This window comes from Ostrea edulis, chromosome 8, assembly GCF_947568905.1.
Source record: "Ostrea edulis chromosome 8, xbOstEdul1.1, whole genome shotgun sequence".
In the NCBI taxonomy this organism is placed as follows: Eukaryota; Metazoa; Mollusca; class Bivalvia; order Ostreida; family Ostreidae; genus Ostrea; species Ostrea edulis.
This window is the reverse complement of record NC_079171.1, coordinates 28941976-29002923: the sequence shown is the minus strand read 5'-3', so window position 1 is coordinate 29002923 and position 60948 is coordinate 28941976. Positions and strand designations below refer to the sequence as shown.

The 60948-nt window shown below is 36.1% G+C and overlaps 2 protein-coding genes across 2 annotated transcripts in view; one reads left to right on the top strand and one right to left on the bottom strand.

The window, feature by feature from the left end:
- The first annotated feature begins 1487 nt into the window (after positions 1 to 1487).
- Positions 1488 to 28641, top strand: LOC125661190 (uncharacterized). The gene is made up of 18 exons (XM_048893113.2): positions 1488 to 1582; positions 2008 to 2046; positions 2353 to 2540; positions 5270 to 5559; positions 5691 to 5813; positions 7027 to 7254; positions 7359 to 7444; positions 7626 to 7767; positions 9137 to 9198; positions 13510 to 13860; positions 13949 to 14077; positions 19872 to 20074; positions 20892 to 21175; positions 21831 to 21971; positions 22517 to 22798; positions 24604 to 24692; positions 24932 to 25073; positions 27480 to 28641. Exons 2-18 carry the CDS (start codon positions 2036 to 2038, stop codon positions 28248 to 28250), a joined length of 3522 nt encoding a protein of 1173 aa, XP_048749070.2. The 5' UTR covers positions 1488 to 1582; positions 2008 to 2035; the 3' UTR covers positions 28251 to 28641.
- Positions 28642 to 47780: 19139 nt separating this feature from the next.
- The window catches only part of LOC125663049 (uncharacterized), a 21278-nt gene continuing 8110 nt past the window's right edge, over positions 47781 to 60948 (bottom strand). The window contains exons 8-18 of the mRNA XM_056147320.1: positions 60790 to 60931; positions 59403 to 59464; positions 54932 to 55282; positions 54715 to 54843; positions 52874 to 53076; positions 52020 to 52303; positions 51486 to 51626; positions 51035 to 51316; positions 50191 to 50279; positions 49848 to 49989; positions 47781 to 49450 (exon numbers count right to left, since the gene is read on the bottom strand). Of these exons, the coding sequence (XP_056003295.1) occupies positions 48674 to 49450; positions 49848 to 49989; positions 50191 to 50279; positions 51035 to 51316; positions 51486 to 51626; positions 52020 to 52303; positions 52874 to 53076; positions 54715 to 54843; positions 54932 to 55282; positions 59403 to 59464; positions 60790 to 60931 (2602 nt within the window). The 3' untranslated portion in view covers positions 47781 to 48673. The remainder of the gene's footprint in view (positions 49451 to 49847; positions 49990 to 50190; positions 50280 to 51034; positions 51317 to 51485; positions 51627 to 52019; positions 52304 to 52873; positions 53077 to 54714; positions 54844 to 54931; positions 55283 to 59402; positions 59465 to 60789; positions 60932 to 60948) is intronic.

Below are 60948 nucleotides of genomic sequence, written 5' to 3'. Positions count from 1 at the left end.
AGGTCTGATAAAAGAAAAATTAAACTTCTCTAATGATTTCCTATCTAATATATGACAAATTTTCCGTAGCATATTTAATCAAACAGAAGCTTTGGAGAGAACTGTATGAACATGAAATGACCATGACCCATTTTGGGAAAATGTAACGCCTAGATGCTTATGACATTCAACATTTTTTATGACACAATTGTTAAAGAACAAATCCGGGTGAGTAGTTTGTGTTTGTTTGTTGCTTATTATTAATGATTCTGTTTTAGAGGGATTGAAATTAACTAGCCATTTCTTAGACCAGAAATGAATCTTTTGAAGATCACAGTTAAGGTATCACTAGCGCTTTGCGGGTTGTCAACGACAATATATAGAGTAGTATCGTCAGCAAATAATCTAATGGTACATTTTATGTCAAGGAAAATGTCATTAATGTAAATGAGAAATAGTAGAGGTCCTAAGAACTCCAGCATTAATTTTAACCCATTTAGATGTTTTGGAGTTGATAACTACCCTTTGTTTTCTATTGGATATATAGTCTTCTAACCAAGATAAAACTTACCTGAGAAACCTGTCTGATGTAATTTGAATATTAATCCCCGATGCCAGACCCTATCGAATGCTTTACTGATATCACAAAAGACTGCTCTTACTTCTTTTCCCTGGTCAATAGCTTTACCAATATCGTTAGAAATATCCAAAAGTTGATTCACAGTGGAATCGCCTTTAATAAAACCAGACTGATTCTTGTACAGGATTTGGTTTTCGTATATATAACTGATTTTGTCATTTATTTCTCCGGGAGTGGAAGAGATTATTGCTTCTTCTATCGTTCAGTACATTTTTCTAAACAAGATGCAAAGATTTACCTAAATTTGAAAATTTATGGGGGGAGGGGGAGGGGGGGGCTACGCCCCCCTTACATCCGCCACTGGACGATCTCGGCATTTTTTTCATCTTCGCTAGCCAAGATTATTCGTCCACGAAGGCACAGTTGACCCAAAACCCATTGCTGGCGGAGATGAGATGAATTTTACCCCCGTATTATGTTATAACTGACCAAAAACCTAGTACGTTTCTTTTACAACTTTCATTCAGAAGACGCGCAAGTTTGTAAGTCACTGAATATAAACGAGAAAACGTCTGCATTTTTATTTCAATCGTTGTCAACTGTATACTTTGTGATATTTCAAGACTACATGTACTCAATTCAATTTATTGGATCTCATCACCATTATGCAATCGTATACAAAAATATAAAGACAAAATGCTGTTATATATACATTTAGTAAATAATACAATGTATACGTTGGTTTACACACACAGTTTCATTTCGTATATACTGTACAAATGGGCGTTTTGACTCGGCGTCGTGAAATGCACTTCAATGTTTGATTTACAACACGTAGTCAGTTATTGTTACGTGTGAATCTAAACCTTTTCAGTGAACCCCGCATTGTCACCTTTGAACAGGTACCTAGTCATTATTGTGCATAAGTAGGTCAAATCCGAGGAGATTGAGATAACAGGTCGTTTCTGAAGTTGATGTGCGTTTTTACAAAATTAATACTCGGGATGTGCTACAGACAAATAAGTAAGGAATACTTTAATTATTAAATATTGACAATGTACCCTACTTGATTAATCTAATTGTACACAAACAAGAGCAGGTTATATGTAAGATTTTAACGCATAACATTGATATGCATTTACTGTAGTACGAGTTCTTTGTAAGATCGACATTGATGTACATAGCATATATTAGAGTCTATATTTGTATATATTTCTATGACTATGTAATTCAGATGGGACTCTGGAATACAGGATCATTTTTTTAATATCATAGCTTGATTAATTTTACCATTTGTCCTTAAGCACAATTGTCACATAGCTTTGATTTAACCGTGCCTTTTGACCGTTCTAAAATATACTTTTCATTCAGAGTAACGCTGTTGTAAATGTCGAAACCACCCGTATATTTTATTTTAATCGTTTTGTGTATTATTTTATGTTTTACAGATGAGTGACGCCGCATTTACCCAGAACAATGTTATCAAGGTATGTTTAACAAGGGTCGTATTTAACTTTACATTGGTGAATGAAAAGATAACTGTTTGGAGTAGTATTGATTTATTATTTGAAATACTTTATGAAGTTTGCGGATATGCTATAAATACTTAATGCTTAAACAGAAAAGGATGGGCCAAAATTTTGAATAACCCTCGTCTATACGAACATAGTTTTCCATATTTGCTTTTTACGGTACAGCCAATCGGACTCAAAGGTGCCCGGGCGTGGAAAGGATATGAAGGCAGAATTTTGGAAATAAAATTCAGTTATAGTTATAAATATTTTGTTCCCTAGGACCTACTACTCATCAAATGTGGAAAATACCTTACGTGTCGCCAACGACCTTACAGCCATCCTACTTCAGACCGACTTTTCACTGGATCTGCAACAATATCTGTCAGAATCTCACCCTCAGTATCACAATGCCTTGGAAGAGATACAGAGGGATATTTTGTCAGATGGAGTTAGTGTTCTCGTGGGCGGTAAGTCCGTTTACCTGATTTACTGGTAATGGGCCATGCATTTATATCTCGCTCGAGAATTTTTCACTCATATGGAGACGTTGTATTTATATGAAAAGGTAAATATAACGAACAGTGATGAATCTCATAACTCCTAAAAGGATAACAAAATATACAGGGCTCACGGTGTGACCGGTCGACAATCCTCCTAAGCAACTGATCACGTCTCTCATGCATCCAGGGGTCCGATTTTGCCAACTCTCTATTTTGTATAGGAGTTATCTTGACCTTTTCATTTAACAACTTTGGTAAAAGTTTTTCTTTATTTTGATTAGTCCCCTACCGACAAAGCTGAAGGGGACTTTAGGTTTGCGCTGCGTCCGTCTGTCTGTCCGTCAGTCCTGCAAATAAGTTTTCCAGACTTTTTGAAGTGTTTGCAGATATTCATTGCTTTGTTATAACAAGTTACATATGAAGTTCGAATTTCGTCTCGGTCCGTTTATGTTTTCGCTAAGTTATGGCCCCTTGGACTTTAGAAAAAAATTTATAATGAATTGTCAGTTTTCTGGACTTTGTTTTGATGTGTTTAGAGATATTCATTTGATGTTTGGTACATTGCTTTGCCATAAGAAGTTGCAGATCAAGTTCGAATTTCGTCTCAGTCCGTTGATTTTTGACGAAGTTATGTCCCTTGAACTTCGAAAAATAACATGAATTATTAGTTTTATGAACTCTTTTTGTTGTACTTGCAGATATTCATTTGATATACAGCACACCATGATGATTGCTTTGCCATAAGAAGTTACAGATCGATTTTGAAGTTTTCCTGGTCTAGTCTTTGTACCTGAATAGTAGTTAATTTCAACCATTCCTATCCTGGTTTCCCCATTTTCTCTTTTGACATAACCTTAGTATGATATTGAACTTTGAATATTGGTGCGGCCTAATAATTTTTGCCACCGGTAGGGGACTATGTATTGCTACGCAATACCCTTAGAATGCAATCCTTGGGGATCTGGGTTAGAATAGATCCCTCCCTGCTCAAGGCCATAAGCGCCGAGCATAGGCCTAAATTTTGCAGCCCTTTACTGGCAGTGGTGACGTCTCCATATAAGTGAAATATTCTCGAGAGGGACGTTAAACAATATTCAATCAATCAGAATGCTTGTTACTTTCATTTGTTAAAGGGACTGATTCACTTTAACGTTAGGTGGGATCAGGTGCCTAAGAGGAGCAAGAATCCCTTGTCGACCGGTCATGTATATGTAATGCCTTACTAGAATCCTCACCTAGGGACCACACATTTCACAATTTTGGTAGAAGCATCATGATTATACGCAGTGTACCTGCTTTAAGCTCTCAAGGGAGATTGCTTCATCTGTGAGTACATTTGTACGCATTCCATTTGCTTAATAAATTACATATACTCAATAATTTTTAAGACACTGAATTCAAGAATATTAGGGGGAAAAAGAAATGTCGGAAATAGTGGAATATCTAAACAAGTAGCTCGTGTAGTTTGCTTTGTAGCTGAGGATTCCAAAATTCATAACTTACAGACGTAGCTTATTAAAGAAACGTTTAAAATCAAAAGCCTGTTATTTAAATTATTTACGTTTTGATGTATTTTTTATGCTACACAACGTAACGAACATGTGCGATTTCTTAACATTGGCATATATACTTCTAATCATGTTTGTACGACATCATTAGAAAGGTGGCAACATCACATATAATTAATTGGATCACACTATATCACGAGAAAATTAATAGTTTTCCTAGTTATCACCCGCATTTGGGGGAGTTCCATTATGAGAAAAAGGTGTAGTTTAAGGTCTCGAGAAAAGTAGATATTTATTATCTTTGATGGTCTGTGTGTGTTATGAAACTGACGTAAATGAGTTTTGATATTATAGGATATGAAATATGCAAGTCCCCAAATTGTACAGTACATAGAAGTTTAGAAGTCAGTTGCCAGATTCTCCACAAACGGGTGGCAGATACATATCAAAGATGGGGGATTACACTAAACTTTTATTTCATGGATCCTTTCAGCACCTCTTATGAAATATAATTTCATCATCGAAAGAGTGATACATGTTCTAAATTATCTTATTTGAGGTTTTTGTGATTTTTTCCGAAATGATAGAAAACGTGTCTTAGGGATCTAATTCCACATCTGATATGTCCAGGGTCCATGTCTCCCCAATTTTAGATTTTGTATTCCTTATAGCAGTTACGAGATTGGTCACAATTCGTTATTTTCACCTCTTCATATGCAACTATCTCGTGGGGATCCGGGTTGGAATAGGTCCTTAGTAACCCTTGCTTGCCGGAAGAGGCGACTAAATGGGGGGGGGGGTCCTTCGGATGAGAACGCAAAAAACGGAGGTCCCGTCACAACAGGTGTGGTGCGGTAACGATCCCTCCCTGTTCAAAGGCCGTAAGCACCGAACATAGGCCTACATTTTGCAATCCTTTACCGGCAATGGTGACGTCTCCATATGAGTGAAAGATTCTCGAGAGGGACGTTAAACAGTAAACACTCACCTTTCATATGCAACTTTTTTTCTGTATGATTTTTTGGACATTGAATTTCATCGTAATACCATAATATATACAAAATATGTAGAACCATGTTTTTAATGATTTCGGAAGTCATAGTTTGTGTTTAAAATTGAAACATGGAACTCCTAAAAGGGCAAAGTTACTTTAAACAGGAAAACTTATAACATACTTTTGATAAACAGGTGAGCGATGCGAGCCTAAACATCAACTTTTATCCAGATTTTGTGGTGATTTGATCACAATAGACTCCTACAGAAAAATGAACAACACCGACATTGTTATTAAAACTGGAGACGCCCCTGGGGTCAAAATTTTCAAAGGAGGAAAACCGATTCATGACCTGTCTTGTAGGATTGAAAATGCTCAAATGGATGAGCATAGGGCAATCAGAGAACATTTAAATTGCGTGGCGGATGATGTATCAATTCTTCGAGGCTGCTATATTGAAATTTTGAAAACAGATAAGTCAAAAGTACGTATAGTATTTTAATAATTATGACGATTCACAAACTGCTAAATAAAATGTTTATTAAATACAGTCTGTAGATACACAGAAATAGACCGTGCTGCATGTTACGTAATATTTATCCTCTGTGATTCCAGGTAAATGCGACGTTTCTAGATGTTCCTGATGATTTAGGCAGATTTGTGGCTATAAGGGATTATTTGAAGTTAACAGCGTGTTTCATTTTCGTGGTGGATATCAGCAATATCAACGATATCCAGGTGAATTTGTATTAGTACATATTTAAAAATATCTGGATATGGATTCAAACAATGTTTCAAAATTAGAAAATAGATTTATTGAGGAAGTTTCTCTTCAAATTTCAGTATTACATTTCTGAGCTTCTAGCATAAATTTAAATTTGTAACAGTTGAAAATTTAATGAGGTCCCTACATGAAATATATATTCGAAAGAAGGTATAAAAGCTGAATTTTGTAAAATTGACACTTCTTTGGATTACGAAATTAATCACTATTATTCACACCTTTCACATGCATCTGTTGATGTTCCACAAAATCCATGCTTGAATGCGAATATTTATTCGTTAATCAGCTATGAATATTCAGTATCTGAAATGGGATCTCTCGTTTTAGAGTCACGGGATTGTATCAATCACGTGATCCGATATTAATCGCTTCTGAGCCAGTGCAGTAGAAATTGTACTGAAAACGATGGTGGAAAATGGCCTAAATTTCCTAGCATTGGTAGTATTTAACCAAACATTTTGGAGATGATGAGCACTTATTACAGTACAGAAATAATACCCTGTATCAATCGAAGATGACATATTTTTCCTTAGCTGGTCTTGCACCTGCGTCAAGTTGTTGTATACACACGATTGAGTTATTGGAACGCATTTCGGCTTGAACATCACTGAAGAGACATTATTTGTCGAAATGCGCATCTGGTACATCAAAATTGGTACCGTATAAGTTTTTCATTCATGACGATGTTCGAGTATATTAATCCCGCTCGCGCCGGTAAGTGGGAAAGTTTCCCAGTTTACTATCGGAATGTCGGTGGTCTCATCCCAGGTACATTGTATCTTGGTTCTCTCTTCCACCAATAAAAACTGGGCGCCACCAGATAACTGAAAAATTGTTGAGTGTGGCGGAAAACATCAATCAATCGAGTATATTATGAAAATCACAGCGCTTTATGAATTAAAACTGTGACTTTCACGATATCAGTGTAAATAGAAAACAATCATTTGACTAGCAGACTTAAACATTTATAATTGTAGTGAATAGCGACAAAATAATCGGACATTTTCTCCGTAGTAGAGCTTGCCCTCGCATAGTGTGAACTGCACTTAGACAATTTTCTGTGTCTTTCTATGATTTCTTCCTGGAGGACCTAATCTACGCTTCTATTCCTAAAGTTCGTTATTCGTAAAAATATTTTTTATACATCTGCTTTTCATAAATCTTCAGAGATCAAAAAAGGCACTCGACAATATTATATGCAAAGTGAACAACATTATGCCATTTCATGCTGACAAAGTCATAGTTGTTCCGAACAAACAATGGAGTAGACAATGTGGAACGCTTCCTCCCACAATTCGCCCACCGCGTCCCAGGACTGAAATATCTACCCTGGCTATCACAGACGCGATGCCTTTCATCAAAATGGAGAATGTATTTGATCTACATTTACTCAAGGTTTGTAAATGAAAGAAATAATGATGTATGAATACATAACCATGTAATCGGATTCATTTAAATTCATCTGTTTAAATTATATTATCATCCAATGGTTTTTTCAGGACATTACTCAGTTTGATAATTTTGCCGATCGAATCAAGAGAGAGGTTCTATTTGGTGAAGACGAACAAATGAAGATCCATCTTCAGTAAAGTGTTTCATTATTATTACAGTGACATTTCAGACTGAGAATGGGATAGAGACTTGACATTTTGCTATCTTGTTGACTGTAAATTAACTTTACGAGTTATCGTTCGTATGCCAACAACATATATCACAGACAATTCTCAAAGACACAGTAAGAATACGAAAATATTATGTATTGTTAGATTCCTGCGTGGACTGGCATGTAAAGCTATCAAAAGCATATGTGTAAAGGAAGGACTCGTTCAAGCAGACAACCCGATATATGAAGAGAAAATACAGAAAGTCTCCAAGACGTTGTCTGATATTCAGCAAGGATATTCTAAAGTAGGTTTTTAATAACATTAATTCAATTCTACATATTACAGTTCAATACAGTTATAGGTAATCCAAGGGACGTATTTTATTCTAAAGTAGGCCTTTGATAAAGCGCCATGTAAAACCAACCCACATGACTAAATAGCAGTTCAATAGGATTTCACAAAATGAAAGGCGAAGATAACGAACATTGAACAATCTCACAACTCCTATAAGCTATACAAAATAGATAGTGGGGCAAACACACACCCCTGGACACACTAGAGGTGGGATCAGGTACCTAGGAGGAGTAAGTATCTCCTGTCGACCGGTCACACCCGCCATGAGCCCTATATCCTGATCAGGTAAACTTGTAAAACAGAAATAAAAACAAAACTTAGTAGGTCATTTGAGTGACCTAAACGATCTATAGCTACTGGTCTGCATCCGTCTGTTAACGATCGGCCATTAATTGCTCCTGAATAACTACTCTTCCATTTCGTTTCGAATGAAGCATCTAAGGAACAAGGATAAAGTCAGTTGTACATTTCAGGATCCCTGCCACCAGGACCTTAGAGGTGGGATAACAACTGTCCAAAATTTGTGCAATTATTTTCTCTACATCTGCCCATCTATTAAAATCTAAATGCACAGACATGTACAATAGGAAGACGTATACCAAAATTGTAAATTTCATGATCCCCGGATAGAGGTTCTGACTACATACAGAACAGGGTCAAACATGGCATATAGTGTTTATATGTGGAACATTTAAACAACATATTCTTAAATCCGATTGATATGAGATTATGAGATTGATCACTGTTCGTTATCTTCACCTTGCATTAGGTTGAGACATCTAAAGGGAGCAGGTACATATAGTCCTTTATCAAAACTGTAAATTTCATGATTCCAAGAGTATGGGTTTTGGTACCAATGTGGAGCTAAAATGGTCAAAGTAATTAAATGCATTAACAATTTTGAACTTCTTGACAAATACACTTCCTATTCTTTTCAACGTTCTAATGAACCATCTTTGAGACAAGGGGAATATAATTTTCAGTTCCAGGGTAGAATTAGAATGGTCACAGTAATTATTGATTTTATTATTTGATAAACCTCTTTAATTTTATTGATACTGTATAAAAATCGCATGCATATTTCAAAAATGTACCAAAATTATGCATTTTGCAACTCGAGGTTTCTCAATCTTGGATGGTGTCCCAAATAATTTTATAGTGTTAACACATTCCCTGACACGTTCTACTTGAATGGTAAATGAGCGGTGTGTGAACGGTGAACGCAAGTTGGTGAACTGTTAGCAAACGGAGCGCAAAGTGAACGGTGAACGGAAGATGAAATGGGTAAAAAGTAAAGTAAGCGGTTTTTTTATTTGAAGCTCAGCAGGAGATCAACTGCAGATATTCAAGATGTCCTTATTGAAGTGACAAAAATGGTCAGGTAAGGAAAGATAAATGGTGTATAGCATACTTTTTCTGATCGAAATTAATCCGGCGTCTGTTGGTGTCGGCATTAACTTGTCACATTTTCATCTTCCTCTCCAGAAACACTAAGTCAATTTCAATCAAGAAATAAGATTATCATTTTTGAGTGCGAAGGGCGTTATAGTAGATTTCATCACTTATAATCTTCATGTCATATCCCCAAAACACTCAAAAATGATATTTTATATCCTATATCTATATTTCTATTTTGATTTGTGTTTTTTTACCGAGCTTCCATTCTGATGTAGCAAATGACCGAAATAATGATCGTACAACTTAAAAAAAAAAAAATAAAAAAAAAAATAGTTCGTTAGATTTTTATCGAATGAATAATTAGGAACACTACCTCAGATAATATAAGATATACATATTTGATTTAAATGGTTTCAAAAGACGAAACAGTTGTAAAATAAAGGTAATTTACCGTGCAAAATCAACTGAATTGAAAACAAGAAGAGCGGAGTAAACTACATCCGTGATGTGATTTGGTCGCGCTCAGCTCAGAGAAACTGTGGGGTTGGCCTAACCTACTTGAAGTTAAGAATGCAATTGTGGAACACAGATTTCGACAGAAATTCAATGAATCTGAGAGAATTGACGGAAGGGATGAAGTTAACGTTTATGATCATGGTCAAGATTTTGCAAGTTTTGGAAGTAAACAACGGCATGTTCATCGTTAGGACATCGTTTCAGGCATTGTAGCCAAGTAGGACAGATTCAGACGAAGTGCAGATACGTTGCTATTTTTGTTTACCTTTAGGGTGTGTAAGGGAAAATAATACGAACTGACAGATGGTTGTTGTTCAATTTCGAGAAATATATTGTAGGACTCGCAGCATGGACATAATTTTTCGAGCCTCAAAACCAGCCTTCCTCATGCCGAGTCATTGACTGGAAACAATAGGTTATCATCATGATAAAGTTGTATAGATCTAGCTCTGTCTCCATTTCTTCGCTTCCAGTATCACAGTCATTGTATGAATTCGCCGTGTGGTAGAAGTTTCATGTTTAGGCCTAGTTTAGTAGTTCCAGACAGTATTTGAAATGAAACAATTAAACGGTTTGTTTAACTTTATGTTTTATTGAATTCTTGTATGTGTACAAAATAAACCCTGTAGAAATATTCTCTTGCGATGTTTTAAAATTTTGGTTTTTTTTATGTCATTGCAGAGGTGGATCCGATATTTCCGAAAGAGAGTATTAGTCAACATATTCAGAGTATTAGTTAACATATTCAGAGTATTAGTCAACATATTCAGAGTATTAATCAACATATTCAGAGTATTAGTCAACATATTCGGTCAATTTGGGTTCCAATCTGGACTTTTAGTAGCACTATTTCTTTTCTTTTTTATGCCCCTCCCCTTCAAAGAAGAGGAGCATATTGGTTTGCAGCTGTCGGTCGGTCGGTCGGTAGACCACATGTTGTCCGCTCAATATCTTGAGAACCATTCACTTGATGATAATGATATTTCATATGTGGGTTGGTTATGAGTAGAAGAGGACCCCTATTGTTTTTCAGGTCCAAAGGTCAAGGGTCAATCTACTCTGGACATAAGAATATAATGTCCGCTCAATATCTTGAGAATCCTTTGCTTGAGAGACATCAAACTTAGTACACTGGTGTATATTCGGGAGAGGATGACTCATATTGATTTTGAGGTCATATGGTCAAAGGTCAAGGGTCAAACTGGACATATAATATACTGTCTACTCAATATCTTGATAACCCTTTTGCTTGACAGACATCAAACTTGGTACACTGGTACGATTGAAGCGGCGATTGTATTCATATTCAAAACACGTGGCCAACTTTATATTATACGAAATTGAATGTAAATTTGATTAGTATTGTCATGAAAGGTGAATATAACGAACAGTGATCGGTCTCAGAACATGTCATGTCATATTAGGAAATACATTGGTAAATGTATGATTTATTGATTGTATCTTGTTTAACGTCCCTCTCGAGAATTTTTCACTCATATTATGGAGAGGTTACCAAGACTGGTGAAGGGGTTCAAATTTAGGCCTATACCCGACCCTTACGGTCATTAAGTGAAGGTTCTTTAGCGTGACTCACCTACTGTGGCACGAAACATCCATTTACAGGTCATTTCTGAAGACCTGTGACATTCACACTTGATGCCGAGGGTTTAGCGATGGAACTGTCACTACCTGTTTTAACGGCTTGTCTGTCGCGGCTGGGATTCGAACCCCGACGTTCCGCATGGGGGGGAACGTTCTACTTCTAGACCACTGCATCCCGTGAGGAACCGTGGAGAATAGGTCCTCATTACCCCTTGCTTGTTGTAAGAGGCGACTAATTAAGGCGGTCCTTCGGATGAGACCGCAAAAATGGAGACCCCGTGTCACAGCAGGTGTGGCACGATAAAGATCCCTCCCTACCTAGAGGCCATAAGCGCCGAGCATAGACCTAAGTTTTGCAGCCCTTCAACGGCAATGGTGACGTCTCCATATAAGTGAAATATTCTCGAGAGGGATGTTAAACAATATTCAATCAATTAATCTAGACCGCCGCGGTCGTCTTGGCAAATGTTAATACATGTACAAATCATCCTTGGGTGAAGGGGATCCAAGGTTATTCAAATGAATAGCCATGCTGTCTTCAAAGGGAAGATAATAGAGAACGGCAAAAATAGAGTGGGGGTGATTTAAGAATTTTCTCAAGAAGTACTGGGCCTGAAAAGTTGAAATATATATGAAAGCTTCCTGACAGAGTAGATTCAAGTTTGTTCCATTTATAGTCACTGGAGGTAGGGTGGGGCCTTAATAGGGTGATCAAAGTTTTATACAGGAAACAATCTTCTCAAAGAACCAATGGGTCAGAAAATTGGAAATGGACATGAAAGCTTATCACATAGGGTACATTTAAGTTTGTTCAATTCATGATCCCCCAGGGTAGGCCACAATTGGGTGTCATAGTTTACATAATAAGGTGAAGATAACGAACAGTGATCAATCTCATAACTACAGTAAAGAACTAAGAGAATAAGAGTGAGCAAACATTGACATCTGGACATACATGTACAAGAAGTGGGATACAGGTATCTAGGAGTAAGCACATCCTGTCGACCGGTCACACCCTTAGTGAGCACCAATTCTTTATCAGGTAAACGGTTGATAAATAGGATAAATCTTTTTTTTTTTTTTTTTTTTTTTTTTTTTTTTTTTTTATAAAATATGGGATCAATGGGTCAGAAAAGCGGACTTTTTCGTACATAAATTTGAATCGTGGTCTACGGGGGTAGGATGGTACCTTAAAAGGAGATAAAAAAATTATATGATGATATAAATGTGTAGGAAACATTTCAAAAACAACTGAGACAGAATAATGGAAATACTGACATATAATAAATTTAAGTTTGTTCCAATCAGGGTAGAGTTGGGCCACCATAGGGAATCAAAATTTGACATGCTGATATATTGGAAAACATTTTATTCTTAAGAACTACTAGGCCATGAAAGTCTAAATTTACGTGAAAGCTTTCTGACATAGAGTAATTCACGGTTGTTCAAATTATGGTCCCCAGCGTAGGTCATGATCACAATAGAGGGATACAAGTTTGATAAGAAAATATAGAGGAAATTACTAATTCTTATTTTTAAGAAATAGCAAGGTCATACTAATTAAAATGCAAATATTCCCAAGGTATGTAGATTTAACCTTTTAAACCCCTGCGAATATGGTCGAGGGTATATTTTGTCTTGTCAGTCAGTCTGTCTGAAACTTTAACCTCGCTCATCTCATAACTTTGTGTAGTAAGTGAAAGGAATTTTACATGTATATTCCTTGTGGCATGTTGTTTTCTTAGGTACTAACGTGTTTATACTTGTGACCTTGACCTTGGAGTTTGATCTACTTTAACAACTAAACCTATTCAGTCTCTCATGAACTATTTTATGTAGAACTTTCATAGGTCATCCCACCTCTAGTATATCCAGAGAATCGTGTTTGCCCAACTCTCTATTTTGTATTCCTTATAGGAGTTAAGATATTGATCTCTGTTCGTTATCTTCAACTTTCATCTAGACAAGTCAACAGTTTTCGAATTTGCCGTTGAACAATATACATGTACATGTACAAACTACGAATTCATGAAAACCCATTTTATATCATCTGATGTAACTTACACTTGGTGTTTGGATGAATAAATATCAATGTTCGGTTTGCGTCATACGCATTGTGTATAAAGATGTTCCGCCAAAGAAAGTCATATTTTATATTTGGTATATGTGTTTATAGCACAGCAGATGATTATGACGTGACAGAACCGGAAGACCAGTCGATAGATATTCAGCTTCCTCCAGAAAGACCTGTAAAGTTCCGTGAAGGAAGGCGGGGAATATCATCAAACAGAGTTGTGGACTCTGCGACTTTGGATGAGTTATCAGCGTTAGATCTTTCAGGCGTCGTTGATTCAGATTTCGTAGACCCCGATGAAGATGAAGCAGACGTTAAACTGGACCCAGAGAGAAAACAATCAAACGCTACCATGGAGGAATGGAACGACTCTGTAGAAAATGTTGCTGATGCAGTATTGCAATCAGTGCTCGATCTGAGGCAGGCCGTGGAACTAAGCGAGTCAATGGCACAGTAAATATTAAATGAATTTTATACGCCTCTCTTACAACCTATATGTAATGATTATTTAAAAAATTGTCGTCATTTGTGATTTATTTAGAGAGGGGACTCCTAATGAAAAGTTTCAATTACTTTCGGCTTTTGTGAACCAACTCTTGACCATTGAAGACATTGAGAAGGAGCTTGAAGGCGTTCAAGAGAAAGCGGAAGTACTTCCTGACATAGAAAGGTAGTAGTACAAACATTAATGTGAATTATCAGAGGTTATGAAATATTTTTTGTCGGTGTGTGTGTATGTTTTGCTTTTAAATCACTGGAATCATGTGAGTTATTGCAATCTCTTGCCATCCATCGTACTTTAACAATTGCACATTCTTCACTTCTCAATAAATATGTGATTGTTTTTAAATTTATTGTAAAGTCATCGTTGAGGAAGACGAACCCAGACTGAATTTTATTATGTTTGCTTTTCAGGGCCCATAGAGGCTTGGTGTAAACTGTTTTAGATTTCCTTATTCCAAAAGTGGAGGAATTGTGTCCTCAAGACCATAAATGAAAATATACTCAAGTCCAAATTTTGACTATTTATATCTTAAAATTCATCTAGCACATACTTTTTTTTTTTAAAAAGACAGGTATATAAAATAAAAATGCAAACATATTCTGAAAATTTGATGGAAAGTATTTCAAAAGTCAGTACTAGTGGGATTCGAAATTTAAACTTTCGTCTATTCTCAATTTACGGTTTTGAGGCCAGGCCTTGAAACGGGCAAACTTCTTTTACAGTGGCATAAATACATTTCTTAGCTAAGTATTTATTTAGCATAATTGTCTAAATAAAAGAGCATACTTTGCGGTAGATAATCAGGAGGCCAGACTAATTGTACCATGTACGGTAAAAGATCTCCACAACCGACTTGTGTGGTAATGTCGTTTTTCGATGTGTATCAATTACATTCATAGAAAATTACAAGAGGTCCATGGATCACATCGCTCACCGAGTCATCTTGGTTCTTCCGTTTTCTTCTTCAACTTTTTGGTTTTCAAAAGATTTATTTTCTCAATCTGCATTTCCATAAAAACTTTGACGCCTATATTGTGACCACAACCTAGCCCTAAAAGATCACAACATAACTAAAAAAATGAATTCACATAACAAGAGATGCCTTAACACTAATATGACTAACGTGGTCTTGCTCTTCTGGATAAGACCAAGGGTACAAATTCATAGATACGGTACGATATCTTACCATAACAAATCTATAGATGCAAGGTGAAGATAACAAACAGTGATCAATCTCATAACTCCTACAAGCAGTACAAAATAGATAGTTGGAGAAACATAAAGATATGTACAAAATACGAAAGCTCTTAAATAGTTCAGGGAATATCGAATAGATCAATTGTGTTAAAATCGAAAGTAGCGAAGTTCCAAGTCAATGGCAAATAAAAAAGTATAACAAAGTATTCCCGTAAATAATGTATACACATGAAAGTTTTACCTTAGATTGTTCAGGAAATATTAATCGGGTCAAGATCACAAGATAAAATACGATTTTATCACAGTTTCGTCATAAAGAATCCATATACAAAATATGAAATCTATACCTTGAATAGTTCCGAAGATAAAGACATCAAAGAGCAAACTAACAACCCAACTTTACGACAAACGAGATTATTTCAGCTACTCGTCAACTCCCCAAATTCAGGGAGTTAATGAGATTGATCACTGTTCGTTAACCTCACCTTTCATGTAGCAATATTCCATTATCACCTGTATATGTTGTTTATAATACTCAACTGATGCGATACGCAGAAGCTTGTTTTGAGTTGTGGTCAGTTTAAAATCGAGACAGGTCACTGACAAACACGTTGATGTTATAGGCTTCAACAGTCTACTTTGAAGTCAGCATTTTGTAAATTCGATGGTCGTTATAATAATCTAGTTTATCAATACAGCCTATCTTTCTGTGGATAGCTGTCTGACATGTTTAATACCGATTGTTAGGACAATCTTAGCACACTGATTTTGACTACGGATAACTCCGTTTATCTGGTCAAGATATAGGGCTCACGGCGGGTGTGGCCAGTCGACAGGGGATGCTTACTCCTCCTAGGCACCTGATCTCACCTCTGGATATCCAGAGGTCCGTGTTTGCTCAACTCTATTTGTATTTCTTATAGGAGTTATGAGATTGATCACTGTTCGTTATCTTCACCTTGCATTTGACCGGTTAAGTTAAGGTCAGAGGTCATAGTATGAAATGAAAAATTCTACCATTAGAAATACGTAAAGAAATTATGAAAGATATACTTTGAAAAATTCAGGATATATTCAGTAGGTCAGAGATTTAAAAAGTAGGTCCAACTCAAAAGGTCATACTTCACAAAACATTAAGGTCTTTACATAAGGAGTTAAATACAAAATGTGAAATTCCAACCTGAAATGGTTCAGGAGATTTTGAATAGGAACGATTTTTTTCTAAACGTCAGTCACCGAGGTCAAATTATCAAACACCATTGTGTACAAGGTCTAGAATCGACGAGTATAGAGAAATAATGAAATAGTTCCAGATATATTGACTGGGTCTAAGTTTAAGGTCACACTATTAAAAACCATGATATAAAATGAAAGGAATATACATACAAGACATGGAAAATTTACCGTAAAGACACACTACACTTCAATTTCCCCATTTTAATCAAGTGTTTTTTAATACATGTATTGATTATATGATAAAAATCTTATTGATACTGATAATTTGAATTTGGTCCCAACTGCGCTTTGAAGATCACCCGGAATTGATAGATTTCTTCATGCTGACTCGGACTTTCAAATGCATATTTACATCACGTGATTTTGAATGACAGAACGTTGTGTTTAGAAAATTATTTAAATATCGTACCCCTTATGGGGTTCAACACTCGCCTTTCAAGTATGAAATTATCCCCTGCATGTAGTTAAGTAACTATAAATCATCATTTTAACAGAAACCATTCCATGTTGTTTATAAACTAACACGTGAGGTGTTCAAATGTAAATATCATTTACTTTGAAAGTAGTGTCTTTGTTAGTCTCAGTGGCAGATTTCGAGAGGGCTGGACCCCTCCTTGTTTTCGTTACAAATTCTGTGTAAATTTCCAGATTTTGCACCCCAAATTGCTGAATACTTTAGCTACTACTTTACTTTCACATGTCCCTTTTCGAAATTCTTGATCCACCATCTGCGTGTGTCTCTCCTAGATCTTGGTGTTCCAACGGTCATACTTATCCCAACATCATTTTTATTTTTCGTATGAGTTTTATATCATTCTAATTTTACCTCTTTTCTCGCAGAATATGTCAAAATTCTGAATTTATCCACTTAAGCTCTTCTCACTGGTCGACATACAATATTGCTTACCGCCTATTCGCATGCGAAAAGAGGATACTCAATGTCATTTTTTGTATAGATTATCAAACAGTATTTAATTTTTACGTTAAAACGAGAATTTACAAAAATGGAAAAAGGAATATTCATATCTAATGATCAGTCATCCAGAAACTTACTTTTTTAAAAACCATTCTGATTCCACGCACAAGTACTCTGAAGTTGAAATAAAAAAGTATGCTCAACGACAGTGATAAGTTTGTGCAAATCATGGTCCCAGGTGGCAGGGTGAAGACCCAATAGGGGAGCGAAGTGTTGTACATTTAAGATACAAAGGAAACATATTTAAGGTATTTTCACCCCACCCACCCACCCACCCCCCGTGACATAAGATTTTGCAAAGTCATTGATTTCATAAGATTTATGCATGACAAAATATAGGTTCTCTATATTTTGTTGGAGTTCTTGTCAATAGTTATTACAAAAAATTGTTAACCGTAAAATATTTTAAAAGTCTAAGTTATATATGAATAATCAATTATATGTTTAAAGATATTGAGTCCAAGGGTAATAACTCTTTTTCAACTCAGGTGAGCTAATATTTTAATTCATTCTTAAAAGGGTGTTAAGAAAATTTGTTCCGTTTGTAAATAAAAAAAAAAAACCCATAAAAAATGAAGAAAAAAATTCAAATTTTTACTGGTAACACTTTAGAATTTGTTTTCATTATATCGACAGTTATCCTTCCCTATGTGCAATCTGTTGTGTTACTATGGAGTGATGTAAACATAATGTCTATTACGTCATGAAATAAATATACCGAGTTCGGTGAAATAGCAGATGTCCTGTACAAGTGTCGCTATAATTACTGAACGAGCTCAAGCTTTGGCTTTATAAGATGCAGGATTAAGTGTGAAGGATGTGGCTAAGTAACTATGTAAAAGTGAGCGATGGGTAACAAAGTGGAGACGGAGGCGAGAGCAAAATAAACAACTAACCGATCAACCGAAATCCGGTCGGCCATCGAAAATGCTGGGGTAGTAAAGAAAAACGTGGAAAACATAAAATACGAAAGAGGAAAATCATCAAGAAAATGCAGCAAGGAACTTAAGAACTCAAGCTTTAATATAAGTCATGTAACTGATTATAATCATTTGCGAAATGTTAAATAATGGAAGGCATTTAAAAGATCGCGAAATCAACTACTGACAAAAAACAAAGGTAAAAGAGATTGAAGTTTACTGGTGATCACAAGCATCTGACGGCTGAAGACTGGGAAAACTACATCTTTAGTAATGAATCTACAAAATATTTGTTTCATGTTCCGAACCGACAGGACAATGTTGTATGGGGGTCCCAGCCAGATGAGGTTCCAGACGTAAGCTGTGTCAAGTCAAGCGCTAAAGTCATGATATAGGGTGCGATGGGAGTTCAGGGTTTGTCCAAACTTCACATTGTTCCAGCCGGCAAAACTGTTATGTGAATAAAATTCTTTAAAAAGAACTAAAACCTGCTTTGAATCGACAGAAAAACAGTGGTAGGTTTGACGAACGAAAGTTGGTTCAATATCCAGGACACGCTACGTTTGTTCAAGATGGAGCGATACCTCACACTGTCCTCCTAACAATAATTGGTGTGAAAATAATTTACCAAACTTTATTTCAAATGAAGAATGGCTAGGCAATTCCCCAGACCTAAATTGTATCGAAAATCTTTGGGGTATTCTGGACAGCGAGACGTACAAGGATCCGCGCTCAACAACAATGAGACAATTACGCAACCGACCGTGCATGGAGGGAGATACCTCAGAAACATTTGATTTCTTTAATTCATTCAATGCCAAACAGAATTGAAAATGTATTAAAAAACAATGGTGGACTGTCTGGTTATTAAAAACATGAAAACTTGTTTATGAGTTGTTTATAAATAGGTTTAGGCATAATGTGAATGTGAAAACTACATCTTTAGTAATGAATCTACAAAATATTTGTTTCATGTTCCGAACCGACAGGACAATGTTGTATGGGGGTCCCAGCCAGATGAGGTTAAAGGTTAAAGAGATTAAAGGTGATCAATCTCATTGTTTATGTTCATAATGCAAAATTAACAGTAGAGCAAACGCGAACTACTTTGAAACACCACATGAGGGATTAGGCGCCTTGGAGAAGTATGCATTAATTTCCTGTTTACTGGTCATATATGTCTTGAGACGTTTTTCTTGATCAGGTAAAACTGAATAATCCATAGTGAAAATCAGTATGTCGGGAACTATATACAGCATACGGCGTAATTACGGGGGTGAACGGTCAACAGGGAATTCTTACTCCTCCTAGGTACCCCACCTGTGGTATGTTCAGAGGTTAGCGTTTTCCCTATTCTTATTTCTGTATTCTATATAGGAGTTAAGAGGTTGATCATTGTTCTTTATCTTCACTAGTTCATATCTACGATGTGTACTATCATGCAGTATGACAAGATTCTTTGGAGCCATTTCTAAAGTTTACAAAAAATTGACATTGATTTTAGGCAAAAATAAATATGACATTAAGTACCTTTACATTTTAGTTCCCTTTCTGTTTACATGAATACGCTGGAATATGGAAACATAATATTTACCATTATAGTTATTGTGTATTCTATATTTTATGAAAGCTTCGTCGACTCCAAAATCACCTTCTCAGAGGGACAAGAAAGACTTGGCCATGTGTACGAGTCATTGGAAAACATCATTTCGTTAAAGGAATATGACAGTGCCCTGAAGCAAGAACTGAAACTTGTGTGTCCAGATTACAGAACAGTTCTATCAACTAGAGCTAAAGATCTCAAAAGAACAGACTCGTCTATAGTTGTTGCAGGTATGACAAAATGTCAGGATACTTTACCACACAATGTCATCTGTCATAGGTATGACAAAATGTCAGGATACTTTACCACACAATGTCATCTGTCATAGGTATGACAAAATGTCAGGATACTTTACCACACAATGTCATCTGTCATACGTATGACAAAATGTCAGGATACTTTACTACACAATGTCATCTGTCATAGGTTTGACAAAAAATCAGGATACTTTACCCACACAATGTCATCTGTCATAGGTTTGACAAAAAGTCAGGATACTGTACCCACACAGTGTCATCTACAGTGTATCACAGGTCTGACAAAACATTAGCTTAGTGAACATGGAAGAGAATCCGGGGGGAGTGGGTGGATATCTGGAGAAGATTTGATATAATGGAATGCAAATTGTGTGTCCTTTGCAGTAAATAGTGCTACCTGACAAGAGTAGAGAATACATAATTAATCACTACAACAAATATATGTACCTTTACATCATCGTTGGAAATATCGGTGAAGAATTCAGCTGTAGAGTCTTGAAATAGTTTTTATTTGGTTACGGTTACGTCGCATTTATGAGATGATTTGTTAATGATAATATCCACAACTGTTTTGAAGATAAGACGAACTGACAAGAATGTTTTAGGAAAATGGAGACAGTCGCACGGCAAACGGTCATTTGCTTCTGTACATAGCTCATTTGTTAACACAGGGCTTTTAGTATAAAGAATCGATAGATAAACATATATTGCATTTGTATTTACCAAATAGTATTGATTATGCAATACAAGGAATATGTTTGATGTGTTTCTTTGAACTCTTGTATTAAAGGTGAGACAAATGCAGGGAAAACGACTCTTCTCAATAAAATCATGGGACGGCCTATACTCACCTCGGACCACTTATCGAACACAGGGCGAGTGTGTCGTGTTCGAAATTCACAGAAAAAAGGGATCCGTCTTTACACAAAAGATAACCAAATGATTCAAGAAATCTTTATTGACAAAGCGACGGAACTAAAGAAAACATTAAGAAAATACTGTGAGAAGAATGAAGAAATGTCCCAGGAAAAATTTCATTACGTCGACCTTCTATTCCCAGTGGATGTTCTTAAGGTAAGTACATGTCAAAATGTTGGTACAGTTTCACTTTTTTATTTTATGTATGTCACATTGACGTACTGGTACACACTTTTATTTCGTTAAAACGTGCCATGTCATAATAAGCATGCTATTGTAAAGAACATGAAAGAAGGAAACACATATTGATAATCTGACAAGATACTTCTCCTAGACACCTGATCCCACCTCTGATACATTCTGTATGTCCAGGAATCCGTGTTTACCCAATACTTTATTTTGTATTCCTTATAGGAGTCATGAGTTCATTATCTTCACCTTTCATTGATCACTGTTCGTTATCTTCATATTTCATCTTACCTTCAAAAGCTTTAAAGAATAATTCTTAGGACACAACCAAAGTGATTCAGGTCAGCATAGTGACCCATACATACTATGTTCAAAGTGTCTAAAGATGTTAAGATCATATTTCTGGATAATATTATTCAATCAATTAACAAATTTTTGTATAAATATTTGCGGGGTACACTGTGATTTCTTTTTAATGCTGTTGTTCAAAAGTAGGAATATTCTGAGCATGAGATACATCATACTTGTTCAAAGTATCTTCACTGAAATGTTCTCATAAGTTCATCCTCCTTAAAACAGACCTCGGAAATGAGATCATTTTAACTTGAGAAATACATTGCAGGGGGACGTTGTGATTGTTGACACGCCGGGAATGAATGAAGAAGAGAAGGTTAAATCCATGCTGGAGGAGTACCTACCAAACGCCCTATCCTTTATATTTGTACTGAATGTGGCGAATGATGGAGGCGTGCAATGTGATCGGGTATATATTAGTTTGAATCCGATCATCGTTTTATCACATTAATATGGAAATAGAAAAGGTATGCTAGGGTTCCTCATTGACAATATCTTTGTAGAATTTGGTGATCAGGTCTTCCAACAATATGTTGGAATTCCCAAGGGCACGCATTGTTCTAATGTATTAGCTGACGATTTTTTTAAAATATTGTTATGAGGCAGACTCTATTCAAAACCTTTTTCATGAAAACAAACAATTTATTGCTGTGACCTTCAATTCGACATTTAGATACAGCGACGATGTTTTATCTATTAACAATAATCATATCATTGATGTCGATTCAATATATTCCTGTAAACTCCAAATAAAAGACAGCATAGAGTTCGCCAGATCTGATTTGTACTTAAGCAATCTATGTCTAGGAAACATTTCAGTGGTTATGGCAAAAAGATTGCCAAGTCTTGGTCGAATAGCGATATGCTAAGAATGTAGATGTGGTCGTCTTCGTGTCTAAAGAAACGATTTGATAGGATTATTATGTATTTTGTAATTCTATCTCTCGTTATAAGATTCCCAAACTGCTGCAGCTTATTCAAGAACACAAAAAGGACATGCCGTGCTTTGAAGAACAGGATGTATTATTCCTGATCAACAAATGGGACACAGTTGCCATCCCTGATCTTTTAGTGGACTCAGATGACGAGGAGGACGATCAACAAATGCTAAGGAAAAACGTAGTACATAGAAACGAGGAACTAGAGAGAATCTGGAGGACTGTTCTCCGGAATATAAAGGACGTCTGGCCTCTAACGGACGACAGAAATGCATTTCGAATGTCACTTAAAGAACAGGTAAAACGTGCTATCTTTAGCCGAGAGCTACGGGGATTACCTTACTAAAACCAATGCAATTTCTCACAATTAGCAATAATCCAGTTTCGCCTTCATAATCATGGTGTTATGTTTCGGAATTCATTCAAAATGCAGGTACATTTTCTGCATGTTAACAGTCACCTGATCTCACGATGTTTCCAGATGTTCGAGTTTGTCCTACTTTCAGTTTCGTATTCTGTGTAGATTTTATGAGATGTGAATTCTAAAAAAAATCCAAAGAAGTTTTAGTAAATTTTAAATCATAAAGCTTTCCCCAAATCAACAACATCAAAACGTATGACTATACAATATTTTACGCGACCATTTCTCTCCATGAATTGAAGACTAGCCTTTTTATATCATAGACAGCTGCTTGTTCTATAAAAATTGAACACAGGTATATTTATATCTTGTGATAAGGCATCCAAAATTACTTTGTTAACACCACTCTGATTCTATGCACAAGTATTCTAAAATGACATTAAAAGATAATGCAGTTCCTCATTGATATCTACGTAGCCTTTGATGTGTTGGAATTCAAATGGGCACGAGTTGTGGTCCTTTATCAACTGACCCGTTTTATACTTTACCTCGCATAATTCATTCCAACAACTTCTACGTGAGACGGAAAAATCTATTGATGTGACCCTCAACTCGACATTTAAATACATCTACTTTTACGTAATTTTATCAATTAAGAATACCAATTTTCATTCATATATCGATTCGGTATACCCCAATGAACTCGACAATAAAAGATACCATATAGTCTTGAAGTCTTCCACATCTGCTTCATGGTTGGATATTTCATTGAAAATAGATATTAACGGCAAACTAAATGTCTACTCGGGATCCTGGTTAGAATAAGTCCTCAGTACCTCTTGTTTGTGGTAAGAGGTGACTGAATGGGGTGGTCCTATGGATGAGACCGCAAAAATCCGAGACCTCGTGTCACAGCAGGTGTGGCACAATAAATATCCATCCCTTCTCAAAGGCCTCAGCACCTATCATAGGCCTAAATTTGCAGCCGTTCACCGGCAATGGTGACGTCTCCATATGAGTGAAAAATTCTCAAACGGGACGTTAAAAAATACACAACCAACTATATGATAAGTTAACTTTATGACAAATGGGATGCCTTCAAGTTCTCTATCTGTATATGGTGTTTATGCCTCTCAATAACAAATTCTATGGATGGCCAGTTTTTAGTTGAAACAGCCTACTGAAAAACAAGTTGATGTTACAGGGGTTTCAACTATCTCGTTCACAGCTTGTATTTCGCAAATTTTATGGTCGATATAACCATCTAATTTACAAATAGTACATGTCGTTTGGTAGAATTTTGCTTGATGTGTTTCATACCAATGGCCAGGTCATTCTTTACGTACTACTTTTCGCTGTGGATTAAATCGTTTACATGATCAAGATACATGTACAGGGCTTACAGCGGGTGTGATAAGTCAACAGAGGATGCTTACTCTTCCTAGGCACCTGATCCTAACTCTGGTGTATCCAGGGGTCCGCCTTTGCCGTACTCTTAATATTGTATTCTTTATAGGATTTATGAGATTGATCACTCTTCATGATCTTCACTTGTTCATTAATCACTGTTGTTCATAAAAAGATTTATTTTGCAAAATCGTTTTGCCTCTTGCAGATATATTGTTAGGGCAGATAATGGTAAAACCACACAGAATTTTTCTTATCTATTGGAGTTTAAATTCAGTTAAAGAATTGCCAATGAGTCACATTTAGTATTCATATTTATGAATCTTCTTATTTAGGGACCAAGTGATGAATACAGTCGATTCAAAACGAGGCTTGCTGATATGGTCTCAAAGACCGAAAACAAAAGGATGAAGGAACATTTGTGGTAGGCGAACACTGCTTTCATCTTTTTGACGTTTTCAGTTTACGGCCTCTATACTATATCTGTTATCTTAGGTTTACATTTTATTCCATTATCATAAGGCGACACTTAAAGAAAATATCATATTTCTTGATGATGTCAAGCTACTTCCGCTAAGTTAGGTTTCGCATTTCTATAAGAAATAAATCATTTCACAAAGTTGTTGTTTTATATCGTAATGTCAATGATATGTTTCTTTTCAGTTTCCTCATTGAATTTGCTCACAATGCAGAAAGAGGAATTAAAGCTAGGCTGAGGATATTCGACCTTTCTGAAGAAGATTACCAGGCTAAAATATCTCATATGGAAAAACAAATTATAGGAATGGAAGGAAAATGTAAACAGGTATATGTATAATCGAGGGAGACTACCGACAAACAAGTTGGTGTTTCAACAGAGATACTATAGTCGTTAAGGCGATCTAATTTACCAATATAACCTGTCATTGGGTCAAATATTCTATGATTTTTTTCAAACCAATTGTTAGATTATTCTTAATACATTCATTTGGACTTCCGAGTAGCCCTTTTATCTGATCAAGATGTAGGATTCATGGCAGGTGTGACCTGTCGATAGGGGATGTTTACTCCTCCTAGGCATCAGCTCCCACCTCTGGTATAGCCAGGGGTCTTCATTGGATGTTGCTGAAACAAGGAACGGGAGACGGAAAGAAACGGAAAATAATTTATGCAAAAAGTTATGAGGTCAGCATATTGTGAAATGAAAAGGCTTATTATGAGGAAGGGAAGCAGAAATTACAGAGAGAACAGGAAGTCATCCTCAGAATCCACCGTTTCATATTAATACCTCATACGAAATGGTAGATTTTGTGGATGAATGTACCAACAGACGCTTGCTTAATATTTTTAATGGTAAGTTTTAATAAAAATATCAAACAAGCACCTGTGGGTACTCTCCCTTTTCCCGGCTTTGTCATCCACCGGATTGTGACAGTAGGTTGTTTCACAAATGTAGAAATAAAATAAAATAAACATATCAGAAAGACTTGAATTATAATTCAACCCCTTTCAAATTCCATTACTTTATTCTGGCCGCCCCCAAAACAATTTTATGAGCATACCCAATGAAGGAAAGGACCCATCCCCCCGAAAACAACATTTTAAAAGATAAAATTATTTTTCAACAATTTTCCCCATACATAGCCTTTTTAAATCGAATGTGCTTTTAATCGAACTAGATGTTTTTAAGATAACTGAATTTGAATTTGAATTTAGTTGTACACCTGGTACAATATACAATCATGTATCACATGCAAGGTGAAGATAACGAACAGTGATAAATCTCATAACTCCTACAAGCAATACAAAATAGATAGTTGGGCAAACACGGACCCCTGGACACACCAGAGGTGGGATCAGGTGCCTAGGAGGAGTAAGCATCCCCTCTTGACCGGTCACACCATTCTAAAGCGAACGAGCCCGGTCTATAAAATGTTTGCCTCATTTGGGATGAATTTATGTGAACGTTGGTACATTTTCCGATATCCTGTAGATTAGTGTTGAACCCGAAGAGATACAGCAAGATTGAAACAGAGTCAATGAAAACTAAGGCGAAGTTTACGATCCATAGTGAAAGGAATCAACAGATTTATTTCATAATATATAAAGTCGCTAAAAGGTTAACAGAATTTATGCTTGAATGGAATTAAAAGCCATATCATTATTAATATAAATGTTATATGTACGATACAAGTAGTAGTTTAGAAATGAACTGCCAGAAGTTATCCCTATTTAGGATTGGAGTACTGCTGTCACTAATTCTCTGTTAGTTAAAACATAATAAATCAAGCACAATATGTTTAACTTATTGACTTGATAAGATCATGAAATGTTGTTGTTATATTCATAACACACACCCTGTTGTAAGTATACACATACTCGGTATTAGGTGTAAATACCTGTACGTGTGCGTTAATGACGTTTTGTCACGGGAGGCATATAAACCACGTGTGTTATTTTCATTCTTTACCCACATGGGTCGCTGCTCACTAACAACTCGGTCAATACTGAAATTTCAAAATTCTTGTTAAAGGCTACAAACATTTAACTTAAGGTGGCTCACTATACCTAGAAATAGTTTCTCAAATCAGTACGAATTGATTTAATCATATATGATATGATGATATATAATAAATATATATATGTCCAACAAATGGCAAACATTATGCAAATTTGGATAAAAACATGATTTTCAAAAATGTATTTCAATATGTATGAACAAAAGACTATGGCGGATATGAACTCGAGATGTGCGGTTCACCAGCCCAATGCTTTAACCACTGAGCTACGATGACAAACAAATCGATCGATACAAATAATTCCACAACACATTTAAATCGCCATCTTGTGACGTAGTGTCATAAAGATTATAAGCTTTAATGTAGTGGATAACTTAATTCGCATGGCCAATTTATGATGCACAATTTTAAGATAAAATTGTTTTACCGCTGTTAAGCAATTCCTAAAACGTTAATTTTAATCAAAATAAATTATTTCCCACCGAATTTTGGTGCTATCTTATTTACATTAATCATTCTTAAATTCCGTTCCGTCTTCCGTTTTGTTTTCCATTCGGTGTTTTAGGAACACCCGTGGGTGTTTGCCCAACTCTCTATTTGGCAAGATACCCATATATATATTTTTTTTGGTTTAGGGGGACTATGCGCGGAACGTGCAAAAGATGTATGATAATGTTTAATTTCGTATTAAGATACCCATATTTACATTTCAGGTTCAAGGAAATCTGAAGCAAAAATTGAAAGCAAAGTTAAAAATATTAAGCGCTGAACTTGTGAAGGATATGAATAGTAAGGTGTGGAAAGACAAAGCTCTAAATCCACCAGACAAAAAACCAATCAAAGAAATGCGATTCAGAGATCTAGCAACAGAAATCCCAGCTAGGATTGAGGAAATGATTAAGAAGTGGATGACTGATGGGGAATGTCGAAAACAAATTGAAGAAACCGAAAAAGAAATGATACGAAACTTTGTAACAATGCAGGAACAATTGAGTAAAATTGAGGAAGATTTGATGGGTGAGAGTGCCGAAACAGAGTCGGATTCCAAAGTGCCGTTGGTGGTAGGAATTGCTGCCACTTCCCCGCTATGGGTACCCCTCCTCCTCATAGCGGGAGTGGTGTGTTTAGCAGCTTGTGTAATTCTACTCCCACTGATTATTACCAAAGCGTATAAATATACCCGTGAGGAAAAGAAAGAGAAAGTTATAAATATGATTTATGATAGATGCATTCAAAATCTTGATGAGAAGGCGATTAAAAAATCTCTGAAAGTCGTCGTAAAACCCGTGAAAGACCAGATAAATAAATGTTTCGTGGAATATATCCCTGGTCATTTGAAAAGTATCAGGGAAACGATTGAGACCCTGAAAAAGGAAAGGGGTTACCTTAAAGAAAGAAAGGATCTCTTTATGCTCTTGAACAATACCTTCGTAGGTGTCAGAAAGAATATACATGATCTTAGGAAAGACCTCAATATAACATGATGCTAGTTGATTTCACTATCATATGTTATGTGTTTACATGTGTTCGACCACCCAACGAATAACATCCTAACATGATAATTGCAATACTTTTTCGTAGCGTGTCTGTATGGTTTCTAAATGGTTTCTGTTCACAAAACTATCTATTGTTAAATTTGATCTAGATGTGGTATTGAAATGAAGACAATTCGGAAATATAAAAACATGCGGTAGAGGATCATGAAAATAGGAAACCGGAGAATAGAATTCCTGGACTGCCCTTTTGAGTATGCATATCATTTTACCTCATTGCATTATACGTGACGGTATGTTAAGTAATATCGCAGATATTGGATTGGATTATGCTGCTTTGTAGTATTTAATTCTCAATACAACTTTATCACAAATGATATTACTTCAGCTTCTTCTTCGTCAACTTCCAATATTTGTGCAGCAACATTTGCACTATGGTGTTTATGTATCAGAAATATGAGCTTGTTCGGCATGTGATCATTTTTTTATTGAGACTGGTTACTAACAAATAAGTGAATATTACAAGGGTGTCAAAGTCTCGTTTTAAAGTCAACGTTCGCAACTTGTGTGTTCGATAATGATTTAATTTGCAAATACAAGCTATTATTCTTAATTAGTGATCGATTGACCAATTAGTAAAATTGATCAATGTTATCTTCATTCCATTATTTGAGGCCACAGGTACCTTTTTACATTTACTACAAATGTATGATATGTAACCTTAAAATGAAAGCCAACAAATACAAAAGTGCGAAATAAAATTTCAGAAATCTGGGCTAAATTATCCAAAGCTTTTGAATTTTCTACATTTTGAAACGTTTTTTGTAATTTAGTGTTTCATAATATTTCTTCATGTGTTATTTTCCCAAAAGCATTATTGTCGAAAATTAACACAGTTCAAGTCAAAGTAAGCAATCAGTCAAGTGTGACAAATGATAAATGTATCTGAGATTTACATTGTCATCGTACTGGTCATAGCTATGTAATGGTTATCTTATAGCATCCGAGTAATATTCACATCAAATAGATGGGCGGTCCTTCTGTCACGAGTGCGCGGAGCTGGACACACCAGAGGTGGGAGCAGGTGCCTAGGAGGAGTAAGCATCCCCTGTCGACCGGTCACACCCGCCGTGAGCCCTATATCCTGATCAGAAACTATATTATCGAAATCAACTATTTAACCCAAGACGACATCTTCCAATTGCCCTATTGCAGATACCATCAACAATTGGCCACAGGAAAAAAAGAGAATAGTATTAATCATAAACATGGGCGAAGTCCAAGGCGTTGCACCTGGCCAAAGAGGCCATAATTTTATGATAATTGGTCAAGGCAGTTGTGGAAAAACTTAAGCTTGCATATGCCGAAATATAATTAAATGCTCCAGAGCGTTTCCTGGTTTGGTTGGTAACTTTCCATGGAAAAAACGATTGATCGATTGTATATTGTTGAACGTTCCTCTCGAAAACCTTTCACTCGTATGGAGACGTTACCAATGATAGTGAAGGGCTGCAACATTTAGACTTATGATCGCCGCTTATGGCTATTGAGCAGGGAGGAACTTTATGATGCCACACCCGCTATGCCAAGGTACCTCGGTTTTTGCGATTTCATCCAAAGAACTGCCCCACTTTGTCGCCTCTTACGACAGGCAATGGATACTGATGATCTAGTATAACCCGGAAAGAACAATTGACACTGTCATGATCGTGTGGAGGATTGGACAAAACAAAATGCCAGAAGGCAGTTCGAAACAAAGGTGGGCTCTTAAAACTCTTAAAACGACTTATTAGATTACGATCTTTTAAATATTTAAAATTCTGTCTGACCAGGGAGTCATCATTATGTTGACTCGCGGGAACTGCTGAACTGCTGAAGAATGAAAGGTGAAGAGAACGAAAAGTGATCGATCTCATAACTCCTATAAGCAATACAAAATAAAGAGTTGGGCAAACACGGAGCCCTGGTTATACGAGAGGTGGGATCAGGTGCCTAGGAAGAGTAAGCATTCCTGTCGACCGTCCACACCACCGTGAGCCCTAAACCTTTGACTATGATTGAATGGTAACAGCTTATTTCGATGTAGTGTTGTGAAATCCGTCTCCTTTGTTCTTTTAACCTTACACACCGAGATGTCTGGATCAGATATACTAAGAACTAAGTTGCTTTATGAAAAGCATTTTAAAAACTCTTACATAATCATGCCATTGAATAGCAAAAACACCTTTGACATTGAACAATTGACAACTGCACAAAATATCAACTATCAATAAAACTTGATGAATATTCTCACCATTTAAAATGGCTGGAATACAAAAATGAAAATCGCTGCGCATTTGCTTTTGAAAACCAATATTGTTTTCACAAACCTGCACAGACAAACACACATACTGAGTGGTTTTCACAGTCTGTCACTCAGTATTAACACAAGTCTTTGTCGGATGCTCAGGTTAGATAACGTGCAAATAGATTGTTAATGACAGATGGAATATCATTACACACTAATCCTAAATTAAACAAATTGAGCTAAATGAAAGGCGAGTATCTTTAGACTTGAAATGTAAACACAGATTTTTCAACAAACATTGAATTGACAAAATAAATTAAAATGATTGAACAAATGTTGCTGATCTAGAACTGATCAATTAGGACGATAGCCTAGAGTAGCTCGAGTAAAGACCTCATGAAAAAAATGTAATAGATACATGTACACCATTCTTACAAAAATCTACGTAAAAGAAAAAACACAAAATAGTGAAAGTAAGAATACACAAACTAAACAACTGATTCAAGTTTCCGGTAAATTACATTTCCTCCGTGTGACGTCACTGACTTCGTATATACACACCAAAAATAGACTATACATGCATGTATGATACAAACGATATACACAAAATGACAATACAACTCACAACATTACTAACTCTTCGTGTTAGGTAACACTTTTAGTAAACTTGAAATCACAGAATTTTCCCCAAATCAATAGCATTAAAACCTATGACTTTTCAACACTATACACGACCATTCCTCACGATAAATTAAAGACTAGACTTTTTGACATCATAGACAGTTGCTTCTTCAACAAAAACGGAAATATTCATATCTAGTGATCAGTCATTCAAAAACTTACTTTGTTAAACACCACTCTGATTGCAAGCACAAGTACTCTGAAGTTGAAATAAAAAATATGCTAGATTTTCTCATCTCTGTGGTCTTTGGTGATCAGGTCTTCCAGCAGTCTGTTGGAATTCCCATGGGCACGAATTGTCCTCCTTTGTTAGCTGACCTGTTTTTATATTCATATGAAGCAGAATTTATTCAAAAACTTCTACGTGAGAAGAAAAAATCTCTCGTTGTGACCTTCAATTCGACTTTTAGATATATCGATGACGTTTTGTCTATAACCAATGATAGCTTTCATTCATATGTCGATTTGATATATCCCTGTGAGCTCGAAATAAAGGACACCACAGAGTCGTCCAGTTCTGCTTCATACTTAGATATTTCATTGAAAGTAGACATTAACGGCAAACTGACAACCCAACTGTATGACAAACGGGATGATTTCAGCTTCTCCATCGTCAACTTCCCATATTTGTGTAGCAATATTCCATTATCACCTGCATATGGTGTTTATATATCTCAACTGATTCGATATGCAAGAGCTTGTTCTGGATATAGTCAGTTTTTAAATCGAGGTAAACTACTGACAAACAAGTTGATGGTACAGGGATTTCAACAGTCTCGATTGAAGTCAGCATTTCGCAAATTCTATGGTCGTTATAACGATCTAGTTCGACAATACAACCTCGCATTGGATCAAATGCTGTCTGACGTGTTTCATACCGATTGTTAAGCCGTTCTTGGCACACTGATTTTGACTGCGGATAACTCTGTTTACCTGATCAGTATATAGGGCTCACGGCGGGTGTGACCGGTCAACAGGGGATGCTTACTCCTCCTAGGCACCTGATCCCACCTCTGGTGTGTCCAGGGGTCCGTGTTTGCCCAACTATCTATTTTGTATTGCTTGTAGGAGTTATGAGATTGATCACTGTTCGTTATCTTCACCTTGCATAAGGCTTCCAACAGGGTCCGCCAACCAGCTCTGTCCTTTGCCTTTCTTTCTAATTCACCCCAACTGTATCCCAACTCTTTCATCTCCCTTTCAAGCGTCCTCCTCCATGTACCTTTTGGCCTTCCTGGTTTCCTCTTGCCAGCCGGTGTCCACTTCAGTGCTCTTTTAACATGCCTGGTGTTATCCATTCTTAGTATATGTCCTGTAAATATCCACCTTCTCTTCTTAATTTCATCATTGATGTTGTTGATTCCTGTTTTTTGTTGTTTTTTTTTTTTAAACATTACAGTGCCTTTAAAGGGAAAGGCAACCCTAACCACATTGTTGCCTTTATTAATAAAGTATTATTTACTGATATCGTAAATGACAGTCTTTAACAACAAAAATCCTTGCTTAACAATTAGATCAATATTAATCTCTCTTATATTTCAAATTACCCGCCGCTAAGAGAGCGGCCATTGAAGTTTAATTTATTACGTCACACCGTCGGTTCCAGTTTATTTCATCAGCTGCACTGTAAACGTGACAAGTCACGTACAGTTAAGTTTCGAGCCGTATAGATTTGAGTCCGTTCTTTCGCAAGAATTTAAGAAAAGAAGACGTTCAGTCGAGTCGCAGACCAGGCAGATGGTACATTTGTACTCGTTTCTTCCTACATGTACATGTCTCAAACCTCAACTTGTCATTACGCAAATCATGGATCCACAGTTTACATAGTATTTTCTTTTCAAATAACTTTGTTGGTTCAGAAATTTCGGGGGGGGGGGAGGGGGCTTTTTTCACATCTCCCCTTCGCATTAGTGTAATTAACTGCTTGACAGGAAGGCATCCACCTATTTACAATGTATTCGTAAAATCTACCACATGCACATCTTTGATGATCTTAAAATCTTATCAAAACTGGAATGTGCGGTGTGACGTCAAAATTATTGATTTTTGTGGTCTTGAATACAAAAGAATTCCGCATCATGGCAGCCTCTATAGATGGCGGGAATTTCAATTTTTAACGTTTTAAAATTAGTACTGAAGCTTATCTAGGTTGTATATCAAAAGAATAGTATGACAATTTTTTATCATATAATTAATCCTATCATTTATCATGTAAACAATTTTTGGGTTGCCTTTCCCTTTAAGCTCAAATGCTAAATTCACAGCCTTGCGACTCGTCGTCCTATGCATGAAGAAAGATGGAAATTTTCCGGCAAACTCGTTCGTTGTAAGCGCCTGGTATTGTTCCATAGGTGGCTCAGACGCACGATCTTCACTTCAGAAAAATTTCGCTCCAGGTGTTGCGAAAACAGTATACACTCCTTGGAATATCCCCTAGAAAGAGAACACAAGAAACACTTTGCATGAATACTGTACCACTTGTCGTTCAGTTGACGGAATTTCCCTCACTGACCTGTACTACCTGCACATTTGGCGTGTCTCGGATTCGCCATCTGGGATTTTTGGTCTCCATAAGTTTCTGACTCACCACTGCTATCATCTCCGCTTACAGACTCTCCACAGCCATAATCTCCGCTAACAGACTCTCCACAGCTATCATCTCTGCTATCGACTTTGTCCCGGTTGAATCTTAACAGCAACGTGAGCGCCATTTCCAGCCAGTGTGAACACCAAATAATTCAGGTTCCAGCTTGACATATTATTTATTAAGTATGGTTCCACGTAAAAATCAGACAGAATCGCATTTTCGTGATAAATCCATGTTCACGATATGAACCCAAACTTAGCAAACTAACTCACCGTGATATGTTTAACAAATATACAAAGCACTTTTGATTTATTTCGCCTTGTTCCAAAATGATGGGCAGATAATTATGAACATGGAGAATGCACCCTTAGTGCAAATCTATACAAAACACTACTTGTAATCTCTTTGAAATCTAAAAACAGTAAAGCGGGTATGAAAATATATCACGGCGGGTGTGACCGGTCAACAGGGGATGCTTACTCCTCCTAGGCACCTGATCCCACCTCTGGTGTGTCCAGGGGTCCGTGTTTGCCCAACTATCTATTTTGTATTGCTTGTAGGAGTTATGAGATTGGTCACTGTTCGTTATCTTCACCTTGCATCATTATATAACATTAAACAAATGAAAAAGGCATGCTCTGAAATAAATTTTTTTGAAAGTTTCAATATAACATTATTAAAACCTCTCTGAATGTTTCGATTTTAATGCAATTTTGGTTATTGTTCTTGAAATGAACCTCGATGATCGCTAGGGGTGCTGCGTTTTCAACCATGCTAAGTGCGTGGAATATGGCGGATCCAAAACTTAATGCAGTGTAGGACAATATTCCGACAGAGAATCAAGCCTTATCTAAAGGAAACGAATATAATTTTTATTATTTACCTTCGGAGAGTGTCAGAAATACATTGATGCATATGGAGTCACTGAAGATAGTCCGTGTGTGGAGCAGCCGACAACGAAGACCGAGCAACATATCTTATGGCATGTCACCAAATCGGCGCATTCTGGTAATTTCAAATGCCGTGATTTACATATTTGATCAGTCAAAATTCGCTATACTATTTATTACTAGCATAATAATAATAACGAATGTTGTATTTTACAATGTAACATTGTATGAGACGACTGTGTACAGATGACATCCACTCCCGTGTTTCAAACAGTCTCATACTTTCAACAGTTACGCTATGATATGTTTTAGGCCTAATCGACGGCATTTTTCATTTGTAATAGTCTGCAATAATAGCAGACATCTACATATCGTATGATCCACACAAACGCTTCCTGTCTCAGATAAAAATGGAGATTATGCCTAACTGAGGATCAGTAGGAGTAGGTATCATCTCAAAAGAGTGTAGTTTTATGTACTACATGTAGATTTCAGTCGAATTTGCATATAAAAACGTAAGCCATAATATGACTGTGAGATGTAATGTTAAGTATATAATGCAAGGTGAAGATAACGAACAGTGATCAATCTCATAACTCCTACAAACAATACAAAATAGATAGTTGGGCAAACACGGACCCCTGGACACACCAGAGGTGGGATCAGGTGCATAGGAGGAGTAAGCATCCCCTGTTGACCGGTCACACCCGCCGTGAGCCCCATATCCTGATCAGGTAAACGGAGTTATCCTCAGTCAAATCAGTGTGCCAAGAACGGCTTAACAATCGGTATGAAACACGTCAGACAGCATTTGACCCAATGCGAGGTTGTATTGACGAACTAGATCGTTATAACGACCATAGAATTTGCGAAATGCTGACTTCAATCGAAACTGTTGAAATTCCTGTACCATCATCTTGTTTGTCAGTAGTTTACCTCGATTTAAAAACTGAGTATACCCAGAACAAGCTCTTGCATATCGAATCAGTTGAGATATATAAACACCATATGCAGGTGATAATGGAATATTGCTACATAAATGTGGGAAGTTTACGATGGAGAAGCTGAAATCATCCCGTTTGTCATACAGTTGGGTTGTCAGTTTGCCGTTAATGTCTACTTTCAATAAAATATCTAAGTATGAAGCAGAAGTGGACGACTCTGTGGTGTCCCTTATTTCGAGCTCACAGGGATATATCAAATCGACATATGAATGAAAGCTATCATTGTTAATAGACAAAACGTCATCGATATATCTAAAAGTCGAATTGAAGGTCACAACGAGAGATTTTTTCTTCTCACGTAGAAGTTTTTGAATAAATTCTGCTTCATATGAATATAAAAACAGGTCAGCTAACAAAGGAGGACAATTCGTGCCCATGGGAATTCCAACAGACTGTTGGAAGACCTGATCACCAAAGACCACGAAAATATTGTCAATGAGGAACTCTAGCATATTTTTTATTTCAACTTCAGAGTACTTGTGCGTGGAATCAGAGTGGTGTTTAACAAAGTAAGTTTTTGAATGACTGAACACTAGATATGAATATTTCCGTTTTCCGTTTTTGTTGAAGAAGCAACTGTCTATGATGTCAAAAAGTCTAGTCTTTAATTTATCGTGAGGAATGGTCGTGTATAGTGTTGAAAAGTCATAGGTTTTAATGCTATTGATTTGGGAAAAATTCTGTGATTTCAAGTTTACTAAAAGTTCTTTAGAATTTTATTAGAATCCACATTTGATTAGCACCACTTCTGGCATATGTAGTCGCACAGCAAGTTTGAAGTTTCTCCTTCACAGCTGTTAACATTTTCGTGAGGAGCAAAGATAGGGACTTGGTAGAGCACTTACTGGATCCAGCAATGTATCTTTGTTTGTAAGGGTTTTTATGTAGTTTAGGAATCCAGTATAGGTACGGTAACTCATATTCATTCGTCCCATTGACTGGAATATAATCCTATACATATGCTAATGACAACGTAGTGGTTAGGTAATCGGATTAGCATGCTGGAGATACCGGGTTCAAATCTCACATATACTGGGGGTTTTTCTTCAATTTATTTTATATACACATCATTTCTTTCCTTCAAGGTATTATGTATACACACACAATTTTTTAAATATTATTTCATATGCACAAAATCATTTGTTTTAGTGGTCACCATCCAGCTCTTGACAAATCAGAATTCATATTTTAAAAGTATATGCATACTATTAGACATATCAAAGAAAATATTTAGGGTCTGTAGTTTTTAAAAAATTCCATTTTGCTGTCCAACAATTCATAATGTTAATTATAAATCTTCATATCCCACCTCTGGTGTGTCCAGGGGTCCGTGTTTGCCCAACTATCTATTTTGTATTGCTTGTAGGAGTTATGAGATTGATCTCTGTTCATTATCTTCACCTTGCATCAATCAATAAGACAGGGGATGCTTATTCCTCCTAGGCACCTGATCCCACCTCTGTTGTGTCCAGGGGTCCGTGTTTGCCCAACTATCTATTTTGTATTGCTTGTAGGAGTTATGAGATTGATCAATGTTCGTTATCTTCACCTTGCATTTAACCACCGAGTTTGTATCTCTGCTGGTGGACAGTCTGTCCCCGAGGATACTTGTCGCTCGAGATATGTTCCTTCATGAATATACACAATAACGAAACAATACTGGGTGACAAGTCGCCCAGTATAAAAGGTGTCACTCTGTGGAGTCTTTAAGGGACACATGCTCCTACAGATCGGTTGGTGTCCCTCGGATTATCCTTCGAGATATCAAAGATTTGTCGTATGTACAATCGTCAGATTGTCAGCTTTGGTACAGAAACCAAATTCTTATACCCAAATTAAAGACTGTTATGTTCCTATAAGAGATATATTTGATAATTCCTTTTCAGACCTCATGTGTTCAACCTCAAAATGTTCTGCAAAAAATTGCAAAACTTGTGATATACTGATCACTAAAAATTCATTTAGTAGTAATCTAACTGGACGTAGTTTCTGTACCAAATCGTTTGATAATCTGACTTGTAAATCTTCTAACGTTGTCTACGCCATTGAGTGTAACCTGTGTGGCTTAATTCATGTGGGAGAAACCAAGGGTTCACTTAATAAAAGAATATCGGGGCACAGATTTGAAATTAATGATGGTGGTAACCAACTTCTTTACAAGCATTTTAATGCACCGGGCCACTCCATCTTGTCCATGAGGGTAAGGATTTTAGAAAAAATTTACCATCACACAAACAATCCTACATTAAGCACCCCTTTTCGTAGACAACGAGAAGATCACTGGATCAGAACCATAGGCACTGCATTTCCATATGGATGCAATGATAATGTATATGATGTGGGAAATTTGACTAGTCCACAAGGAAATAACGTTAATGTGATGAGATTCTTTCCCAATACCCAAAGACGAAAACGCAGTCACGGACATCGTTCATATAATAGACCAAGTATAAATGATGTCACGTTTGATTCACTTTTACCTTATGTCAACAGACAATTGGGTCCACACCATATTCGTACAAAACTCTACTCTGTTCCATTGAGGATTTTACATACGTTATTTGAAGAAGCTATGGCTAGTCTATACTTGGATTTTTCAACACCTGAATATAGACTGAACTCTATGATTATGGATGTTGCCTACCACAGGCTCTATAAACCAGCACGGACCATGGATGATATTCCTTCCAAATCATGCCGTCAGTTCCTTAAGCTTAAATTTACAAACAAAGGAATATATGCCGTCAACATAAGCAACATTCTTCGTCATAAAAGGGTTCAGTCGTGTATTCCAACTTATTTCAAGTTCAAGTCTACACCCTGTATTTCCTACAGCTATACTTCTACTATTGCATCCAAACTTTTTAATTATAAACAAACTTTGCAGTGCTTAGATATAGACCATCTTATACGTAATCCACCAACATGTTCTTCTTCTTCATCTTCTTTCAACTAGAGTCCAGCTGGACATGTCATTACTGGTGATGTTGATATAGTTGAAAATGAGGACCTCAAATCACTTATTCTTAAAGGTCCTAAATACAGAGAACATCGGTCTTTTAATTGGCGACAGAACTTCATCTCTATTATGAGTTCTGTCGAAGATTATGCCAGACGATGGGCTAAATCTGAAAAAGAAGAACTTGATACATTATCAGAATGGGTTAAAAGCATAAGAGGGATATTAAAATCCCGCATTAGACACATGATAACAAAAGTACGTACCATCTATCCTTCTGTGTTTAGTAAACCAGAAGTGATAAAAGAATTAGATAGGTTACATGAGGAATATGTTTTGCTTCCAGCTGACAAAGCTAGTAACAACATTGTCTTTGGTTGTAAGGCTCATTATTACAACTGTAGTTTAAACGAACTTGGCATTAATTCCACTTTTGGTAATCATACTTATACTCCAACTGCCCTTTCAAAAGACGAAATTCTTCAAAACCATGCTTCAGTTTTAGACACATTTAATATTCCAGTCAATGGGTCGAATGAATATGAGTTACCGTACCTATAATGGATTCCCAAACTACATAAAAACCCTTACAAACAAAGATACATTACTGGATCCAATAAATGCTCTACCAAGTCCCTATCTTTGCTCCTCACGAAAATGTTAACTGCTGTGAAGGAGAAACTTCAAACTTACTGTGCGACTACATATGCCAGAAGTGGTGTTAATCAAATGTGGATTCTAAAAAATTCTAAAGAACTTTTAGTAAACTTGAAATCACAGAATTTTTCCCAAATCAATAGCATTAAAACCTATGACTTTTCAACACTATATACGACCATTCCTCACGATAAATTAAAGACTAGACTTTTTGACATCATAGACAGTTGCTTCTTCAACAAAAACGGAAAACGGAAATATTCATATCTAGTGTTCAATCATTCAAAAACTTACTTTGTTAAACACCACTCTGATTCCACGCACAAGTACTCTGAAGTTGAAATAAAAAATATGCTAGAGTTCCTCATTGACAATATTTTCGTGGTCTTTGGTGATCAGGTCTTCCAACAGTCTGTTGGAATTCCCATGGGCACGAATTGTCCTCCTTTGTTAGCTGACCTGTTTTTATATTCATATGAAGCAGAATTTATTCAAAAACTTCTACGTGAGAAGAAAAAATCTCTCGTTGTGACCTTCAATTCGACTTTTAGATATATCGATGACGTTTTGTCTATTAACAATGATAGCTTTCGTTCATATGTCGATTTGATATATCCCTGTGAGCTCGAAATAAGGGACACCACAGAGTCGTCCAGTTCTGCTTCATACTTAGATATTTCATTGAAAGTAGACATTAACGGCAAACTGACAACTCAACTGTATGACAAACGGGATGATTTCAGCTTCTCCATCGTAAACTTCCCACATTTATGTAGCAATATTCCATTATCACCTGCATATGGTGTTTATGTATCTCAACTGATTCGATATGCAAGAGCTTGTTCTGGGTATAGTCAGTTTTTAAATCGAGGTAAACTACTGACAAACAAGTTGATGGTACAGGGATTTCAACAGTCTCGATTGAAGTCAGCATTTCGCAAATTCTATGGTCGTTATAACGATCTAGTTCGTCAATACAACCTCGCATTGGGTCAAATGCTGTCTGACGTGTTTCATACCGATTGTTAAGCCGTTCTTGGCACACTGATTTGACTGAGGATAACTCCGTTTACCTGATCAGGATATGGGGCTCACGGCGGGTGTGACCGGTCAACAGGGGATGCTTACTCCTCCTAGGCACCTGATCCCACCTCTGGTGTGTCCAGGAATCCGTGTTTGCCCAACTATTTATTTTCTATTGCTTGTAGGAGTTATGAGATTGATCACTGTTCGTTATCTTCACCTTGCACTAAGTTGAGTCTTCTTGGCATTTTTATTAAATATATATTATATTACTATCTAAAGTCTGCCTCAATTTGACATGGTCATGGGGACTGGTCAATGCATGGGTTCTTGAATGTATATTTCTAATAATAATATAAAAATATCACAAAGATGAAATCATTTAGCTAATGTATATTTCTTTAAAGTTTTCAAACCAGCATCATCGACTGTCATTACGATCACTACATGCATTGGAAACATCTGTGGTAAATACATGTAGCACATATGTACCAATGAATCTACAGTGTATTTGTTTTATAAACCTCAACCTTGGTAGAGTAGCTTTACCTAAATAATCCTGATATGCAAGCACTATATGACCCCTTCTGATAATGAGGTCAAAGCCCCCCCCCCTTCCCCCCCCCCCATTATAGGAATATATTGGTCACTCAGAAACCAGACTCAAAACCTGATACAGTTGTTGTCCTGACTAGTATCTGAACCTACTTGTCAATGATTTTGAATATTTGGAACACCTTCGCAATGCCATATACAAGTTTCTTTAAGCATTTCTTGTTTTCAAAAGTTTTATATGCTGTTTTAGTATTTTTATTCTTTCTTACTACATGTATAATTTAAATACCAATGTGTAATATGATTACTAGGCTCTGAGTTGTGTACTGTAATTGAAGTTTTATGATATAACAAAAACTAAAGAAATATACATATATATGTACTTGAATTCGAAAGGGAAACAACGTATGAATAAATTAAACACCAATGGGTTGAACTGTGTAATGAAGTTGTGTTGACATGCAAAAATACATGTATAATGTGATGCATCATAGAATAGTTCAAACGGTCTATTTTATGCAATTTTTGGGCTCTTCAACCACCCCTTTCTGGATGGAGAAGGTACAGACATGAGTCACAACCCCTCCATTTCCACCCTTATATTTTTTTCTGGATCTCCCTCTGCTTTGTAAATATGTTCGTAACAAATATATCTCTTTGCTCATTTGTTCCTTTATCATGTTTATGCCTTGTTCGAGGTTACACTTTAAAACGGTATGATTTTGAAATAAAAATTTTAAGCTTCAAAGAACTCTTCCGTGTATATTTATCAGTATACAGTTTATAAAGGATCTAAACTTACAAGTTGCAACTGTTAAACAATCTTATAGGTAATGGAATGTATTGATGAAATAATTAAGAATTCATTTTCAATTCCCTTTATATACACTAATATCTACATGGATTATGTAAAACACAGTTGTTTTGTCATCTGAAAGCAACCTGTAATCAAACTTGGTAAAAGATTGTGCCATAAACATGATAAATGAGTCAACTTACATTTTTTAAACTACATAATTTAATTTTAAAACATATTTTGTCAACCAAGCATTTTTTCTTTAATTTGTTAATTACCCACCCACTACAAACTATCCAGCCAAAAATACTTGCAGGTTAAACTCGTCATTCAGTGCATTCAGTTTCTACATCATTTTCATGAATAATGGCTATAATGCCAATCTCTTGTCATTCGAGCAACCTGCAATGTACGTCGTTGCAAGCCTCACAAGAGTTGTTGATAGTTGAATTTCAAAATGAAAAACAATTATCAACCAAGCATTTTTTCTTTAATTTGTTAATTCCTCACCCACTGCAAACCATCCAGCCAAAAATACTTGGAAATTAAACTCGTCATTCAGTGCATTCAGTTACTACATTATTTTCATAAAATTGTCTAAAGTCAATATAAACTGACCAACTTTTACAATATTAAGGACACAAATGTCTGCAGTTTCTGTTCTCATTTTATTTTTCTGAACAACCATATATATTATACGACTGTAAAAACGTACATTTCACTAAAAGTTTTTGTTCCATTCTTAGGAAAGAATTCATAAGGAAATCAAGTGCTAAAAAGTTTATTTTAAAATTTGAGCCATATCATGTTTTATAATTGTTAGCCAAAGTTTTAAATGTCCAGATACTTTGTAATAAATGTTTTGAATTTCATATTAAATAGAGCAAAAGAGAATTCAAAATGATTTTTCAAATAAACGATATTTTCAATGAATTATTTAGGGTAAAACACAAAAGTTTATAAATTATCTCTTTGTTTTATCATAAAGGATTCCCTTGAACATGTTGAATGTATTTTCAGTTTTGTTTTTCTGAAGATATACGTTTTAAAAGAGCATGGGCATTCATTATCGTTATACTCGGGACTATAATGCCAATCTCTTGTCATACGAGCAACCTGCAACGTACGTCGTTGCAAGCCTCACAAGAGTTGTTGATAGTTGAATTTCAAAATGAAAAACAATTGTCAACCAAGCATTTTTTCTTTAATCTGTTAATTACCCACCCACTACAAATTATCCAGCCAAAAATACTTGCAAGTTAACCTCGTCATTCAGTGCAAAATATCGTATAAAGGCCGGTCTAATAAGTTGTTTACAATAAGTTGAATACCTGAGGAAATCTGAAAGAAATGGGTTAATAATAAACGTACTTTTGATCCCAAATCAAAATGCCATGCATCGTTTCTCGCATTTACATCTGTAGACATATCATTATGGTATGTAAATACATAAAGAAGATCATTTTAGATATAAATAAATATGATAATTACTAGAACATGACAGAAAAGTGTACTTGTTGAATAGTTTGCAAGTAGAAGAAAACTTAAAAAATGAAAATATATTATTTTCCCAATCTTCATATATTTTTTTCCGAGCACAGTCACCAAAAAAGAAATTATTCAATAACACTTTTTTTTGAAAGTGTTTGCTGTTTCGAAAAAATGGTCTTAAAGTTGGAATGTTTTTCCGTTAGAAAATCCTTTCGTTAACTACAGCAACGGTTACCATGGTAACACATAACAAATACTCACTGTGACAACAGAAATTTGTAAACAGTGACCTTCTTCATTTTATTTAAGTCATTTGAAAATATATGATCTTTTCATTTAACAAAACCTTTAAGAATATATAGTATTTTTATGAGTCAATTTTGGTTAAATCATGGGTGTTCTATTTTTAGTAACACAACTCGGTGAAGGTGTGTCGTATGAAAAAAATAATAATACCACCGAATGAGTTCCTATAAACAATGTTACTATATATATATATATGTATCGGCTCAATCCCTGACGGTCAACTTATCACCATCTCCCTGATTTTTACGTGGAACCATACTTAATTATATGTAGGAACAAGAGGCCAATGGGTCTAGAATCGCTCTTCTGATACATTGTAGAACAGGCAAAAATGTTCTCTAACCAAGATTCATCAATTAACAAAGTTTGATGATGTGAAGTCAAATAGTACCTGAAAATTTAAATGTAACTGTCCAAAAGTAGGTCACGGTGACCTACTTTTGGTCGACACACTGAACACTCAAGATGCATCAACTGACAAGTCAAATAGCATTCAAATATAGCCGTCAAATTCCAAAAGAAGGTCACAGTGACCTACTTTTTGGTCGACACACTCCAAAGACTCAAGATGCATCAACTGACAAAGTTTGATAATTGAAGTCAAACAGTATCTAAAATATTCAGATATCAATGTCAAATTCCAAAAGTAGGTCACAGTGACCTACTTTTTGGTCGACACACTCCGAAGACTCAATACCCATCAACTGACAAAGTTTGATGATTGTAACTCAAATAGTATTTGAAATATTCAAATGTAGCCGTCAAAATCCAAAAATAGGTCACGGTGACCTACTTTTAGTCAACACACTCTGAAGACTCAAGATGCATCAACTGACAAAGTTTGATAATTGTAAGTCAAATAGTATCTGAAATAATCAAATATAGCCGTCAAATTCCAAAAGTAGGTCACGGTGACCTAGTTTTTGGACAACAAACTATGAAGTCTCAATATGCATTAACTGACAAAGTTTGATGACCCTAGCTTTCATAGTGTCCAAAATATGCATCTAAAATTGAAAATGTGAAATTTGAATGTCTGCAAAATTCAAAAAGTGGGTCACTGTGACCTACTTTTTTAAATAAATATGTTTTGAGGCCTCTAGACGCATCAACTTACAAGGTTTGATGATTCTAAACCTCTCAGTATCTAAAAAAACAACCTAAAATGTATTCATAAATGATTAGCTATAAAATTCAGAAAGTAGGTCATGGTGACATACTTTTTACATGACGCAGTTCAAAGTCCCATGAACTATCATTTGAAAACTTTTGATGATCATAGGCTCAAAAGTGTCCAAGATAGACATCAAAGTCCATTTAATAATAATTACCTGCGAAATTCAAAAAGTAGGTCACCATGAATGAAGTATCCTAAGATACATCAATTGACAAAATTTGATGATCCTAGTCTTTATACTAAGCAAAATATCAAAGTTTTAACAAAATAAAATTTAAGGTCAATTTTGAAGTGACCTTGAGACCACATCCTTTGCTCCAGGATGATGCCCTGAACATTTTTTTTTATCTACAACCTATCCTCATCCTTATACATAAGTTTGGTGAAAATTTGCTCAGTGGTTCTTAAGAAGAAGATTTTTAACAACCACTACTTTTCTTTGCATTTTCCTAATTATCTCCCCTTGTGAAAGGATCACAACCCTAGTTTTGATACAAATGAAAGCCCTTGGGCCGCGGATACCCTGTGACAAAGTTGACAAAAATTGGCCAAGGGGTTCTTGAGATATAGCCCTTTTTCAAAAAGTTGATGCACACCGCACGCCAGACATATTGCCATATGATTAGCTCTTTGCGCCTTCGGCTCAAAAGAGCTAAAAACCTGGATAACCTGAATAAATGCAATTGCTTTCGTTTTGCCTTTTGAAGGGCTAGGCTGAGAGTGCTTGAGTAGAAATTGTGTATCGGGGAATTTGCTACTGGACTTTTGCGAGAACGACTGACTTTCACGGTCAACGGCTGACTTGGACATTTAAACCTGAGTATTGTACGGAAGCACGGAATCGTTAAATATATGCAATGTCGATTTGTTGAACAGAATATAGGGAACTTCTGCTTCGCTCTTGAGCTAACTTGATAGTGATTTCTCTTGATCACGCAAATTAAGCAAAGACGAGCGTGTTCAAACCGCTGCATGTTACAAAATGGTGACAATGTAGTGAATCGGGTGTTTGGCTGTCCAGAGGCTTGGTTCAGGTAGAGTATGTTTGGAGCTCTGGGACTGTGTGTCCTTATACGTACGTAGTTTCGTCCTGGGGCAACGGTGGTTGTTGTCATGAACGACATATGCTTTTGCTAAAGAGGTGCCAAAAATCATAGAAGACCCATGCTAAGGTTCGGGACGAAGCCTTCCTGAGTAGGGGAAGTGTAGCAGACAGTATGTAGGGATTTTCTACGGCCTCGCTAGTGAGGTAGTTTTTCTAGTGATATGGTAGAGTCTCTATCTAAGCAACGACGAGCGTGTTCAGATCGCTGCACGTTACAATATTATTACGGTAGGCCTGTTACGTTTCAAACCACTTGAACTTCTTTCATTTATCTGACAATTATGAAAACATATTTCACACATGGCTATTGATTCATTTCATTTTCTGCATACATACCTGGGTGTAAGATTTTAACTCTCACAGATACCCTGTTAAAACACTACAAAAAGTCATTGCATTATGATAAATCAAATGTAAGTTTATCATGCAAGAGTTTTGCATTTTACTTTATCATGAAAATATATGACGTTGTTACACAACTTTATTCAATCAAACACACACAGATACCACACAGAACATGATAAGCGTACCTACAATTCGGAATTTTTATTTAAACAATATTCTATTCACTAATATGTGAATGGGATTCAGCAGCAGGTATAGCCTATTTCATCCCTCGCCCTACTTCGGAATTACATGTGCATCTGCACTAATGCAGATATGTAGCTCTATGGGGGAATATTTGGACATACCAGAGAGCTACAAATCCACCAATTATAAAAACTTCCGATTTACGGCGTAGTTCGTTGTATTCTTGCATCATAATATAAAAAAATTCCTAACATATTTTCCCAGTATACCGTATTTCTGTGCAAACATTTATTAAAGCCGCATGTGAACCGAAAACGCATATCTTCAATTGATTATGTTTGTAGAGGTAGCCATGTTACATAGCAGTCAATTCGAACCCCGTTGATTTTTTTATATCTATTCATTCTATCCAATATGTAGTACGTAAATATTGAAAAGTAATCCTAGTACGTTATGAAAGCCATACGTCTGGTCTCCTTTCTCCAACTAATCTTTTCAATACTCAGTAACTGACATATAAAAACAGAGCTTGACGGGTATGGAACTTGAATTGTTTCATCTAAAATATTTAACTAACAAATGGCCCACGGCATAGCATTGAAGAAGATCTATGCTATTTTTAAATGGTTTACACATAAACACTAAATACTAGTACCTAGTTTGGCCCCGTCCTGGAGTCAGAACGTCTACCCCGGATATCATGAAATTTACAATTTCGGTAGAGGCCTTACAGCTCTACATGACCAGATTTTCTTAAAAATGTAAGGAATATTTTAACATTGGTCAAATTGTGCTCCGTCCGTGCAGATGTCCTGAAATTTATAATTTACCCCCCCCCCCCTCGTCTACAAGATGCTTCATACCAGATTTGAAAAAAAATGGAATGACAGTTACAGTATTAGGAAGACGTTAAGAATGGTCAAGTGTTCATGCACGGCGCACGACGACGGATGCTGACGAATTGCATTAGATCAGGTGACCAAAAATATTTATGGGGATATTAGGTCACATAGTGTTTACTGTTTTAGAAACAGTACGAGTATGGAAATGAACCGGAACAATTCTATAATGTTTGGACAACTTGACCATTTCTGTACATCACTTATTCATGTATTCAGATATGTCACGAAGAGGTTTCTGTATAGTATGCTAGTGTCAAAGTCAGCCGTTGACTATAAAAGTCAGCCCTTCTCGCAAAAGTCCACTAGTCACAAGTATGTTATTTGATTGGTCAGTGGCTCATCCATACGTCACATACACACGCACTCTCTATTTACATTGTACAGCCGGCATTACCTATATAAGCCCTCTCCATAACCATGACGTCAGGGTTATGACGTGTGTCATTAGCTCCATGTGAAAATGATGTGGCGGTAGTGGCTATTTTGAGTTATACATTATTGTTCGCAACACTTGCAACTTTTTAAGTGGGAAAGGTGTGTAACGTTTCTATTAACAAGAAAATGTATGACTAATATGGATAGATCTCTTTACTAATGCTGCATTGAAGTAATACAACGTAATTAAAACTATAACACACACTGAACATCATTCTTTAGTACAACCCACATGTAGATCACGCTAAGCACAAAAACGTACACACACGATAGTGAAAGGTGAAGATAACGAACAGTGATCAATCTCATAATAAATCACATAAGTATAAAGCGGTAAAGTTGTTAGAATTCTTCGATATGTAGTGTATACAAAATGAAGTACACATAGCTACACCAATACGATGACAAATTGCATCCCAGATATCATTTGTTACACTTACTTTACTTTGACTTCAGCAATGCCCATTTGTGATGGTAATTCATTGAGTATAATAACATATGAAACAATATTGCAATACGCTAAACAAATCATCAAATGACAATGAAAGTATTGAAAGATATATGATTCAGTCCAAAATTTGGGGAGGGACTTCGGAATGTTTAGGTTTACATGTTCAGGTCATATATATATCACACATTTGTAGTAAACATAAACTTGAAGCTGTAATGAAATGAACAAATGAAGATAAAGAACAGTGACCCACCTATAAAGAATCTTGTAAAGAATGCTGAATTAAGAAAGGGGCAAACTCGTCCCGTTGGACACACCAGGGGATTCGAGTAACCCTTTTCCGGGTTTTCTTAAATGTATGAGCCTCTACATATTCCACCATGTGTTTCAATGTTTCCGAATTGTCTTAATTTGAAAGATGTCAATCCCACACGTACATCTAATTTTCAACAATAGTTGTGTACACCGAAATCGTTTGGAAACGGACATACATGCTACGAAAAGTATTCGAATTATCATGTTAGGCTATGGTTCTTTGGGTAACCTAACACACGAAATCATACACGATAGAACTCAACTATCTTTGTGCCATGTTGAGGTCTTTTCTAAGACCATGTATATTCTTTCTTACATCTACGAAGGTATTGTTCAAGAACGTGAAGAGATTCTTTCTTTCTTTAAGGTAACCCCTTTCCCTTTTCAGGGTCTCTATCGTTTCCGTAATACTTTTCAAATGACCAGGGATATATTCCACGAAACATTTATTTATCTGGTCTTTCACGGGTTTTACGACGACTTTCAGAGATTTTTTAATCGCTTTCTCATCAAGATTTTGAATGCATCTATCATAAATAATATTTATAACTTTCTCTTTCTTTTCCACACGTGTATATTTATACGCTTTGGCAATAATCAGTGGCAGTAGAATTACAACCGCTGCTAAACACACCACTCCCGCTATAAGGAGGAGGGGTACCCATAGCGGGGAAGTGGCAGCGATTCCTACCACCAACGGCACGTTGGAATCCGACTCTGTTTCAGCACACTCGCCCATCAAATCCTCCTCAATTTTACTCAATTGTTCCTGCATTGTTAAAAAGTTTCTTATCATTTCTTTTTCGGTTTCTTCAATTTGTTTTCGACATTCCCCATCAGTCATCCACTTCTTGATCATGTCCTCAATCCTAGCTGGGATTTCTGTTGCCAGATCTCTGAATCGCATTTCTTTGATTGGTTTTTTGTCTGGTGGATTTAGAGCTTTGTCTTTCCACACACTACTATTCATATCTTCGACAAGTTCAGCGCTTAAGAGTTTTAGTTTTGCTTTCAATTTTTGCTTCAGATCTTCCTGAATCTGAAATGTAAATATGGGTTTCTTAACTTGGAGTTCAGCATTATTATATATCTTTTACAAGTTCCTCGCTTAGTCCCCCTAAACCATAACATATTGGTATCTTGCGAAATAGAGAGTTGGGCAAACACAGATTCCTGGTGTATAGGATGAATAAGCATCCACTATTGACCGGTTACACCTGTCATGAATCCTATATCTTGATCAGATAAACGGTGTACTCCGAAGTCAAAACCAGTGTGTGAAGAACTGTCTAACAATCGGTATGAAACACGTCAAAAAGTATTTGACCCAGTGAAATATTGGTAAATTAGATCGTCATAACGACCATAGTATCTCTCTTGAAATATCTGTAACATCAACTTGTTTTTTTAGTAGTTTCCCTCGATTATACGTATACCTGTTTACATTTTCCCTCCATTCCTATAATTTGTTTTTCCATACGAGATATTTTAGCCTGGTAATCTTCTTCAGAAAGGTCAAATATCCTCAGCCTAGCTTTAATCCCTCTCTCTGCATTGTGAGCAAATTCAATGAGGAAACTGAAAAGAAACATATAATTAAAATTACGATATGAAATAATAACTTTGTGAAATGATTCAGCAGAAGAAGCTGGACATCAACAAGTAGGATAATTTCTTTAGGTATCGTCTGATAATAATGCAATAATATGTCAATCTAAGGCAATGATATATATCGAAAACTTCAGAATATCAGAAAGTTGAAAGCAGTGTTTTTCTTACCATAAATGTTCCTTCATCCTTTTGTTTTCGGTCTTTGTGACCATATCTGCAAGCCTCGTTTTAAATCGAATGTATTCATCACTTGGATCCTAAATAAGAAGCTTTACAAATATGAATACTAAATGACTCATTAGCAATTCTTAAACTGAACTCTCAACTAGAGAAGAAAAATTATGTGTGGTTTTACCATTTATATGCCCTAATAATATATCTTCAAGATTACAAAAGAGGCAAAACAAAATATTTGCAAAATAAATATTTTATATCGATGAACAAGTGAAGATCACGAAGAGTGATAACTCTCAAAAATCCTATAAAGAATACAATCTTAAGAGTAGGACAAACACATATCCCTGGGAATACCAAATTTAGGAGCAGATGCCTAAGAGGAGTAAGCGTCCCCTGTTGACTTATCACACCTGTCGTGAGCCCTATATCTTGATTATGTAAACGGAGTTATCCGTAGTCAAAATCAGTGTACCAAGAACGGCCTAGCAATTGGTATGAAACACGTCAGGCACCATCCTACCAAGCGACATGTTCCATTTGTAAATTAGATGGTTATATCGACCATACAATTTGCGAAATATAAGCTGTAAACGAGATAGTTGAACCCCCCTGTAACAACAACTTCTTTTTTTCAATAAGCTGTTTCAACTTTAAAACTGGCTGTTAACAACCACAACCGATGTGATGATCATATGCAGAAAATGTACCTGCAATTTGAATCATTTCCGAGGTATAAAACCATTATTAAGAAGGTCAAACTTGAATATTGCTAAATATTGCATTGGCTTTACTAAGGTAATTCCTGTAGCACTCGATTACAGATCGCACGTTGTACCTGTTCTTTAAGTGTCATTCGAAATGCATTTCTGTCGTCCTTTAGAGGCCAGACGTCCTTTATTTTCCGGACAACAGTCCTCCAGATCCTGTCTAGTTCCTCATTTCTTTGTATTTCGTTTTTCCTTTGCAATTCTTGCTCGTCCTCCTCGTCATCTGTGTCCACTAAAAGATCAGGAATGGCAACTGTGTCCCATTTGTTGATCAAAAATAACACATCCTGCTCGTCGAAGCACGGCATGTCCTTTTTGTGTTCTTGAATAAGTTGCAGCAGTTTGGGAATCTTTTAACGAGAGATAACATTACAGAATACATAATAATCCTAGCACATTCCTTCTTTAGACACGACGACCACAAGTAGACTTTTAACTATTGAAATTCTTACTTGAAATAAATTGATTATATTTATTCATTGAGTAAAAATAGTCGATTAGATTCAGATTAACATCTACCCGATCACATTGCACGCCTCCATCATTCGCCACATTCAGTACAAATATAAAGGACAGGGCGTTTGGTAGGTATTCCTCCAGCATGGATTTAACCTTCTCTTCTTCATTCATTCCCGGTGTGTCAACAATCACAACGTCCCCCTACAAGGTATTTTTCGAGTGAATATATCATCATTTCATTTCTGAGGTCTGTTTTAAGGAGGACGATTCCATGCGAACATTTCAGTGAAGATACTATGAACAAGTATGATGTATCTCACTTATGTTCAGAAGATTTTATACTTTAAACAACAGTGTAAAATAGAAATCACGTTGTACCCCGCAAATATTTATACAGAAATGTTTAATTGATTGGATAATATTATCCAAAAAATAAGGAGTAACTTGTCACATTATGAATATGTGTTTCCTTCGTTCATGTTCTTTACAATAATATGCTTACTATGACATGTTACGTTTTAACGAAGTAAAAGTGTATACCAGTAGGTCAATGAAAAAGGTGAAAACTGTACCAACATTCTGACATATACTTACTTTCAGAACATCCACTGGGAATAGAAGATCGACGTAATGAAATGTTTCCTGGGACATTTCTTCATTCTTCTCACAGTATTTCCTTAATGTTTTCTTTAGTTCCGTCGCTTTGTCAATAAAGATTTCTTGAATCATTTGGTTATCTTTTGTGTAAAGACGGATCCCCTTCTTCTGTGAATTTCGAACACGACACACTCGCCCTGTGTTTGATAAGTGGTCCGAGGTGAGTATAGGCCGCCCCATGATTTTATTGAGAAGAGTCGTTTTCCCTGCATTTGTCTCACCTTTAATACAAGAGTTCAAAGAAACATATCAAATCAATCCTTGTATTGTATATTTCATACTCTTTGGTAAAATAAATTGCAATATATGTTTATCTATCGATTCGTTATACTAAAAGCCCCGTGTTAACAAATGAGTTATGTACAGAAGCAAATGACCGTATGTCGTGGGACTGTCTCCATTTTCATAAAAAATTATTGTATGTTCGTCTTATCTTCGAAATAGTTGTGGATATTATCCTTAACAAAATCATATCATAAATGCAATGTAACCGTAACCAAATAAAAACTATTTCGAGATTATACTGCTCAATTCTTCACCGATGTAAAGGTACATATAGTTGTTGTAGTGATTAATGATGTATTCTCTACACGACTTCCTTCTCAGATAGCACTATTTACAGCTAATACCAAGGACACACAACTTGCATTCCATTATATAAAATCCTCTCCAGATAAAAATAATTCCGTCCACCACCAACCAACCACCCCCGATTATCCTCCATCTTCACTAATTTGTCAAATCTATCACAATGACAGTGTGTGATAAAGTATCCTAAGGTTTTGTCATACCTGCAACAACTATAGACGAGTCTGTTCTTTTGAGATCTTTAGCTCTTGTCGAGAGAACCGTTCTGTATTTTGGGCACACAAGTTCCAGTTCTTGCTTCAGGGCACTGTCGTATTCCCTTAATGAAATGATCTTTTCCAATGACTCGTATACACGGCCAAGTCTTTCTTGTCCCTCTGAGAAGGTGATTTTGGAGTCGACAAAGCTTTCATAAAATACAGAATAGACAATAACTATATTTGCCTCAAATCAATGTCAATTCTATGTCAAATTTAGAAAGGGCTCCAAAGAATCAAATCATACCACATGTTTTTACCCTTCTTATTTCGGGTGTTGCTAAAACGCAGAAAGGAAAACGGAATAGAATTTAAGAATTAGAATGATTAATGTAGCTGACACCAAAAATCGGAAGAAAATTGTTAACATTTAAATAAAAATTTTGAAAATTTGTTTATAAACGGTAAACAATTCATAATACATTTTTAAAGCAAAATTAAACGTTTGTTTCAGAATTTACAAAGCGTTCTTTCAGAATTTTGAAATGTCGGCATTGACAGATGTGATAGCGAGCAACTTTTGCCCTTGGTCTTATCAAGAACATCAAGATCATGTTAGTCATATTGGTATTGCGGCACCTCTTAAATTCATTTTCAGTAACGTTGTGATCCTTTGGGGCTAGGTTTAGGACACAATATAGATTCAAAAGTTTTATGAGAATACAAATTGATCAAAAAAATCTTTTAAAAATAAACAAGATGTGTTTGTGAAACAAATATGCCCCCGATGATGGCCAATTCCAAAGATGGCCAAGGTCACAAGGAGAATTATTTTGATACCAGTAGAAAGATCTTGTCACAAGAAATGCTCATGTACAATATGAAAACTCTAATATTTACTATTTAGAAGTTATGACCAATGTCAATTTTTTTTTTTAAAAAGTAGGTTAAACGCCAAGGCGAAAAGTTTTAGTACCCACTGAAAGGTCTTTCACAAGAAATATTCATATGAAATATAAAAGCTCTAGCACTCACTCTTCAAAAGTGATTAGCAAGGTTATTTTTTTTAAGTAGGTCAAACTCCAAGGTCAAGGTCATAACCGAAAACTGAAAATAGACGAAAGTTGAAATTTTGAATCCCACTGACTTTTGTAATTATTTTCATTAACAAATTAACTTTTCAGAATATGTTTGCATTTTTATTTTATAAACCAGGGGCCGTTTTACAAAACAACTTAAGACAAAGTTGCCAGACTTAAATTGTATTACACTGTTATTATTTTGAGTGAATGAAGTAAAACTTTTTTGAGGCTTAGTTTTCAATACATGTGTCTAAAAAAATATTTTGCATTTGGAGTGAATGATATTACAATAAACTAGAAAATTCTAGTATGTAAGTTGGTCGTATGTTCTTTTTTAAAACGTGTCCCATTCCTTTAAAGGAAACATACGTGCTAGATAAATCTTAAAATATAAGTAATCAAAACTTGGACTTGATTATATTATCATTTATGGTCTTGAGGACAGAATACCTCTACTTTGAGGAATATGAAATCTTAAACAATTTCCGTCCAGCCTCTATGGGCCTGAAAAGCAAACATCATGAAATTCACAATTTGGCTCTCTCTTCCTGAAAAAAGGCTTTAAAAAAATTCTTAACATTTACATAAACAGTTATTGAGAAATGAATAATGTGCATTTGTTAATGTGCGATGAAAGTCGACAGATTGCAATAAGTCACATTAGTGATTCAAGTGATTTAGAAGCACAATACAAACACATCGACGAAAACATTTCTTAAACCTTACTGAACCTCTCATAATTTACATTAACGTTTGTACAACTACCTTTCTATGTCAGGAAGTACTTCCGCTTTATCCTGAACGCCTTCAAGCTCCTTCTCAATGTCTTCAATGGTCAACAGTTGATTCACAAAAGCCGAAAGTAATTGAAACTTTTCATTAGGAGTCCCCTCTCTAAATAAATCACAAATGAAGACATTTTTTAAAATAATTATTACATATAGGTTGTAATGGTGGCGTATGAAAATCATTCAATATTTACTGTGCCATTGTCTCGCTTAGTTCCACGGCCTGTTTCAGATCGAGCACTGATTGCGATACTGCATCTGCAACATTTTCCACCGAGTCGTTCCATTCCTCCATGGTATCGTTTGATTGTTTTCTCTCTGGGTCCAGGGTAACGTCTGCTTCGTCTTCACCGGGGTCTACGAAATCTGAATCAACGACGACTGAAAGATCTATCGCTGATAACTCATCCAAAGTCGCAGAGTCCACAACTCTGTTTGATGATATTTCCCGCCTTCCTTCAGGGGATTTTACAGGCCTTTCTGGAGGAATCTGAATATCTATCGACTGGTCTTCCGGTTCTGTCACGTCATAATCCTCTGCTGTGCTATAAACACATATACCAAATATAAAGTCTGACTTTATTTGGCGGAACATCTTTTTACACAATTCGTAAAACGCAAAGCGAACATTAATATTTATTTGTCCAATATATCTGTAAACACAAAGTGCCAATTACGTCAGATGATATAAAATAGCTGTTAATAAATTCGTAGTGTGTACATGAAAGGTGAAGATAACAAGCAGTGATCAATCTCTTATAAGCAATACAAAATAGATAGTTGGGCAAACACGGCCCCCTCGACACACCAGTGGCTGGATCAGGTGCCTAGGAGGAGTAAGCAACCCCTAGCTACATGTATATCGTTCTACGTCAAATTCGAAAACTGTTCACTTGTCTAGATGAAAGGTGAAGATAACGAAGATTGATCAATCTCGTAAATCCTATAAGGAATACAAAACAGAGAGTTGGGCAAACACGATTACCTGGATATACTAGAGGTGGAGTCACAAGGTCAAAGACCTATGGAAGTCCTACCTAAAATAGTCCTTATAGACTTAATATGTTAAGTTGTCTTTAAACTCCAAGGTCAAGGACACAAGTATAAACACGTTGGCACCAACGAAAATGGTATGTCACAAGGAATATACATATGAAATCCCTTTCACTCACCACACAAAGATGCAAGGTGAAGATAACGAACAGTGATCAATCTCATAACTCCTACAAGCAATACAAAATAGATAGTTGGGCAAACACGGACCCCTGGACACACCAGAGGTGGGATCAGGTGCCTAGGAGGAGTAAGCACCCCCTGTTGACCGATGATATGAGATGAGCGAGGTTAAAGTTTCAGACAGACTGACTGACAGGACAAAATATACCCTCGACTATATTCACAGGGGTTTAAAAACTTAAATCCACATTACTTGGGAATATTTGCATTTCAATTAGTGTCGCCTTGCTATTCCTTAAAAAAAAGAATTTAGTCATTCCCTGAATATTTTCTTATCACACTTTCATCCCCTATTGTGGCCAAGCCCTACGTCGGGGACCATAATTTGAACAACCATATTTTGGAAATCTTTCATGTAAATTTAGACTTTTCTGGCCTAGTAGTTCTTAGGAATAAAATATTTTCCAATATATCAGCATGTAAAATTTGATTCCCTATGGTGACCCCTCTCTACCCACATGACTATAATTTGAACAAACTTAAATCTACTATATGTCAGTATTTCCACTTTTCCGGCCCAGTGGTTTTTGAAATGTTTCCTATACATGCATATCAGGAGATAAAATTTTAATCTCATTTTAAGGCCCCATCATATCCCCGTGGACCACGATTCAAACTCTGCTTTATGTACAGAAATTCCGCTTTTCTGGCCCAATGATTCCATAGAAGATTTTTAAAGATGTATCCTATTTATCAACCGTTTACATGATAACGAATTGCAATTGCTGCTTAGTATGGGTGTGATCGGTCGACAGCAGGTGCTTGCTCCTCATAGGTACATGTACCTGATCCTACTACTTGTATATGCATGTCCAGATGCCAATGTTTGCTCACTATTATTTTCTCAGTTCTTTACTGGAGTTATGAGATTGATCACTGTTCGTTATCTTCACCTTTTCATGTAAAACTACGACACCCAATTGTGGCCTAACCTAGGGGATTATGAATTGAACAGCTTGAATCTACTCTATATCAGGAACTTTCATAAATATTTCAACTTTTCAGACCCTGTAGTTCTTGAGAAAATCTTGAAATCACCCCAGTCTACTTTTGTCTTTCTTTAATATCCTCCCGTTGAAGAGGATATGGCTATTCAATTGAATAAACTTGGATCCCCTTCACCCAAGGATGATTTGTATAATACGTTTGCGAAGACAGCAGCGGTGGTCTAGAGGTAGAGCGTTCATTCCTACATGCGGATGGTCGACAGACTTAAGCCGTTTAAACAGGTAGTTACAGTTCTATCACTAAACGCTAGGCATCAGGTGTGAATGTCACGGGTGCTCGGAAATGACCTTAAAACGCATGTTCCCTGTCACACTATCACTCTAGATGAGGCACGCTAAATAATCCTCACTGCTCAAAGGCCTAAACGCCGAGCAAAGGCCTAAATCTGAAGCCCTTCACCGGTCTTGGTGACGTCTCCATAATACGAGTGAGAAGTTCTCGAGAGGGACGTTAAACAAGATACAATCAATAAATCATACATTTGCAAATGTATTTCCTTATATGACATGACATGTTATGAGATTGATTACAGTTCATTATCGTCCCCTTTCGTGATAATATTAATCAAATTTACATTCAATTTCGTATAATATGAAGTTGGTCACGTGTCTTGCGTATGAATACAATCGCCGCTTCAAACGTCGTGTACTGTCACCTGCATTCTTGCTTAAATGCAATGAAGTGGGGGATCAAGACCCACCCCCACCCAGTCTTTTCACAGCAAATTTAAAAAAAGAGAGAGAACTAGTGCGATTAAAAGTCCGGAGTGGTACCCAAAATAGCCGAATATGTAGATTAATACTCTACTTTTACCACCCCCCTCCTTTCGGAAATATCGGATCTACCAATGCAATGTCATAAAAAAGCTAAATTTTAAAACATCGCAACGGAATATTTATACAGTGTTTGTTACACCCTAAATTGTCGCCCCTCCCGCGTCGACGATTTGGGACAAGATTGTACTATCATTACTTATATCGCTGGTGTTTGTCGACCTATTCAAGCTATTTGACTGAAATTTTGTATGTAGATTACAAGTGACCCTCTGACATGCGTCCCCCAGAATGAGAATTCTGGAATGAGAGCGTAACGCGCCACGAGTTGTACACAAGTTTCAGCAACACTGCAATATATCTGGTGTTTGTGAACCGATATGTGGGTTACATGAGTTCTTGACATGTGCTTCCTGTAACATGAAATCTCTTGATCGCGAGCTCAAAACACCGCGAACTGTAATCATAGCGAACTATTTTCGACTGTCACTATGGTGTTTGTGATCCGATTGAGCTGAAATGGTTTTATGAGAGAGAGAGAGAGAGAGAGAGAGAGAGAGAGAGAGAACGAGTTAAACAGACGATCAAAATATTGAAAAATAAAGAGGAAGGATGGGTTTTCTCGAGGTTTTCACGAGTGTCCAAACGGCAAAAGAGTATCCAAACAGTGGCTAAACAGGTGTAATCTAATAGAATCTGCGGTCACTAATAAATCTGAAGTACACGATACCCAACCACCCCGTGATTAGCAGAATGAGCCTACAAAAGGCAAAATGATTTGTTGTCGGACACATCCTCTCTCTCTCTCTCTCTTGAGGACTGGACTAGAAAAATCATATTGACAACAATGACACCACCAACAAATACAACTCTTTCAATAGTAACAACACCACTACCAACCAAAACAACAATAACAAATACTGAGATCATAATAAATCATATTTAATATATATATATATATATATATATATATATATATATATATATATACACAACAGAACAAGTAAAAGACGAAGTATAAGATTAAAATGTCTTGCTTAAAGGGTCCAGGAAACCTTTTGCGGTCATAGCTGGACCACAAAAGAAGAAGAAAGAGGAGGAGAAGAGAAGGAGTTAACAAACAGGGCCAGTTTGTATGTAAATGATGTTTCCAAATAATAGCAGCAGGGGGACGACAATTTGGGATGTGAGGGTATGTCCAAATCGTCGCAGGCGACGAGTTGGGACGGGCGACGATTTGGGGTGTAACACCTTCTAGATTAAATATTTATATCTTATATTCTCTTAGATAATGTTCCTCATTATTTAGTCGATAAAAATCTAACGAAGTATATATTTTGCGTTGTGTGATCGTTATTTCGATCATTTGCTGCATAACCATGGAAGTTTGGTAAGAACACAAATCAATATAGAAATATAATGATTTGAAATAAAATATCATTTTTGAGTGTTATTGGGACATGACATGAAGTTGGTAAGTGATCAAATTTACTATGACGCCCTTCAGACTAAAAAATGATATCTTATTTCTGAATTGAAATTGGCTTAGTGATTCTGGAGAAGATACAAATATGACAAGTTAATGTTGACAGCAACAGACGCCGGCGATCAGAATAAGGTACGCTAAAAACCATTTATCTTTTCTTACCTCACCATTTTTGTCACCTCAATAAGAACATCTTGAATATCTGCAGTTGATCTCCTGCTGAGCTTCAAATAAAAAAACCGCTTACTTAACTTTTTACCCAGTTCATCTTGCGTTCACCGTTCACTCTGCGCTCCGTTTGCTCACTGTTTTCACTAAGTTGCATTCACCGTTCACTCACCATTCAAGTAGAACGTGTCAGTGAATGTGGTAACACTATAGCATAATTTTGGGTATCACCCAAGATTTAGAAAACTCGAGTCACAAAATGCACAATTTTGGTACATTTTTCAATATACATTTGATTTTTATACAGTATCAGTAAATTTAAACAGGTCTTTCAAATAATAAAATCAATAATCACTTTGACAATTTTATTCTAACCTGGAACTAAATCCCTTGCTTCTAAGGCCTTAAGGTGCAGGATTCCTGAAATTGATATTCCCCTGTCCCAAAGATGCGTCATTACAATTTTTAAAAGAATTGGAAGGGTAGTTATCGAAAAGTTCAATGTGGCCCAACAATGGTACCAAAACCCCTACTCTTGGGACCATAAAATTTACAGTTTTGATAAACGACTACCTGCTCCTTCTAGATGTCCATTTAGTTTCAATTTAGTATCAATTGGATTTAAGAACATGTTGTTTAAATGTTTTACATATTGACACTATATGCCATATTTGGCCCTGTTCTCCAGTCAGAACCTCTATCCGGGAATCATGAAATACAATTTTGGTAGATGCCTTCCTATTCTACATGACTATGCATTTAGTTCTTATTTAAATAGATGTGCAGATGTAGAGAAAATAGATTCACAAATTTTAGACAATTTTTGTCCCACCTCTGAGGATGTGGCAGGAATCCTGAAATCCTGAATCCTGAAATTTATAATTGATGTCCCCCATGCCCGAAAGATGCTTCATACTCAATTTAAAAAGAATTGAAAGGGTATTTGCCAAGAAGTTATTGATATTGAATTGTTAACGGACGACGACTGACGCAGACCAATAACAATACATCATCTAAGTCATTCAGGTGATTTACTAAGTTTTGTTTTCATTTCTGCTTTCCGTTCCTTTGATTTTTCATAACTGGAAGGTTAGTTATCAAGGAGCAGTTATTAGTGACCGATTGTTAACATATGACACACCACGACGAACGCAGACTAAATCATTCAAGTGACCTACTACATGCATATTTTGTTTTTATTTCTGTTTTACGCGTTCCTTTCATTTTGTATAACCTTAATGAACTGCAATTTAGTGATGTGGATTGGTTTTACATGTAACTTTATGAAAGGCCTTCTTTAGAATAGATTAAGTTCCTTAAATTATCTATAACTGTATTGAATTGTAATATGAAGAATTGAATTAATGTTATCAAAACCTACTTTAGAATATCCTTGCTGTATATCAGACAATGTCTTGGAGACTTTCTGTATTTTCTCTTCATAAATCGGGTTGTCTGCTTGAACGAGTCCTTCCTTTACACATATGCTTTTGATAGCTTTACATGCCAGTCCACGCAGGAATCTAACAATACATAATAT

Excerpts from the sequence above, each read along its gene's own strand:
- LOC125661190 (XM_048893113.2), top strand. Across the intron at positions 7,255-7,358 it reads TTGATCTACATTTACTCAAG|GACATTACTCAGTTTGATAA; the intron begins GTTTGTAAATGA and ends TGGTTTTTTCAG. Across the intron at positions 24,693-24,931 it reads AGGATGAAGGAACATTTGTG|TTTCCTCATTGAATTTGCTC; the intron begins GTAGGCGAACAC and ends GTTTCTTTTCAG.